Source organism: Rhinoraja longicauda, chromosome 38 (genome assembly GCF_053455715.1).
Source record: "Rhinoraja longicauda isolate Sanriku21f chromosome 38, sRhiLon1.1, whole genome shotgun sequence".
NCBI lineage: Eukaryota > Metazoa > Chordata > Chondrichthyes > Rajiformes > Arhynchobatidae > Rhinoraja > Rhinoraja longicauda.
The window spans coordinates 8,872,551-8,944,639 of record NC_135990.1 but is presented as its reverse complement, the minus strand read 5'-3'; the positions used below and the strand labels follow the sequence as shown (position 1 = coordinate 8,944,639).

The 72,089-nt window shown below is 44.5% G+C and overlaps 1 protein-coding gene, 1 long non-coding RNA gene and 1 other non-coding gene across 3 annotated transcripts in view; 1 reads left to right on the top strand and 2 right to left on the bottom strand.

Moving 5' to 3' along the window:
- synm (synemin, intermediate filament protein) overlaps window positions 1-2,117 on the bottom strand; it is a 19,444-nt gene extending 17,327 nt beyond the window's left edge. Inside the window, exon 1 of the mRNA XM_078429927.1 lies at window positions 1,172-2,117. Within this exon, the coding sequence (XP_078286053.1) occupies window positions 1,172-1,957 (786 nt within the window). The 5' untranslated portion in view covers window positions 1,958-2,117. The remainder of the gene's footprint in view (window positions 1-1,171) is intronic.
- Window positions 2,118-22,396: 20,279 nt separating this feature from the next.
- trnav-cac (transfer RNA valine (anticodon CAC)) lies at window positions 22,397-22,469 on the bottom strand. Its single transcript has one exon. It is a non-coding gene; the product is annotated as a tRNA-Val (tRNA).
- Window positions 22,470-22,860: 391 nt separating this feature from the next.
- Window positions 22,861-58,252, top strand: LOC144610946 (uncharacterized). The gene is made up of 3 exons (XR_013549460.1): window positions 22,861-22,939; window positions 53,625-53,692; window positions 57,887-58,252. It is a non-coding gene; the product is annotated as an uncharacterized LOC144610946 (long non-coding RNA).
- The last annotated feature ends 13,837 nt before the right edge of the window (window positions 58,253-72,089 follow it).

Genomic DNA, 72,089 nt, shown 5'->3' with positions numbered 1-72,089 from the left:
TGAATGGTGTCAAGTTAGGAAAAGGGGACGTACAACGAGATCTGGGTGTCCTAGTGCATCAGTCACTGAAAGGAAGCATGCAGGTACAGCAGGCAGTGAAGAAAGCCAATGGAATGTTGGCCTTCATAACAAGAGGAGTTGAGTATAGGAGCAAAGAGGTCCTTCTGCAGTTGTACAGGGCCCTAGTGAGACCGCACCTGGAGTACTGTGTGCAGTTTTGGTCTATTGAGGGCGTGCAGCATAGGTTTACCAGGTTAATTCCCAGAATGGCGGGACTGTCATATGTTGAAAGACTGGAGCGACTAGGCTTGTACACACTGGGATTTAGAAGGATGAGAGGAGATCTTATCGAAACGTATAAGATTATTAAGGGGTTGGACACGTTAGAGGCAGGAAACATGTTTCCAAAGTTGGGGGAGTCCAGAACAAGGGGCCACAGTTTAAGAATAAGGGGTAGGCCATTTAGAACTGAGATGAGGAAAGACTTTTTCAGTCAGAGAGTTGTGAATCTGTGGAATTCTCTGCCTCAGAAGGCAGTGGAGGCCGATTCTCCGAATGCATTCAAGAGAGAGCTGGATAGAGCTCTTAATGATAGTGGAGTCAGGGGGTATGGGGAGAAGGCAGGAACGGGGTACTGATTGAGAATGATCAGCCATGATCACATTGAATGGCGGTGCTGGCTCGAAGGGCCGAATGGCCTCCTCCTGCACCTATTGTCTATTGTCTATTGTCTGCCTCACAGCTCCAGCGAACAGTTCAATCTCTGACCTCCCGTGCTGTCTTTGTGGAGTTTGCACCCCCCAGGCCATGACCGTCTGGGTTTCTTCCGGTTGATGAGAATATGGGGAGAAGGGTCTCGACCCGAAACGTCACCCATTCCTTCTCTCCTGAGATGCTGCCTGACCTGCTGAGTTACTCCAGCATTTTGTGAATAAATCGATTTGTACCAGCATCTGCAGTTATTTTCTTATACTACTGGGGAGAATAAATATGGGATTGATGTAAATGGGTGGTTGAGGTCGGTGTGGACTGGATGGGCCGAAGGACCATTTCCATATAGAGCATATCTACAACAATAGTTGGTACCCCTACCCCCCCCCCCCCCCCCAGGGCAGAGCCAGCCTTTCTGACGGAGCGCAGTGTAGCAAGCAGTTCTCCCCATCACACTGACCTGATATTCCTCCACATCCTCACCGTGCCCCTGGTGAAACGTTAAGAAGTCCTCCTCCAGTTGGCTTTGGAGAATAAACTGATCTTCCAGTTCACTCTTCAGAGTCTCCATCTCCCCGAGCAGACGCCCGTTCTCCCTGTTTATCTCTTCCCTTCTCGCCTTGTCCTGCTGCCCGGCTGCCTCAAGCTCCTCGATTTTGAGCCGGCACACCTCGAGGTTCTCCTGCCAGATCTCGGAATAGGCGAGGGAATGGCTGTCGATGTGCGCGGGGCCGGTGGGGTACCTCTGTCTCACCAGGAGCTGGCTGCCTCTCCTCAGCTCTTCCTCCACTTCCCTCTGCTCTCGCCCGTGTTGAGCTTCCAGGGCGCGGTACTCCGCCTGCAGCTGGGAGATAACGCCCTCCAGGGAAGTGTTGGTGGCATCGGTCTGTTGGAGAGTCTCCCGATGTGCCTCCATCTCCTGCCTCATGTTCTTGTGGAGCGTCTGTTCCACCGCGCAGCGGTCTCTCAGCTCCTGGACCCCCTGCTGCAGGTTGCGCCTCTGAATCTCGGTCATTGCCCTCTCCAGCGTCAGCTCCTCCAGCTCCAGCCGCGCCTTGGCGATCTCCTCCGCCGAGGGGCCGCCCCACTCGGTCGCCCCCGCCTGCCTCAGGCGCCCGATCTCCACGCCGAGCAGTTGGTTTTCTCGCTCCAGTTCTCGGACCCTGGAGAGGTAGGACCCCAGCCGGCAGTTCAGCTCCTGGAGCTGGGACCTTTCGTGAAGGATCGTGGATTTGAAAGGAAACATTTTGCCTGCTGTTGCTGATCCTAGCCCTCAGTACGAATCAGTTACTCAAGCCAAAGGCTCTTGTGTGGGCTGTGCGAGCTCCTTGTTCTATCATGAAGAGAGGATATCCATCCGTGTGTGCGTGTGTGTGTGTGTGTGCGTGTGTGCGTGTGTGCGCGTATGTCCGTCTCTTATCCCTTCCAGTGCTAACAGGTGGTCCCATTTATAAAGGGGGCGGTGCAGGCAGTGAATCATTGGAACTCTTTAACCCACTGAGAACTTGGACGGACTGTGACTTTGCCACAGTTCTGACCCCTTGTGGACAAAAAAAATGGTGTCAACTCTACGGGCAGAATGGAAATCCATTAGTGGAGCTGCCCGAGTGCTGGAAGACTCGGCTTGTACTCACTGGAATTTAGAAGATTGAGGGGGGATCTTATAGAAACTTACAAAATTCTTAAGGGGTTGGACATGCTAGATGCGGGAAGGTTGTTCCCGATGGGAGTCCGCATCGCAGAGGATCTGACGTGGGCAACACACATTGCCGCACTGGTGGGTAAGGCTAAGCAGCGCCTTTACCACCTTAGACAACTGAGGAAATTCAGAGTGTCTCTGAGGATCCTTCATTGCTTCTACTCTGGGGCTGTAGAGAGCATCCTGTCCGGCAACATTACAGTCTGGTTTGGGAACAGCTCTGCCCAGGACAGGATGGCCCTGCAGAGAGTAGTGCGTTCGGCAGAACGCACCATGGGAACTACACTCGTCCCCCTGCAGGACCTATACATCAGGAGGTGCAGATCCAGAGCAAGCAAGATCATGAGGGACCCCTGCCACCCCAGCAATGGACTGTTCCAGATGCTACGATCAGGCAAACGCCTCCGCTGTCACGCTGCGAAAATGGAGAGGATGGGACGGAGTTTCTTCCCACAGGCCATCAGGACTGTTAACTTTTATAACCCCAGAGACTAAATTTTTGTCGACACTAATAGTAACTTATTAACTTTATTTATATGCTGTAACTGTAATTCTTTTTTTTGCACAATCCGCAGGCATTGCCACTTTCATTTCACTGCACATCATGTATGTGTATGTGACAAATAAATTTGACTTGACTTGATGTTGGGGAAGTCCAGAACAAGGGGTCACAGTTTAAGGATAAGGGGGAAGTCTTTTAGGACCGAGATGAGAACGTTTTTTTTCACACAGAGAATGGTGAATCTGTGGAATTCTCTGCCACAGAAGGTAGTTGAGGCCAGTTCATTGGCTATATTTAAGAGGGAGTTAGATGTGGCCCTTGTGGCTAAAGGGATCAGGGGGTATGGAGAGAAGGCAGGTACGGGATACTGAGCTGGATGATCAGCCATGATCATATTGAATGGCGGTGCGTACAGGCTCGAAGGGCCGAATGGCCTACTCCTGCACCTATTTTCTATGTTTCTATGTTTCTAAGATAAGAGACAAAGCGATGGAGTAACTCAGTGGGTCGGGCAGCATCTCAGGAGAAAGAGGGCGGACGATGTTTCGGGTTAGAATCCTTCTTCAGACTCTGGTGCTGGAAGTCTGCCTGGTTAATGTGCCCATGAGAATCTTGCATGGAATTCTATTCTATTTTTGTTTGCACACAGACCATGCGGCAGAGTGTAAGAACGGAGGCTTAAGACCGCAGGAGAACTGTGTCCCTTGTTCTGTAATCCCTGTCCTGAGAATCTTGGAGTCATACAGCACAGAAACAGGCCCTTCGGCCCAGCTTGCCAATGCAGACCAAAGTGCCCCATCGACACTAGTCCCACCGACGTGCATTTGGCCCACGTCCCTCTAAACCTTTCCTATGCACGTCTGAAGAAGGGTCTCGACCCGAAACGTCACCCATTCCTTCTCTCCTGAGATGCTGCCTGACCCGCTGAGTTACTCCAGCATTTTGTGAAATAAATACCTTTGATTTGTACCAGCATTTCCAGTTATTTTCTTACATTACATGTTTTTATAATTCCTGCCTCAACTACCTCCTCTGGCATCGCAAAACGCTGGAGCGACTCAGCGGGGAAGGCAGCATCTCTGGAGAGAAGGAATGGGTGACGTTTCAGGTCGAGACCCTTCTTCAGACTGGCGGCTCACTCTATATCCCCACCACCCTCAGTATGTAAAAGGCGAGTGCAATATTCTAAGATGGCCGCAATGTGAGGGTCTACTGCACATAGAAAGATGCTGCCTTTGTGATATTAAGACAATAGACAATAGGTGCAGGAGGAGGCCATTCGACCCTTCGAGCCAGCAACACCATTCAATGTGATCATGGCTGATCATTCTCAATCAGTATCCCGTTCCTGCCTTCTCCCCATACCCCCTGACTCCGCTATCCTTAAGAGCTCTATCTAGCTCTCACTTGAATGCATTCAGAGAACTGTGGCGCAGCGGTAGAGTTGCTGCCTTACAGCGAATGCAGCGCCGGAGACTCAGGTTCGATCCTGACTACGGGCGCCGTCTGTACGGAGTTTGTACGTTCTCCCCGTGACCTGCGTGGGTTTTCTCCGAGATCTTCGGTTTCCTCCCACACTCCAAAGATGTACAGGTATGTAGGTTAATTGACTGGGTAAATGTAAAAATTGTCCCTAGTGTGTGTAGGATAGTGTTAATGTGCGGGGATCGCTGGGCGGCGTGGACTTGGTGGGCTGAAGTGCCTGTTTCCGCGCTGTATCTCTAAATCTAAAAAAAATCTTTTAAAAATGACCTCCACTGCCTTCTGAGGCAGAGAATTCCACAGATTTACAACTCTCTGACCGAAAAGGTTTTTCCGCATCTCCGTTCTAAATGGTCTACCCCTTATTCTTAAACTGTGGTCCCTGGTTCTGGACTCCCCCAACATTGGGAACATGTTTCCTGCCTCTAACGTGTCCAACCCCTTAATAATCTTATATTAAATGGTCTGCCTTCCCTTAAATGGTGTGCCCTCCGATAAGTATTGTCCCATGGTGTATGGGGCAATATTTATCACCCCAACTACTTTCAATGAAGAGCAACAAAAGACCAGGACCAAACATTGTCCAAGGCATTTAAAAGATACCAGGCCAAGCCAAGCTTTGGACTTTGAAACTAGTCGCTAAAGTATTTTCTGCCTTTAATTTCTATATTTATTGTTTAATTAAACCATGTTTAATAGGTCTAAATGGTTTTTGGGGTCAAAAATCCTTTCATTAAAAAAACTTATTTTAGCTGTAGTCTGTAATCATTTCTTTTAATCTTTTTTTTAATATTCCTTTTGATGAAATGATAGGGCCCAATCAATACACGGGTCTGAAACAAAGTAATCTACTCTAAAGAAGAGTTGCTTCATCGTCCATTATTTACAAATTGCTTGCTTTATACACCTTTCTACTTAATGAACCCAGTGCTGTGTAATTAATTTTTTCACAAATGAATTAAACCAGCACCTCAACCCTCAAGGGAACCAGCCCCTCGGCCATAACTGGTCAATATGTGCCCTCTGGAAAGAACTAATCTCCCTGCTACTTGTGAGGGGGTGGGCTGGTTGTCTGCCATGTTCCTTGTTTAGTTTATTGTCACGTGTACCGAGCGAGGTACAGTGAAAAGCTTTTGTGGCGTGCTAACCAGTCAGCAGAAAGGCAATACATGAACACATTCGAGCCATTCGCAGGGCACAGTCAAGTCAAGTTTATTTGTCACATACACATACACGATGTGCAGTGAAATGAAAGTGGCAATTCCTGCGGATTGTGCAAAAAAAGTTACAATTGCAGCAAAAAAATTAAAATGAATCCATAAAAGAAAATTTAGTCCCTGGAGTTATAATAGTTAACAGTCCTGATGGCCTGTGGGAAGAAACTCCGTCCCATCCTCTCTGTTTTCACAGCGTGACAGCGGAGGCATTTGCCTGACCGTAGCAGCTGGAACAGTCCGTTACTGGGGTGGTAGGGGTCCCCCATAATGTTGCTGGCTCTGGATCTGCACCTCCTGATGTATAGGTCCTGCAGTGGGGGGGGAGTGTAGTTCCCATGGTGCGTTCAGCCAAACGCACTACTCTCTGCAGGGCCATCCTGTCCTGGGCAGAGCTGTTCCCAAACCAGACTGTGATGTTGCCGGATGCTCTCTACAGCCCCAGAGTAGAAACACTGAAGGATCCTCAGAGACACTCTGAATTTCCTGAGGTCGTAAAGGCGCTGCCTTGCCTTACCCACCAGTGCAGCAATGTGTGTTGTCCATGTTAGATCCTCTTTGATGTGGACTCCCAGGTATTTAAAACTGCTCACCTTATCCACAGTAGACCCATTTATCTCCAGTGGCGTGTACGTCCTTGGATGTTGAGCCCTTCTAAAGTCCACAATCAGCTCCTTCGTTTTTTTGGCGTTCAAGAGGAGGCTATTGTCCTGACACCAGAGTGCCAGATCAGCCACCTCCTCCCAGTAGGCCTTCTCATCGTTGTCTGAGATACACAGTAAAGGGAATAAAGTGAATAACGTTTAGTGCAAAACTAGACCAAGTGGACCGGTTGGGCCCAAACCTCTCCTGCATTGGTGCAGCACCCTCTCCTCCCCCCTCCACTCTCTCCCCCTCTCCCCTCCTCTCCCTCCACCACCCCCTCCCTCCTCCCTCCTCCCTCCCCCTCCTCCCCCCTCTCCCTCACTCCTTCCTCCCCCTCCATCCTCCCCTCCCCCTCCCTCCACCGCCCCTCCCCCTCTCCTTCCCCACCCCCTCCCCTTCCTCTCCCTCCTTCCCCTCCCCCTTCCCCTCCCCAACTCCATCCCCTCATCCTCCCCCCTCCCACCCTCCCTCCACCCCCCTCCCCCCTCTCCCTCACTCCCTCCTCCCCCCTCCTCTCCCTCCTTCCCCTCCCCTCTTCCCCTCCCCCAACTCCATCCCCTCAATCCCCCCCCTCCCTCCTCCCCCCCCTCCCTCCACCCCCTTCCTAGGAGATAGATTTAAACTTTAAAATGTGAATAACTTTAGAAATATAACACCGATTTCAATGATACTTCTTCCATTAGCACCAAAGGAACGACGGTGAGTAAGGTGGGCCTAAAATTGTCGCGCTATCGTGTACCGTTCTGGCTGTAGTTCAGGAACAAACAAACAAACAAACAAGAGTTTTAGTGTATAGATAAAGCCAGTAAAGTCCAATCTAAGGTAGTCCGAGGGTCTCCAATGATGTAGATGTCTCGTACCTCAAGTTGTGGTGGGGATGGTTCAGTTGCCTGATAACAGCTGAGAAGAATCTGGGTTAGTGTCGTGACTATATTTTGAGTGATTACCACAGTGGCCAGAACGTGCTTTAGAAGATGCAGACAGGCCTGCAAAAAGCACTGATGAAATGCAAGACTTAAAAAGAAAATGTCATTTGAGCACTTAAATGTGGAGGTATAAAGGATCCTTTTTCCAGACTTTCATACCAAGCAGATAAATCAGTCCTGAACTTGCCCACAAAATAGCTTCAGCATTTAACTTGAGACTCTCCCCACCCACTCCTCCACGTCTCAGCTTACATCGGACTGGAGAGCTGCCATGACACCAACAGCAAGGGATGGCAATGAAAGAAATAAATTACGTCAGTTGTATAGGGCCCTGGTGAGGCCACATCTGGAGTATTGTGTGCGGTTTTGGTCTCCTAGTTTGAGGAAGGACGTCCTTGCTATTGAGGCAGTGCGGCGTAGGTTCACGAGGTTAATCCCCGGGATGGCGGGACTGTCATATGAAGAACGATTGGAAAGACTGGGCTTGTATTCACTGGAATTTAGAAGGATGAGAGGGGATCTTATAGAAATGTATAAAATTATAAATGGACTGGACAGACTAGATGCAGAAAAAAATGTTCCCAATGTTGGGGGAGTCCAGAACCAGGGGACACAGTCTAAGAATAAAGGAGAGGCCATTTATAGACAATAGACAATAGACAATAGGTGCAGGAGGAGGCCATTAAAACTGAGATGAGAAAAAACGTTTTCTCCCAGAGAGTTGTGAATTTGTGGAGTTCTCTGCCACAGAGGGCAGTGGAGGTCAATTCACTGGATGAATTTAAAAGAGAGTTAGATAGAGCACTAGGGGCTAGCGGAATCAAGGGATATGGGGAGAAGGCAGGCACGGGTTACTGATTGTGAATGATCAGCCATGATCACAATGAATGGCGATGCTGGCTCGAAGGGCCGAATGGCCTCCTCCTGACTCAGACTCAAGACTCAAGAGTTTGAAGACATTTGTTCATCCAGTGGGTGGTGTATTCAAGAGGCCTGGGGGAACACATTTTTTGAAATCAATCAAGATCTATCGTCTGAAGAAGTGTCTTGACCCGAAACGTCGCCCATTCCTTCTCTCCCGAGATGCTGCCTGACCTGCTGAGTTACTCCAGCATTTTGTGAATAAATACCTTCGATTTGTTCGATCTGCAGTTATTTTCTTACAAGATCTATCGTGATAGATTTGTATTTATTTGAAGAAAATCAAGGATGTGGTTAGTGTGGCAAGGTAGCAGATTGGCGGCACGGTGGCGCAGAGGTAGAGTTGCTGCCTTACATCGCTTGCAGCACCAGGGACCCGGGTTCGATCCCGACTACGGATGCTGTCCATACGGAGTTTAAAACTCTATTTACTTGTGCAGAAGAATGAGAGATGATCTAATTGAAAATACTTCGAGATCCAGCCAGGGGAACCAACTGTACTCCGAATGGAGTTTGTACGTTCTCCCCATGACCACAAGAGGAGTTGAGTATAGGAGCAAAGAGGTCCTTCTACAGTTGTACCGGGCCCTGGTGAGACCACACCTGGAGTACTGTGTGCAGTTTTGGTCTCCAAATTTGAGGAAGGATATTCTTGCTATTGAGGGCGTGCAGCGTAGGTTCACTAGGTTGATTCCCGGAATGGCGGGACTGTCGTATGTTGAAAGGCTGGAGCAATTAGGCTTGTATAAATTGGAATTTAGAAGGATGAGGGGGGGGTCTTATTGAAACATATAAAATAATTAGGGGATTGGACACATTAGAGGCAGGAAACATGTTCCCAATGTTGGGGGAGTCCAGAACAAGGGGCCACAGTTTAAGAATAAGGGGTAGGCCATTTAGAACGGAGATGAGGAAGAACTTTTTCAGTCAGAGAGTGGTGAAGGTGTGGAATTCTCTGCCTCAGAAGGCAGTGGAGGCCAGTTCGTTGGATGCTTTCAAGAGAGAGCTGGATAGAGCTCTTAAGGATAGCGGAGTGAGGGGGTATGGGGAGAAGGCAGGAACGGGGTACTGATTGAGAGTGATCAGCCATGATCGCATTGAATGGCGGTGCTGGCTCGAAGGGCTGAATGGCCTACTCCTGCACCTATTGTCTATTGTCTATTGACCACGTGGGTTTTCTCTGAGATCTTCGGTTTCTTCCCACACTCCAAAGACGTACAGGTTTGTAAGTTAATTGGCTTGGTATTTGTCCCTCGGGTGTGTAGGATGGTGTAAACGTGTGTGGATCACTTTTTCAGTGCAGACTGTATTCTGCGCTGTATCTCCAAACTAAGCTAAATTGGCCTTAATCTTATAGACTGGGGAGCTGAATTCCTATTGCTGCTTTATTCATTTGGACCTGCAAGGCTGCAGAGGTAGTGACGAAAGGCTGAATTAAGCTTTGAGCAGGTGCAATGGAGTCCATCAGCTTTCCATACCTCAGTGACCTACAAAATTCTGTCACTGATAGTACACTAAGAATCTCTCTTTTCATCCTATCCATTCTACATTCCAGTTCTTCGAATTTAAAAAGACCTATTGTGAAAAGATGACTATGGTCCACTTGCTGCACTACCACACACACGGTCGTTTATCTCATTCCATTTTTGCACTAATGGCGTCTTTTTTTTTGCACCATCTTTTTTCTTTTGGACATTTCATGTGTCATCTATATATAATTTGTTTTTCCGTGAGTTGTGTCATGTTCCTGCGCTAGCAAGATTTTTCATCGTACTGGTACCTCACGGTATTTGTGCATATGGCAATAAACTCGTCTTGCAGTCTCGGGTAGAGACCGGTTTTCGGGAAGCTCCAAGAACGCAGAAGGTTCGACCGGCCCCGACCCAGGGTCAAATGGCCCAGCGCGGGGAGTTGAGATTCCCCCCGATGCAGGAGCTTGATCGTCCCGATACAGAGGGCCTGACCGCCGGCTACGGGAGTCAAGATCGTCCCGTCAACAGGCCCGAGGCCTGAGGCCCACAGGCCCAAGGCCCCCGACAACGAAGGGAAGAAGACTGAACTTTTTTCCGCCTTCCATCACAGTGAGGAATGTGGAGGAGTCACTGTGTTGGATGTTCATGTTAAAATGTATTTTGTGTGTCCAGTTGCTTTTTATTGGTGTGACTGTGTGGCAAATGAAATTCCTCGTTTGTTGCAAAACATACTTGGCTAATAAAGTACGATTATGATTATTCACAAAATGCTGGAGTAACTCAGCAGGTCAGGCAGCATCTCAGGAGAGAAGGAATGGGTGACGTTTCGGATCGAGTCCCTTCTTCAATTTGTAAATAATGAACGATGAAGCAACTCTTCTTTAGAGTAGATTACTTTGTTTCAGGCCCGCGTATTGATTGGGCCCTATCATTAAAAGGAATATTAAAAAAAGATTAAAAGAAATTATTACAGACAACAGCTAAAATAAGTTTTTTTAATGAAAGGATTTTTAACCCCAAAAACCATTTAGACCTATTAAACAGGGTTTAATTAAACAATAAATATAGAAATTAAAGGCAGAAAACACTTTTGCGACTATTTTCAAAGTCCAAAGCTTGGCTTGGCCTGGTACCTTTTAAATGCCTCGGTCAATGTTTAGTCCTGGTCTTTTGTTACTCTTCTTTGAAGGTAGTTGGGGTGATAAATATTGGCCCATACACCATGGGCAGACCATTTAATATAAGATTATTAAGGGGTTGGACACGTTAGAGGCAGGAAACATCTTCCCAATGTTGGGGGAGTCCAGAACAAGGGGCCACAGTTTAAGAATAAGGGGTAGGCCATTTAGAACAGAGATGAGGAAAAACTTTTTCAGTAAATCTGTGGAATTCTCTGCCTCAGAAGGCAGTGGAGGTCAATTCTCTGAATGCATTCAAGAGAGAGCTAGATAGAGCTCTTAAGGATAGCGGAGTCAGGGGGTATGGGGAGAAGGCAGAAACGGGGTACTGATTGAGAATGATCAGCCATGATCACATTGAATGGTGGTGCTGGCTCGAAGGGCCGAATGGCCTCCTCCTGCACCTATTGTTTATTGTCTATTGACCTTTGAAGGCAAGCATACCATATGCCTTCTTTACCATTATCTACTTGTGTTGCCACTTTCAGGAAGTTATGGACTTGGTGCCCAAGATCCCTCTGTGTGTCGATGCTGTTAAGGGTCATGCCATTAACTGTATATTTTGATGGTTGCAAATGTTATTACAGAGTAGTAAATTTGAGCTTTTCAATGACGATTAATATTTTATCATCTCAAAACCTATATGATTTCTTTACTACACCCACAAGATCAACAGGTAGCTGAAGATTAATTGATCATCAACAACTTGAAAAAGTCATCTCCAGTTCCCCAACCCCTAGCAGTCTTACACTGCCACCTGGTGCTCTACCGTTGAATTGTTAAACGTTCAAGAGCAGAACAGTGGGCAGGAGAGAAAGAAAGAACCTTTATATACACCGATCAGCCAAAACATTATGACCACCTGTCTAATATGCTGTTGGTCCTCCGTGTGCAGCCCCATACGCAGCAGGGTGCGATGCACTGTGTATTGTGACACATTCCTCCCGTGACCACCATTAACATTTTCTGTGACTTGTGCCACAGGTTCGGACCAGACGGGATAGCCTTCGTTGCCCTCGCGCATCGATGAGCCTCGGGCGCCTAACACCCTGTTGCCGGTTTGTGGTTTGTCCCTCCTCGGACCACTGTCGGTCGGTACTCACCACCGCTGACCGGGAGCACCCCACAAGCCTTGCCGTTTCAGAGATGATCTGACCCAGTCGTCTGGCCATAACAATTTGGTCCTTGTCAAAGTCGCTCAGGTCTTTACTCCTGCCCATTTCTCCTGCATCCAACACATCAACTTCAAGAACTGACAGTTCACTTGCTGCCGAATATATCTCACCCCTTGACAGGTGCCATTGTAACACGATAATCAATGTTATTCACTTCGCCTGTCACTGAAGAAACGTCACCCATTCCTTCTCTCCTGAGATGCTGCCTGACCTGCTGAGTTACTCCAGCATTTTGTGAATAAATACCTTTGATTTGTACCAGCATCTGCAGTTATTTTGAGACCCTTCTTCGGACTGATTCTTCAGACAAGGTCTCCAGTAGGATGGACTCTGTCATATCAGTGGCCTCTGGAGATAGGAAAAGGCCAGAACAAATCAGGGCTGGTAGTTTGTCAGGTAAAATGGCTACTTAGCAGATGGGAGCCTGCCCACGAATCCCCGTTGTGACATCTTGCAACCTGCTCAGTTCCAGAATGGGTCTCTAGATAAGCAGTGAGAATGGGGTTGCCAACTTCCTCACTCCCAAATAGGGGACAAGGTGACGTCACCGCCCCGCGCCCCACGTGACCTCACCCAGCCAGCGGCCACGTGCTCCCCATGGCTGGGTGAGGTCACGTGGAGCACGGGGTGGTGACGTCACCCTTTGTCCCTTCTTTGGGAGTGAGGAAGTTGGCAATCCTACTAATACGGGACAAGGGCGACAAACCAATTTAGGGGACAAACCAATTTAGCCCAAAATATGGGATGTCCCGACTAATACGGGACAGTTGGCGACCCGAGGTGAGAACCAGAACCTCGGACTGGTGTTTCTTTACACTGTTCTAGGGGGATCTCAACCAATAGTGTCACCCATTCCTTCTCTCCTGAGATGCCTTCGATTTGTGCCAGCATCTGCAGTTATTTTCCTACAGCTCGTGGAGCCTTGTGCTTTGAGGCACGGTAAGTTCCCATCCAAACTGGGGGAGAACAAGTTTGCATCTTGGCCAAGCTTCCTCTTCCACCACAGCCCCACATTTCCCCTGGTCGATCAGTACACTCCGGCAGCGCTTAATGCCCAGAGTCGTCATTGAGGAATGCTGCTTGGATATCAGAAGGACACAGGCAGCTGAAGAAACAAGCCCCTGTGTGAGTCACCACCGCCAAGAGATGAAGAGAATAAATTGGAAGGAAAAAGTGAAATCAAATAGTGCAGAATCCAATTTCACTCACGCACCGCCCGTAACTGAAAGTCAAACTTGCAGAAGCCTGACGCTTCCTGAGAATATATTAATCATTTATCCTGGTTATATTTGGATCTCTGTTTTTGCAGATGGTGTTTGACTCATGTGTTTGGTGTGTGACATTTCTAATAAACAGGTTTGTAGGTTCTAATAAACAAGCACAGCTGTCCTTATTTGGACCACATATAGTTTAGTGTAGAGATACAGCGTGGAAACAGGCCCTTTCAGCCCACCGGGTCCGCGCCGACCAGCGATCCCCGCACACTAACACCATCCAACACCCACTAGGGATCATTTTTACATTTTACCAAACCAATTAACCTACAAACATGTACGTCTTTGGAGTACATTGTGGAGTTCAAACATTGTAGTATGTTTAATATATATAGTATAAGAAAATAACTGCAGATGCTGGTACAAATCGATTTATTCACAAAATGCTGGAGTAACTCAGCAGGTCAGGCAGCATCTCAGGAGAGAAGGAATGGGTGACGTTTCGGGTCGAGACCCTTCTTCAGACTGAAGAAGGGTCTCGACCCGAAACGTCACCCATTCCTTCTCTCCCGAGATGCTGCCTGACCTGCTGAGTTACTCCAGCATTTTGTAGTATGTTTAACCCTTGTACCTAGAAACCTTCTGATTAAAAGCACCAGGCAGTGGGTACTGACAATACATGGCGGATCGGAGGTCCTTCGCAAAGAATGGGTGTGTCTCCATCTCAGGTCTCCATTGATGCTGGACCTGCTTTGTGAAATGACCCCTCAGTGAAGAGGCTGGAGGAGGCGTGTCAAGGATGGAGTACGTATAATGCGAGGATATTTTAACTCACTCCCTTCCGTAGGAAGAACAGAACAATAGGCTTGTATTGACTGGAGTTTAGAAGGATGCGAGGGGATCTTATAGAGACATATAAAATTATAAAAGGACTGGACAAGCTAGATGCAGGAAAAATGTTCCCAATGTTGGGCGAGTCCAGAACCAGGGGCCACACAGTCTTAGAATAAAGGGGAGGCCATTTAAAACTGGGGTGAGAGGAAACTTTTTCACCCAGAGAGTTGTGAATTTGTGGAATTCTCTGCCACAGAGGGCAGTGGAGGCCAAATCACTGGATGAATTTAAAAGAGAGTTAGATAGAGCTCTAGGGGCTAGTGGAATCAAGGGATATGGGGAGAAGGCAGGCACGGGTTATTGATTGTAGATGATCAGCCATGATCACAATGAATGGCGGTGCTGGCTCAAAGGACCGAATGGCCTCCTCCTCCACCTATTTTCTATGTTTCTATGTTTCTATGTAATTGAACGCTGGAGAGAGGCTGGAAACATCAGCTGTGCAAAAGGATCTGAAAGTCCTTGTGCAGGGAAATATGGAAAATTAAAACAAATTTCCCTATTCTTTATCGATTTTGGAGAAAGTTGAAATGATATCCCCCTGGAAGAAATTAAACCTGTCAGCACTATCCAGTGCTGACTATCCAGTGCTGACTATCCAGTGCTGACTATCCAGTGCTGACTATCCAGTGCTGACTATCCAGTGCTGACTATCCAGTGCTGACTATCCAGTGCTGACTATCCAGTGCTGACTGGTCTAATAGTCAATGTTAATGAGAATACACTGATATAGTACTTTTGAAGCCTTCATAATGTCCCAAAGTGTTTTACAACCAATTAAGTACTCTTTATAGTACTGCTCGAAGGTATTTATTCACAAAATGCTGGAGTAACTCAGCGGGTCAGGCAACATCTCAGGAGAGAAGGAATGGGTGACGTTTCGGGTCGAGACCCTTCTTCAGACTGATGTCAGGGGGAGGTGGCGGGACAAAGAAAGGATATAGGTGGAGACAGGAAGACAGTGGGAGAACTGGGACGGGGGAGGGGAAGAGAGGGACAGGGGAACTATCTAAAGTTGGAGAAGTCAATGTTCATACCACTGGGCTGTTGCCATGTTGGTAACAGAGCTGCACACAGAGCAGTGCGGTCACATTTTTATTGATTGAGGGATAAATTGTCATGACACCAGATGACCTATCTTATTCTTAAAAATAGTGCTGTGGCATCTTTTAGATCCACCCGAGTCAACATCTACTCTGAGGGGGACCGTCTTTGACAGTGCAGAATTCCCTCTGTACTCCCTCTGCATTCAAGAGAGAGCTAGATAGAGATTTTAAGGATAGCGGAGTCAGGGGGTATGGGGAGAAGGCAGGAACGGGGTACTGATTGAGAATGATCAGCCATGATCACATTGAATGGTGGTGCTGGCTCGAAGGGCCGAATGGCCTACTCCTGCACCTATTGTCTATTGTACTGAGCCAGAGCCCCAGCCTAAGTGTAATAAAGTAGGAAGGAGCCCCATAGCAGGCATCCACATTGCGGGGCTGGAAACTGGAAGTGTCCTGAGCTAATTCTGCTACCACCATCATCTATTGTACAAGTGATGGCTCCCACTGATTGTCTCCGGAAGCTTGCGCCCTCTTCAGGACGGACGATGACCGCGATGTAACATTTGAAACATGGACGATGGACACGAAAGAAGAAGTTGTCGGAAGGAACTGCAGGTGCTGGTTCGAACCGAAGATGGACACAAAAAGCTGGAGTAACTCAGCGGGACAGGCAGGCAGCATCTCCGGAGAAAAGGAATAGGTGACGTTTCTGGTCTAGAACCTTCTTCAGACTGAGATCGATGGGGATAGGGAAACGAGAGACGTAGTCGGCACACAGAACAAATGTTCATTTTGACTTTCCCTGACTCTCAGTCTGAAGAAGGGATCGCGAAATGCCACCTATTCCCTTTTCTCCAGAGATGCTGCCTGACACGCTGAGTTACACCAGCTTTTTGTGTCGATCTCTCCCCATATCCCTCCAAACCAGAAGGAAGTTCTGCACGGTTGTCTAGGGCAGGATTAAAAACAAGGTGCACGAAACACTCTGCAGGTCTGGCAGTGTTTGTAACCTGCAATATTAATTAGAGTCACAGAGTCATAGAGTGATACAGTGTGGAAACAAGCCCTTCGGCCCAACTCGCCCACACCGGCCAACAATGTCCCAGCTACACTAGTCCCACTGGCCTGCGCTTGGTCCATATCCCTCCAAACCTGTCCTATGCATGTACCTGTCCAATTGTTTCTTAAACGTTGGGATAGTCCCAGCCTCAACTACCTCCTCTGGCAACCTGTTCCATACACCCACCACCCTCTGTGTGAAAATGTTACCCCTCAGATTCCTATTGAATCTTTTCCCCTTCACCTTGAACCTATGTCCTCTGGTCCTCGATTCCCCTACTCTGGGTAAAAGACTCTGTGCATCTATCCGATCTATTCCTCTCATGATTTTCTACACCCCTATAAGATCTCCCCTCATCCTCCAGCGCTCCATGGAATAGAGACCTAGCCAACTCAACCTCTCCCTATAGCTCACACCCTCTAGTCCCGGCAACATCCTCGTAAATCTTTTCTGAACCCTTTCAAGCTAGATTGAATTCTGTGGCTATTTCCACAGATACCTGCAGTGGGAGTGTAAAGAAAAAGAAAAAGCCACAAAGGGCTACAGTGCAGATAGTTCCTGGAATGACTGAGTCATAAATAAATCACTCTGCCAGGTGAGTCAATTCCTCCATAACTGATGTGCTTGATATGTTTTAAGAAGCCGCTGTGTAGAAAAAAAATGCAGATGCTGGTTTAAATCGAAGGTAGACCACAAAATGCTGGAGTAACTCAGCGGGACGGGCAGCATCTCCGGAGAGAAGGAATGGGTGACGTTTTGGGTCGAGACCCTTCTTCAGACTGATGTCAGGGGAGAGGGCGGGACAAAGATAGGATGTAGTCGGCGACAGCGAGATTAGTGGGAGAACTGAGAAGGGGGGAGGGGATAGAGAGGGGAAGCAAGGGCTATCTGAAGTTAGAGAAGTCAATGTTCATACTGCTGGGGTGTAAGCTGCCCAAGCGAAATATGAGGTGCTGTTCCTCCAATTTGCTGTGTGCCTCACTCTGTGATATCATCCTGAGGCTTGGTTTATTGATCCAGAGAGACAAATCTAAATCCTGCCGATCAGCTATCATTGATAATGATGACTAGATTTAGATTTTTAGATTTAGAGATACAGAGTGGCCCTTGGTCCGTGCCGCCCAGCGATCCCCGCACATTAACACTATCCTACACCCACTAGGGACAATTTTTACATTTGCCCAGCCAATTAACCTACAAACCTGTACGTCTTTGGAGTGTGGGAGGAAACCAAAGATCTCGGAGAAAACCCACGCAGGTCACGAGGAAAACGTACAAACTCCGTACAGACGGCGCCCGTAGTCAGGATCGAATCCGAGTCTCCGGCGCTGCATTCGCTGTAAGGCAGCAACTCTACCGCTGCGCCACCGTGCCGACTTAATATTACTGGATTGTCATAAACATATAACTTTTTTTTAAATTACAACTTAGTAGGTACCATTAGGAAGGAGATCTGCCATCCTTTCCCTGTCAGATGTGGATATGAATACAAAACACACTGCCGGGGATGGTAGTGAAGGCAGACAAGATGGCGGCTTTTAAGAGGCCTTTACAAAGGCACATTGATATGCAGGAATGTGAATGAAATGGAATGCATGCAGGCAGAAGAGATTAGTTTAACTTAGCGTCATGTACGACATGGATGTTGTGGGCCGAAGGACTAGTGTCTGTGCTGTACTATTATTTTTTTGTTGTTGTTAATTTAGAGATACAGCGCGGAAACAGGCCCTTCGGCCCACCGAGCCCGCGCCGACCAGCGATCCCCTCACACTAACACTGTCCTACACACACACTCGGGACAATTTACAATGACACCAAGTTAGTCTACAAACCTGTATGTCTTTGGAGTGTGGGAGGAAACCAGTGCTCCCAGAGAAAACCCACGCAGGTCAAGAGGAGAACGTACAAACTCTATAAAGACAGCACCCGTAGTCGGGATCGAACCCAGGACTCTGGCGCTCTAAGGCAGTAACTCTATCGCTGCGCCACCGTGCTGCCTATTCTATGTTCTAAGCTCCAAAAACCTTAACTAGGCCTAATCTGGATTCCATCCTGGTATAATTGGGCCCTTGAAGAGTTTATGATTGCCAAAGTGGGTTTTGTTGATGGTGATGGTGTAAGTTTTTACATATTAATCAGAACCTTTCAATGGATGTGAAAGGTTTAGAGAAGACAATAGACAATAGGTGCAGGAGTAGGCCATTCGGCCCTTCGAGCCAGCATTGTGATCATGACTGATCATCCACAATCAGTAACCCGTGCCTGCCTTCTCCCCATACCCCCTGATTCCACTAGCCCCAAAGCCCTGGAGCTTACTACCTGAAAGAGCGAAGGAGGCAGAATTCTCCATCATAAAAGACACCTACATGACCGTTTCATTAAAAACCTTAATTGCCCTTGAGGTGGTGATCGCAAGCTGCCTTCTTAAACCATTGCAGTCTTGTTGCAGAAGGTGCTCCCATTGTGTTGTTGGGGAGGGAGTTGTAGGATTTAGACTCGCTGACAATGAAGGAATAGCAATACATTTTCAAATTACAGTGACATGCTGCCCTTGTCTTTTTGTTGGAAGTCACTGGTTTCAGATGTGCTCTTGGGAGTAGCCTGGGTGATTACCAGTCTGAAGAAGGGTCTCGACCCGAAACGTCACCCATTCCTTCTCTCCCGAGATGCTGCCTGACCTGCTGAGTTACTCCAGCATTTTGTGAATAAATCGATTTGTACCAGCATCTGCAGTTATTTTCTTATACCATTATTTTATAGATGGTTCACACCACATCCATAATGAATCAGTGCTATAAGGGAAGGTTTAAAATGGTGGATAGTATGCCGATGAAGTGGGGCTGCTTTATCCTGAATGAAAGGGTGATTCTTAATAGTTGTTAGTACTACGCACATACAATGAATTATGTTCCTTGCCAAAACTGTTAAGCCTTCAAGACTTAATTGGGTAAATGAGGAGAGTTAAACATCTAGCATCAAACTGTCTAACCACACAAATATCCAAGGGCTTTTCCTTTGAGGAATGAGTGCTTGCTTTCAAATGCGCTGGCAAAAAAATATCATTTCTAAAATGTGTAAGCAACTAATCCCAAATCTTGTTATACTTCATATAATGTCATCAGTTACTTTCTTAAAGGTTCAACCATGCTACAGATCACAGTTCTGTGGGTTCAAGTCCCAGTACAGCAACCTTGGAATGGAACTTCACAGCAGTGCTGAAGGGAATATTGCTTCATCGAACGTGCTAATTTTTTAATGTAATGTTAAACAAAGGTCTTCGCCACCCTATAATGGAAATTAAATGCTGGTGTAACTCAGCAAGTCTGACCATATTCAAAATCTGAAGAAGGGTCCCGACCCAAAATGTCACCTGTCCATTCTCTGCAGAGAAGCTACCCAACCCACTGAGTTATTCCAGCATTTTGTGCCTATCTTTGGTATAACCAGCAAATGCAGTTCCTTTTTATTACGTCTTATCCATCCTGTCGGTGGAATGCAAAAGGTTCCACCGAAAGGTAAAACAAAATCTGGGTGTTTCTGAACACTATTAAACCTTTAGTCAAAGGTATTTATTTCACAAAATGTTGGAGTAACTCAGCAGGTCAGGCAGCATCTCAGGAGAGAAGGAATGGTTCCAAACCTTTAGTCAATATTGCTAAAACAGATAGAAACATAGAAAATAGGGGCTGGAGGAGGCCATTCGGCCCTTTGAGCCAGCACCGCCATTCATTGTGATCATGGCTGATCATCCACAATCAGTAACACGTACCTGCCTTCTCCCCATATGCCTTGATTCTGCTAGCCCCTAGAGCTCTATCTAACTTGATGTTTCCAGGAGGAAAATCTCGATATAAGTACATTTTATCGTGATTTCAAAATCATTTGAAATTATGAAATGATTTTGCGATCATTTCACAAAATGATCGTGAAATCATTTGTGAAAATCCAAAATAAAACCAGAAATGCTGAAAATACACAGCATCTTTTGGCAGAATGGGGTTTCAGGTCAATTATCATTTTATCAGAACTTTCATCAGTAAGCTATTACAAATCTGATATTATTTAATGAGTGAATTTATTGATGACCTTGCTGGAAAGAATCCCAAGGAGAGAATTTCAAATTCAGTTTGAGGTTGGGAAACTTGGGTGCAACACTATTTGTGACTCTGAAGAAGTTAAGGATATCAAATTGAATGATAAGGCATACAATGCTGTGGCAGTCTGCAGAATTGGGACTTTTCTTAGGAAATAGCAAAGGATTAAAAAGGGAGATGATAGAAAATGTGAATAAATTACAAATAAAATGAAAACAAACACCAAGAGCTTCTACAGATAAATAAAACGATGAGATTAACTAAATTAAGCATTGGTCCTTTAGAGGATGAAACGGGGGCATTCAAAACATGAAGTAGAGAAATGTCAGAGACTTGACTAATTATTTTGGATCGGTCTTCATTCCGATAATAACAGATGATCAATGGGCTGTAGGAGGAAGAAACGTAAAACAGTCTCCATCATTAGAAAACTGTTGTAGGCAGACTTATGGCAGGCAAGTGCTCTACACCTAATGATCCGATGCTAGTCTTAAAGCAAATGAATGCTTTGGTGATAATACCACAAAAATTGTGGGCTCTGCAGAGTTCCCAGAGGATTAGAAAACCCAAGATACAACACCACCATTGAACATTTAGAGTGTTTTTGTTTATTAAATGCACATTCTAAATGTACAAATTGAAAATAGTGCAACAATATTAGTATTAACAATAAAATGCATTAAACGTTGAATAAGTAGTAGTTTTGCATGTACAGATTGAAAATACTTAGTGTAATAATATTTGCTTTACCAATAAAATCCATTGTACAAATCGAAAATACTTAATGCAAAAATAATATTTGTTTTACCAATAAAATGCATTGTACAAATCGAAAATACTTAATGCAATAATAATTTTTAAAAGATATTATTGCATTAAGTATTTTCGATTTGTACATTGCATTTTATTGGTAAAACAAATATTATTAGACCAAGTATTTTCAATTTGTACATGTAAAACTACTACTCATTCAACGTTTAATGCCAGTTTTTGAATGCAATAATATTTGTTTTACCAATAAAATGCATTGTACAAATCGAAAATACTTAATGCAATAATAATGTTTTACCAATAAAATGCATTGTACAAATTGAAAATACTTGATGCAAAAATATTTGTTTTACCAATAAAATACATTGTACAAATGGAAAATGCTTATTGCAATAATAATGTGTTTTACCAATAAAATGCATTGTACAAATGGAAAATACTTAATGCAATAACGTGTTTTATCAATAAAATGCATTGTACAAATGGAAAATACGTAATGCAATAATAATGTGTTTTACCAATAAAATGCATTGTACAAATGGAAAATACTTAATGCAATAATAATGTGTTTTACCAATAAAATGCATTGTACAAATTGAAAATACTTGATGCAAAAATAATATTTGTTTTACCAATAAAATGCATTGTACAAATGGAAAATACTTAATGCAATAATAATGTGTTTTACCAGTAAAATGCATTGTACAAATTGAAAATACTTGATGCAAAAATAATATTTGTTTAACCAATAAAATGCATTGTACAAATGGAAAATACTTAATGCAATAATGTGTTTTACCAATAAAATGCATTGTACAAATTGAAAATACTTGATGCAAAAATAATATTTGTTTTACCAATAATATGCATTGTACAATGGAAAATACTTAATGCAATAATAATGTGTTTTACCAATAAAATGCATTGTACAAATGGAAAATACTTAATGAAATAACATTTGTTTTACTAATAAAATGCATTGTACAAAAATGGAAAATACTTAATGCAATAATATTTTAAATGCATTGTACAATGGAAAATACTTAATGCAATAATAATGTGTTTTACCAATAAAATGCATTGTACAAATGGAAAATACTTAATGCAATAATATTTTAAATGCATTGTACAAATGGAAAATACTTAATGCAATAATAATGTGTTTTACCAATAAAATGCACTGTACAAATGGAAAATACTTAATGCAATAATATTTGTTTTACCAATAAAATGGATTGTACAAATCGAAAATACTTAATGCAAAAATATTTGTTTTACCAATAAAATGGATTGTACAAATCGAAAATACTTAATGCAATAATGATATGTGTTTTGCAAAAATAATCCATAAGTAATGGTAGTTTTACAAATGAAATCTGAACAAAATAGTGTTTCCGCCCGGGGTCGAACCGGGGACCTTTCGCGTGTGAGGCGAACGTGATAACCACTACACTACGGAAACCCACATAGGAGCTAGAGGCGGAGTGAGAGGCTTTCAAGCCGAGCGCGGGTCATCATCAGTCTGGTCCGAAGGTATTAAAGGAGCAAGATAGACCACTCGACCCCAAAACCCGCGACGCCATTTTAGGAGGCAGAACCTTGCAGAAACATTTAACAAACAAAAATAACAACCATCTGTGAATTGATAGATGAGATATATTCTGCATTTTAATGGTATCATCACACATACTGTTCCCCCAAAACATTGATTACACTGCGAGAGGCAGAGCGGACGGTGGGTTTTGCTTACTAAAATGGCGCTCCTTTGCGTACGTCACTTCAGTGCAGGCGATTTCGACGGAGTGGTCCATCTTGCTCCTCTAGTATCTTCGGTCTGGCCCCACTTGGCGCCAAGCGGGAGGAGCGTCTGCGAGCGGCCGCCCGTCTCGGAGTCGGACTCGGGCCTCGGGCCTCGGCCTCCAAACCACGCCAGTAAGATGACACACACACACACACACACACACACACACACACACACACTCTCTCAGAAAATTTATTTTCTTTTAAAAATCATAATTTAAAGATTATTCCGTTTTATTTTGGTTATCACTTGGTTATTTTTTTTCCTTTTGGCGGCCGGGTTTACCCGTGGCTGACGAACTTCAGTTAGGCAGCAGCATTTATTTTCATGCATGAATTAAATACAAATGAAAATATATCAAAGAGAAAGAGCTAACTCAAAGCTTTCATTTGAGCCATAGATCATGGTATAATACCATTTCCTTCCAAAGATATGATCAATCAAAGTCTTCAGTTAATCGTGAGGCGAAATCTCCAGCAATACCGATCAATATTTATCAATAATATCGATAAATAGAATTTGACTCCCATGTGAGGTAGATTCTCCCCTCCAGCCATCAGGCTATCAAACACCACAACCTCAAATAAACCCTGAACTACAATAGACTTATTATTATTATTAGACAATAGGTGCAGGAGGAGGCCATTCGGCCCTTCGATCCACTACCACCATTCAATGTGATCATGGCTGATCATTCTCAATCAGTACCCCGTTCCTGCCTTCTCCCCATACCCCCTGACTCCGCTATCCTTAAGAGCTCTATCTAGCTCTCTCTTGAATGCATTCAGAGAATTGGCCTCCACTGCCTTCTGAGGCAGAGAATTCCACAGATTCACAACTCTCTGACTGAAAATGTTTTTCCTCATCTCAGTTCTAAATGGCCTACCCTTTATTCTTAAACTGTGGCCCCTTGTTCTGGACTTCCCCAACATTGGGAACATGTTTCCTGCCTCTAACGTGTCCAACCCCTTAATAATCGTATACGTTTCGATAAGATCCCCTCTCATCCTTCTAAATTCCAGTTAATACAAGCCTAGTCGCTCCAGTCTTTCAATATATGACAGTCCCGCCATTCCGGGAATTAACCTAGTAAACCTACGCTGCACATCCTCAATAGCAAGAATATCCTTCCTCAAATTTGGAGACCAAAACTGCACACAGTACTCCAGGTGCGGTCTCACTGGGGCCCTGTACAACTGCAGAAGGACCTCTTTGCTCCTATACTCAACTCCTCTTGTTATGAAGGCCAACATTCCATTGGCTTTCTTCACTGCCTGCTGTACCTGCATGCTTCCTTTCAGTGACCGATGCACTAGGACACCCAGATCTCGTTGTACGTCCCCTTTTCCTAACTTGACACCAGTCTTATCCATCCTGTCAGGGGAATGCAAAAGGTTCCACCGAAAGGTGAAAGAAAATCTGGGTGTTTCTGAACACTATTAAACCTTTAGTCAAAGGTATTTATTTCACAAAATGCTGGAGTAACTCGTCAGGTCAGGCAGCATCTCAGGAGAGAAGGAATGGTTCCAAACCTTTAGTCAATACTGCTAAAACAGATAGAAACATAGAAAATAGGTGCAGGAGGAGGCCATTTTGGCCCTTCGATCCAGCACCGCCATTCATTGTGTTCATGGCTGACCATCCACAATCAGTAACCCGTGCCTGCCTTCTCCCCATATCCCTTGATTCTGCGGGGAGAAGGGCTGGAGGGCCAGCAGGAATGGCGAGGGGACGAAGAACCGCAGGAAGCGAGGCACGGAGCAGGGGCACCGAGCCCGGAGGAGCGCGGGAATGGGGAGAGGTGTCGGGACACTCGGAACACCGGGAGGGAGCCGGAGACGCGCTGATGGGAGAAGCCGGCTGAAGCCAAGCTGCAGCAAAGTGCGGCCGCAACATTCAACTGCAGTGCACGGCGTGCCCTCCAGTAGGCATTGCGTGGCAACAGTACGGGTCAGGCGCCGTGACCTCGTCTGCCGTGCAATCACTCTATATATATATATATATATATATATATATATATATGTACTGGGGAAACACCAAGAGCTTCTACAGATAAATAAAAAAGATGAGATTAACTAAATCAAGCATTAGTCTCAGGGGATGAAACTGGAGAAATCATTACATGAGGTAGAGAAATGTCAGAGGCATTGAAACATAGAAACATAGAAAATAGGTGCAGGAGGAGGCCATTTGGCCCTTCGAGCCAGCACCGCCATTCATTGTGATCATAGCTGATCATCCACAATCAGTAATCAATAATCAGTAACCCGTGCCTGCCTACTCCCCATATCCCTTGATTCCGTTAGCCCCTGGAGTCTAACTCTTTTAAATTTATCCCGCGAATTGGCCTCCACTGCCTTCTGTGGCAGAGAATTCCACAAATTAACAACTCTCTGGGTGAAAAAAATCCTTACCCCAGTTTTAAATGGCCTCCCCTTTATTCTTAGACTGTGTGGCCCCTGGTTCTGGACTCCCCCAACATTGGGAACATTTTTCCTGCATCTAGCTTGTCCAGTCCTTTTATAATTTTATATGTCTTATCCTTCTACTTGACTAATTATTTTGGATTGGTCTTCATTCTGATAAAAAAGGATGATCAATGGGCTGTAGGAGGAAGAAACTTAAAACAGTCTCCATACTTGTGTGTATGTGTATATGTATATATATATACACACACATACTCAAAAAAATCAAACAATAGTAGTGCAATAATAAAAATAATAATAATGTTTTTATATGTATATATGTGTGTACTTGTGAGTATGTGTATATATACACACTGAACTTTTTTTTCTCCTTTATCATATTGTTTACAATGTACTATGTTTACATATTCTGTTGTGCTGCTACAAGTAAGAATGTCATTGTTCTGTCTGGGACACATGGCAATAAAACCCTCTTGACTCGACACAAGATGCTGGAGTAATGCAGCGGGTCAGGCGGCATCACTGGAGAAAGGGGTCAAGACTCTTCCTCAGACCCTTCTGCCAGGCAGGCCATTTAGAGCTGAGATGAGGAAAAGCTTTTTCACCCAGAGTTGTGAATCTGTGGAATTCTCTGCCTCAGAAGGCAGTGAAGGCTGATTCTCTGGATGCTTTCAAGAGAGAGTTAGATAGAGCTCTTAGGGATGGCGGAGTCAAGGGATATGGGGAGAAGGCAGGAACGGGGTACTGATTGTGGATGATCAGCCATGATCACAATCAATGGCGGTGCTGGCTCGAAGGCCGAATGGCCTACTCCTGCACCAATTGCCTTTGCCTGGTTTGACTTCCATTCCCATGCTCTGGTCAAGTGGCACAGCTCCCGGACGAAGGACCTGATTATTGTACTGTACCTGTGCATGTGATAATGAACTTGATTTAGCTTGACATGAGTTTGCTTCAAAGAGAACAATCCCAGTTTCCCTAGCCTAACATTGTAACTGTAATCTGGAATACCGGTAAATTATTTTGCATTGACTTAAAAGTAAAATATTATAATTGTTCACGCTATATGAGACTTGCTTCACATTACCTCTGAGTTTTTGCTTACTGAAAAATGCTTGCTCAAGAACCCATGCAAGCCAATTCAATACTAACCATTCGAAAGGTACTGCATATGCAATTGAGAAATTTGTGGAGCCAGAGGCGCATCTTAGATTACATCCATCCAGGATGACAAACAAGGTCTTCAATCAATATGTCACTTGAAATACGGCACACCCAACAGTACCGCACCTCCTCAGCGATGCACAGTAAGGTTGAGCTGAATTATGAGTGGTTTGACTCACAATCTTCTGATTCAGAGGTTAGCTTCTGAGCCAAAGCTAACACTGTAGGTCAATGGTGAAGAAACAGTGTTTTGTGGCTCTATGGAGTCCTACAGTAGACAAGGATAGAAAATGAGAAGGGGCATTTATTTGAAAAGTAAACAAAAGACAAAAAAAGCCTCCAGTTCTCCTTTCCAGGCCTTGTAACGCCTGATAGGATGTGTTCAATGGTGGACATTAAGTGAAGGAGAGATCTAATTTGGCTGTTTATTCACAAAATGCTGGAGTAACTCAGCAGGTCAGTAGTAATGCACCACCATTAATTTGGCTGTGATAGCCCCTCAGTCAGTTATCAATTGACACTCAGTGTTTCGGGCCACACATGAAGAAATCATCTTGGGTGATGTATGGGACAGCAGCCAGGATCTGCGGTACAGACCCTAATAGCAACCATTATCTGTGGGAGGTTACTTGATGGTCAAATTAGGTAAAAGTAACAAAGATTTCCTGTGGGATTTTAAGATAGCTAGTTTTTATTCAATTAAAAAATATCTACACAGTTATACCTGAAAGCTTATTTGTGATGTGTTCTTGCCTGAGGGCTGTTTCGGGTACAGAGGAATCTAACTTTGTACAGGAAACATGTGAATGTATCCAAATCGTAGTAATGCACCACCATTAATTTAAGATGCCCCTGTCATTTTCACAGAAACCTTTTCCCATCATTTTCTCACTGATTTTTCTCCTTTCCTGTCCTGAGGGCATTTTATTTGGTTGTTGTTACTGCACGTTGGCAGCTAATCCCTATCCTCAAGTAAAAAGTAAAGATTCTTTATCTTTACAGGGACTGCCTGTAGGAACAGTCATCGTAGACAGTCCCAATCCAAAACTAACCTGCTTTGCAGTAAGGTCACTGGATAGTAATCAGGAACAGGAAACCTGCCTGATTTACCCGTTCCAACCCCGGATACACAGATGCCAATTAGGATCAGTCACCTCAACATAGATGAGCATCAAACACGGAACCCTCCAGGCATGGCTCGTCACTTGGTAACTCAATGAAGCATTAGAGCAGTCATCTATGATGAAGACTAATCCTTTGTTTAAGGTTTATTTTTGTTAAGTAGTTGCAGTGGAAATCCCTCGAGGTAAAACCCGGTTGAACAACAAGTTGATCAGACAATCCCTTAGCCAGGCAGACAATTCTCATAGTTGTTGGTTGCTGTTCAAACCATTTTTCTCAAGTGGACACTTAGACTGTATGCTTCCTTAAAATTAAATGAATGCTGAGAGAATTTGATGGGGTTTGTTGATGCAGAGTTTTAAAAGGGCATATAATAATTTTTGTTTAGTCATTGCTTTCCACATGCGTATTTTTTTCCTTAGACAATTTTTCCTTAGATTTTTACGTAAATATTAATTCCAGTCACATAGGTTGAGAATTTTCCTGGTGCCTCACTTGGTTAGGTGGGGTGCTGAGCAATAAAGGCCAGATTTGTTTCCCAAACGTTACAGAACGAGTGAATCTCAGCCAAGGCCATCCTACTTAGCCTTGAGTTATGTTGGAGGCAATCGGCCAGATTCCCACTCTTCATAGCTGTCCAATGATCTGCTGAAAAATCTGTGCATGTCTGCAAGTCTATCGTCAGACTACTTGTCTGTCATTCAATACCATTTGAGATGAGATTTCTTCTGGCTAAATATTGGGGAGGCTGAAGCCATTGTCTTTGGTTCAACAACTAAAGAGCAGCCCTGAACTACTATCTACCTCATTGGTGACCCTTGGACTATCTTTGATCAGACTTTACCAGCTTTATTCTGCACTAAACGTTATTCCCTTACCATGTATCTGTACACAGCGAATAGCTCGATTGTAATTATGTATTGTCTTTCCGCTGACTGGTTAGCATGCAACAAAAGCTTTTCACTATACTTCAGTACACGTGACAATAAACTAAACTGGCCCCTGTTACCCATTCTGTTATCTGGACTCTGGCAATATCCTTTTGCTTAAAGTTGACTGTATTTGATATAACCTTGATGTCATGTCCATCCCAAGATGACCTGGTCATGGTGTTATAGCTCTGTCCCACCTCCCTCCTCTCTTTTCCAGCTTTCACCCCCATACCACAATCAGTCTGAAGAAGTGTCTCAACCCAAAATGTTGCCTGTCCATTCCCTGCACACACGTTGCCTAACCTGTTGAGTTCTTCCAGCATTTGGTGCTTTGCTTATAGTGACAATAGGTAGTTTTGGTGACAGGATGAGGATCAAGAAAGTCACAAATATTTAATTATCATATGCACCGGATAAAACTGTTATTGTTCTGTTCCCAGTGCATATAACAATTAAACTCACTTGACTCTCTTCACCTTCACCTGATCACCACAACCACATATTGTCACTATCACCTACAACCAACCACCTATTGTCACTGCCTTACCTTCACCTTAACCTTCTTGCATTGAAGTTGATTTTTACAATGCCTTCTTTGCTACCTCCTCTAAATATCACCTCATCGAAAACTGTGCTGACGTTGCCCAAACTTCTCACATTTGCCTGTCCCTCCTGTGCTCCTTGATCTATTTGGGTCCCAATGAAGCAGTGTTTTAACTTTAATTTTAAGTTGATCCTATTTCAGTCATTTCCAATATAAGGAGATCAGATCTGGCCTTTTGATTATTCACAAACTTAACCTCCCGCAGGTAGCCAAGGGATTTAGCTCTCAATTCCTCAATAAGTCTCTGTTTATCCATCTATCTTACCTCTTTTAAGACCATTCCAACCAAGCTTTTTCCTTTTATGGCTCAATGTCATATTTGGTATAATTGTACGACCCTGAGATAACTGTGTTCAGTACGCCACATGGAGACAAGTTGTTTTTGTGCATGTGTATGCGTGTGTGTGCTCCTCTTTGCAGATATTTTATAATCAGGCAATGCACAATGATGAAGCCTTTTCACTACTTCGTTTATCTACCCATATATTGTTAATCAGTGGATATTTACCCCTGCACAAACATCATTCCCATACAAAGGTGGGAAAAATGCGAAGACAGTATTCTACTTCAACAATAAGCCAACTTGAAAATCAGAATAATTCTCAAGCATGAATTTTCAAAAGTCGCTCTGCAAGTTGACTTAGTGATCCTCCCGTGTCAGGTGTCCGCTGTGCCTCACCTGGTAAGAGTTGAGTCAGAAGGTTGTAGGTTCAAATTACACTCCAGCAATTTCAGCACAAAATTCCAGGCCGATACTTTACCGGGGCGTGGAAGGTGTGACCCTAGAAAAGTGTTAATTAAAATGTAAAAGGAGCCATGGTATCATTTGAAGAGTAGTAGAGCTATCCCTGTTGTCATGCCTATAATTATCTCTCAGTCAAAATCTCTAATACAGATTATCTGATCATTATCTGACTGTTAATTATGGGAGCTTGCTGTGTACAAAATCATAATCATACTTTATTAGCCAAGTATGTTTTGTAACACACGAGGAATTTGAATGCAGTATTATCAAAATAACACCTTTGACTGCACTTCAGAAGTATCTAATTGGTTCTAAAGTACTTTGAAATGCTGAAAAGTATGTAAAAGATCTGTTGCTTTCAAGAAATTATCTAGACTTGTGTAGCCCAGTCCATTTCACAGATCAGTGTCCCCACCATCGACTCCATCTGTATGTCACACTGCCTTGGGAAAGCAAGCAGCATAATCAAGAACATTTCTCACACCAGTTATTCCTTCTTCTTCCCTCAACCCCTCAGGGAGAAGATGCAAAAGACTGAGAGCATATACCACCAGATTCAGGAACAGCTACTCTCCCCTGTTATCAGACCACTGAACAGTGCTCCCAGAAAATAGGATGTAGTCCCGATCTTCCAACCTACCTCATTGCAAACTTTTCCTTTTTAGGTGTAATGCTCTAACGCTGCACTCTGGTATTTTTCTCTTTACACTACTTGCTGTACTTGTGTATGACTAGATTGTACTCATGTGTAGTATTGTAGGAGCCATTTACGCTTAAATTAGTTACTGCCATTACAAGTATGATTTGATTTGATAGAATATGAACAAACAAAAAGCTTTTCACTGCATCTCGATACAGGTGGCAATAATAGTCCAATAACAACACCAATGTTCCCTCCTCCGAATCAAGGATCATTGAAAATTGTATTAAACACTTTCATTTCCACACAGCAGATGGTGCTACATATTGCCACATATTACCTTACATAAACAAAGGGATGCATTCTGTTTCAGATTTTTGTTGTCCAAAACTTTAAATTTGCAAGCCAAAGATTCCTGACTTAACCAAAACACCTACTCAGGTTATTACTAACAGCAGCAAAACATGAATGCCTTTCAGTTATAATACTTGCAGAGCTTTTAAACGGTTACTCATGGAATTTTAAGCAGAAATTTCTCAAAAATAGTAACCGAGAATTTCACCTTGTGCACAAAACAGTTCAAGGTGGCTTTGGCTTAGTGTGACAGTGGGGAGATTGACTCAACAGTCGGGAGATGGAAAGGCAAATCCAGAGAATGTCCTGGATGGGCCTCCGGAGGAATATGTCTGTAAGATTATTGTAAATTAATCTTTGAAACACAGAGGTACCAGCTAATGATCATTTCAACCAAGAAGGAGTGTAACTATCTACCTCTGATAATCATTAGTAATTTTTACCAAGTATCCTACCATCAACATATTGGGCATCATCTTGGACTAGAAATCCAACTAGGCCAGCCAAATAGATACCATGGCTACACGAGCAGATGAAAAACAAGTGACTCACCTGCAACTCGAGCCTATCCATAATTTTCTTCTCCTGAGCTAGTTCCTCAGGATTGTGAATGACTTGCTTCCACTGTGGTTTGTGGGTTCTGTGGTAGCTCATGAGGCCCATGTGAGAAAACTGCAGCAGACTCTTCTACAGTTACTTACCTGGGCTAATCCCACAGCATCTTCCAAAGTTGCAACCCTTAACACCAAAAATAAGGCAGCAGGCATACAGGAACACCACCACTTGTACATTCCCTCCCTGTTATCCGACACTGTGACTTGGAAATACAAAGCCATTCCTTCATATGTTAAGATAAGAAAATAACTGCAGATGCTGGTACAAATCGAAGGTATTTATTCACAAAATGCTGGAGTAACTCAGCAGGTCAGGCAGCATTTCCAGAGTATGTTAATACTCCTTTATCTGAATCCTTAACACTTTTCCCTACAGCACTCTGGGATTTCCTTCACCAGAGGGTAATGCTTTAGTTCAAGAAGGTGACTTCAAAGCATTCTTTTAAAATGGGATAAACTCATTCTGGTGTAGTTGGTGTGTCCGTGAATGGAGAGAATTAAAGCATGTCAGAGAAAATAGTTTATCAATTTGAATGCCAAAAATAAATTACATGCCTTTCCAAACACGTTTATATGGATGAGGTATGCTGTCTTGAATTAGTTCTGGCCCCTGAGCATTGAACTTAATTTGTATGTAAACGCATAACTATCCTCAGACAACTGAACTGGATGACACTCACTTAAATTCTTTTGCAACAATAAATTTTGGAAATTGTCCAAGGTGCACCAACTGTAAAGAGACATGCTATTGATACAGAAAATTGAAAATTTATCAGTACAATATTTACTAAAAGCTTTGTTGATTTTGGTACAACTGGCCATTGGATGTTGGGTCAATTTTTTTGCATCATTTTTCCCCTTCTCCAAAAGATGTAGATCGGTCGTCGGTACAGTTCCTCAAACAGTAGAAAAGACACCATGAACATTGAATTTTCCCATTTCAAATATATACCCCAACCCCCCCCCCCCCCCCCATTTCATTTCATCTCCCGGTCCATACACCTTTCTCCTGCCAACCCACCACCATGTTCCTTTCTCCTCCTTCCGTTCCTCTCCCACCCTTCCCTGCCACGAGTCCCTTATCCCCTTCCACCCATGTCCTTCCCTTCGGCTTTAGATTTTTTAGAGATACAGCACGGAAACAGGCCCTTCGGCCCACCGAGTCCGCGCCGCCCAGCGATCCCCGCACATTAACACTATCCTGCACCCACTAGGGACAATTTTTACATTGGCCCAGCCAATGAACCTACATACCTGTACGTCTTTGGAGTGTGGGAGGAAACCGAAGATCTCGGAGAAAACCCACGCAGGTCACGGGGAGAACGTACAAACTCCGTACAGACGGCGCCCGTAGTCAGGATCGAACCTGAGTCTCCGGCGCTGCATTCGCTGTAAGGCAGCAACTCTACCGCTGCGCCACCGTGCTGCCTTTTCACTCCGCCTCTTGTGTAGGAAAGAACTGCAGATGCTGGTTTAAATCAAAGGTAGGCACGAAATGCTGGAGTAACTCAGCGGGACAGGCAGCATCTCTGGAGAGAAGGAATGGGTGATGTCTCAACCCGAAACGTCACCCATTCCTTCTCTCCAGAGATGCTGCCTGTCCCGCTGAGTTACTCCAGCATTTTGTGTCTATCTTCACTCCTCTTCCTTAACTGACATCCTTTTTGTCTTTTCACCTCTAGACTTCGACACTATCTCCACCCATCTGCTGATCACCTGTATCCTATTACAGCCACGGTTTACCTTTCTGTTCCAGCTTTCTCCCCCCACTCCCATCAGTCTGAAGAAGTATCCTGTCCTGAGATGTCTTTTGTCCATTTCTCGCCCCAGAAGTTGCCTGACACACTGAGTTCCCCCAGCAATTTGTGCTTTGCTCTAGATTCCACCATTTGCAGTGTCTTGTGTCCCCCAACAGGACAGTCACTTCAGCACTCTTGCCTGTGGGCTGTGCTTTAAAACTGAGCAAAGACAGTGTTTCCACCAGCAGTTTATTTGTTAACTAAAAGTGGATCTCACACACATGCACACACACACGAATGACAGTATGTAGAAACATGGAACTGCAGACGCTGGTTAATACACAACAGGGCACAAAGTGCTGGATTAACTCAACAAGTCAAGCAGCATCTCTGGAGAACAAGGATAGGTGACATTTCGGGTCGAGACCCTTCAACAGACTGGAGAAGGGTCTTGACCTGAAACGTCACCTATCCATGTTCTCCATTGATGCTGTCTGATCTCTTGAGTTACTTCAACACCTTGTGCCTTTCAGAGTACACAACAGTATGTTTTCTTTCTAATGTCTACCTCAGGAACACTACCATACCGAGACAACGACTGGGATTTGATTCAATGCAATCCCAGACTGTCCACGTCATTATAGCTCACTACAAGATATCAAATGTTGCATTGAGCCGGAAGACGAGCAGGCTTCGTGGTCACTTTGTTACTTCTGGATGGAATTATCGTGATTTTCCACTACCTTTCTCAGTGATAAAGAGTTATCCCAGTGAAAAACAGCATTGATGACCGAATACTTCTGGACCACCTGCAGCAGATTTTTTAGATTTAGAGATACAGCGCGGAAACAGGCCCTTCGGCCCATCGGGTCCATGCCACCCAGCGATCCCCGCACATTAACACTATCCTACACACCCTAGGGACAATTTTTACATTTGCCCAGCCAAGTAACCTACATACCTGTACGTCTTTGGAGTGTGGGAGGAAACCGAAGATCTGGGAGAAAAGCCACACAGGTCATGGGGAGAACGTACAAACTCCGTACAGACGGCGCCCGTAGTCAGGATCGAACCTGAGTCTCCAGCGCTGCATTCGCTGTAAGGCAGCAACTCTACCGCTGCGCCACCTATCACAAGGCAAAAGAACACCAACACCAATATATTCCATTTGCCTGAATGAATGCAACTCCAGCAAAGCTCAAAGCCCAACACTATTCAGGGCATTGAATCTGCTTGATTAGCATCTAAGGGTGCCAACTATCTCACTCCCAAATAAGGGACAAGGTGATATCACTGCCCCATGTCACCTCACCCAGCCAGCGGCCACGTGCTCCTGCTCCAGCAATGGCGGCCGCCCAGGCCGGGAGGCGGGTTGCTGAGCAACCTCCGTCAGGCGCCGTCCGGGCCTCTGGACCTAGACTGTCCGGAGCTAAAATGTCGGGAACCTAGTGTCGGAACCTAAACTGTTGGGACCTACAGCATCGGGGCCTACAGCGTCCGGGCCTAGAGTGCCCCCCCCGGGCCTAATACGGGACAAGGGCGGTCCCGCATGGGATAAACCAATTTAGCTCAAAATATGGGATGTCCCAGCTAATACAGGACAGTTGGCAACACTATTGACATCGCATCACAACCTTATACACTCGTTCTTCCCACCACTGTCATATTGTGATCACAATATCTGCTCTCTGTACAAAGCATTACCATTACTCGCCTGGGTTACACCTACAGCAGCGGTAAGGCCACAATCTATGAACCCATATCGCTTTTTTGTAAAGTCCTAATACAGTCAGTTGTAAATTATTAACTATACACCTATAGATCATGCCGACATGTGAACTTTTATAAATCAAAAGAGCAAACTTTATGTCACAACTGACCTTCTTAAATTTTATTCTTCTAAGTAGAATAGCATTTATTTCTTGTTGCTGCAGTTCGTAAAAGTTTATTCAATAATTTTAAAAACAAATTGCAATCTTGCTCTATTTTCCTTCCTGTACAAAAAAAAATTATGATCCTCAAAAGATTTGGCTGCAGGGCAACAAAATAGCTTGATGTGATAAACAGAGTCTTTCATTACGTCGTGTCACAGGTGCTGCTGCAAAACTGGGAGGATCAAAGGAACCGAAATCAGTTTTTATGCATGAGCAAATTTTCAAGACTCAAACCCTGTAATTTACTGGCAATAACAAACCAAAATGCATGCAGTTATCTAGGTCTAAACATGTCTTTGTTCCCTTGTGGAACTAGAATTTGACTCCTGCTGTGTACTTGGTTAGCTGGGGCAGGAGTTGGGTGCCACAATGCGATTCTGACCCTCTTACTCTGGGGAAGAATCAGCCTGGATTTCTGCACCTGTTCTGTGTCCAGTTGTCACGGATGCACAAGTGCCTGTATACAGCATCCAAAGGATATAAAAGACCTTGGCTTTGAAGCTTCCTGTTCTATTTTGCCCAGGATCACATCTGAAAAACCAGTTTTGCATACGATACGTGCAAATAGCTTTGAAAGAGGCAGCAAGTGAGGGGGAGAAAAGCTGATTCTGCTGCAACTTAGAATGTGCATTCCTGAGCCTGGGAGGAATGTTTTCATTCTGGTGTTTACAATGTGTGATTTATTAACGCAAACTGAGAAGGAAATGCATACCCTTTTTTTTCTCCAAGTTTCTTAGAAAGGCAGTGTTATCACAATAGAATGGCCTAAATCAACCTCGTGTTTGCAGTATTTTGTACACACAACACTGGGATGTTGTAATTATACCCAACGGAAAACCTTAATTAAAAAAAGTCTCCAAAAAAACCCCACTAATTATTCCTCATTGCTTAATTACTCGTCTCACTTATTTTACCTGAGTTCCTTTCACAAAATAACACACCCATTCATATTGACCGAACCCCTGTTATAAAGCCACTGGACTTTGTATCCTGAGTTAATCATGTTATCCTTTATAATGTGTAAGTTATTAATATCACAATTGTGGCTCACGAAGGTTGAAGACAGTAAAAACTATTATTAGTTTTTAAAAAAAATACTGTCCTCAATGGATACCAAAAATGCACTGCCTATTGTGGGAGATTTATGCCTCTTGATCATCCAAGATTATCATTGCCCCACCACTGGCAGTCATGGCTTCAGTTGTCAAATCCCTAAATTCTACAATCCCATCTCTAACCTCTTTTTGGAGTCATAGAGTCATACACCACAGAAACAGGCCCTTCTGCTCAACTCATCCATGCCAACCAATATGCCCCATCTAATCTAGTCTTATTTGGCCCATATCCCTCTAAACCTTTCCTGTCGATGTGCCAGTCCAAATCCCTGCAAGTTATAGCACCTGCCTCAACTACTTCCTGTGGCAGCTCATTGCATATACCCATCACATTCTGTGTGGAAAAAGTTGTCCTTCAGGTTTCTATTAAATCTTTCCCCCCTCACCCTAAACCTATGCCCTCTAGTATCTTGATTCTTCTACCCTGGGAACAAGATTCTCTGCATTCACTCTATGTATTATCCTTCATTACTTTATACACCTCTGTAACATCACCTCTCACCTTCCTGTGCTCCAAGGAATTACCTCAGATTCTCTCATATATATTAAATTGTTCCTTGAAAACAACTTACTGGACCTGTTCTACGTTTTCTTTATTGATGGCTCTGTATCAAATGTTGTGAAGACATTTTGTGAAGCACCTTTGAATCATTAGTATTACATTGCAAACGTTATTTGAGACCAAGATAAAGAATGAATGGGGCTGTGGTACGAGTGCTGCAGATGGTCCCATTGCTGAATTCATAAAATGAGGTATGCTTCCTCGCGTATTAGTAGCTTCTTCTCCGTGGATTGTCACCTTGTTGTGGAGAAGCTTTTGTGGTCCTGAGATCTTGAGAGCGATGCCGTCTGGAGCTACGCTCCTGCTGGGGTCACCCGTGGCGGTAAGGTCGAGGGGGAGGTCCCTGACAAAGAGCAATCCAACCAAGACCTCAACGGTGGAACAGGCGGAGGATGATGGCTGACTTTAGTGGAGCGTCACAACGGCTGGGAAGGCGGGTGAAGGCTGCAGCAGAAGAGGGTCCCCGGTCGTCTTGGACTCTGTGCCACTGGATCCTGACCCAGATCTGTCAAGGACCGTGTAGTGGCTGTCTGTGCACCAGTCTCCCCACGTTAAACAAAGTCACGCACAAGCGTCCTAATAAGAGGACAGTCATACTCGCTTCGAGTGACCACTGATGATGATGATGATTAGGAGCTTTCAGGACAATACTTCCTTATGGCCCATTCTTCCTCTCTCACTCCAGTGAACATTGCCAATTTGTCATACTATAGGGAATATTATAGTTAAACTTATCGGAATTTGTACTTAAGGCCTGGACAGATTTGCTCTCCAGCAAGAGTTATTAGATGATATTCAGGGGTAGTACCATCCTTTGACCTCCTTGCCTTGGCGTTCAGAAACCAACAGTATCACATTATTGCAGCCCCAACTAAAATCAGCAGGCTCAGCACAAATAGAAGTAGGCCAGAGAGCCCCTTGAAACTGCTTTGTCCATCGATATCAGGTCTGATCCTGTACTTCATCCTCTTTCACACCATTCCCCACAGTACCAAAATCTATCGATCCCATCCTTGAATATCCTCAATCACTGAACATCCACAGATCGCTGCAGGAATGAATTTCATAGGTCTATGACCTTCTGAATAAAGATATCTCTCCTTGCCTCAGACCCTTTATCTTAAGGCTATGTTCCATGGTATTAGACGCCCCATCTAGGTGACAACTGCCCTTCAAATCTTATTCCTATAAATTACAATTTTACTAAGTCCAATTTGGTATTACACTGAGAACTAAATGAGGCCACAAGAAAAGTCCAATTTTATTCATGCTTTATTGCTCCATGACTCTATTTCCTTGATTCTAGGCTTAACCACTGATCTTTGCTGAGTTTTATTGAACAGCACCTCATATATCTCTTGGGCAGCTCATAACCCAGCGATATGAATATTGATTGCTCTAACTTCAAGTAGCCCTTGCGTTCCCTCTCTCTCTCTCTCCCTCCCCACCCTAGTTCTCCTACTAGTTTCACTGTCCTACTGATTAATTTTCCTGTTTATATGCCTCCTTGTCACCTTCCCCTCATCCAACAATGAACTATTGTACATTTCCTTGATCATCGTCTGCTTGTATCTGTTCTTTTCACACCTTACATGTCCTTTGTACCCTTCCATATCTCGTTTCCCTCTCTCCTGACTCTCAGTCTGAAGAAGGGTCTCGACCCGAAAAGTCACCCATCCCTTCTCTCCAGAGATGCTGCCTGTCCCGCCAAGTTACTCCAGCATTTTGTGTCTATCAAATTATTGAGCTAAGCCCCTATCAAAATATCACTGGTACAAGGAGGCTTAGTTTTGTAGGATAGAGCTGGAGTTTCTACACCAATTACAGTTTAATGACCTGCAAGTAAGTGCAAGTGTGTAAGAATCAGGTGAAGATGTGTTGTCCATGGGAACAATTAACATTCGCTCTCATCCAGGCCTGCTTGAGTAATAGGGTTATCTCACTCCCAAATACGGGACAAGGTGACGTCACTGCCCCGCACCCCACGTGACCTCACCCAGCCAGCGGCCACGTGCTTCCGCTCCACCGATGGCGGCTGCCCTGGCCGGGAGGCGGGTTGTTACGCAACCTCCGTCAGGCGGTGCCCGGGCCCCCGGACCTAGACTGTCCGGAGCTAAAATGTCGGAAACCTAGAGTGTCAGGGCCTAAACTGTCTGGGCCTAAGCTGCCGGGACCTACAGTGTCGGGGCCTACAGCGTCCGGGCCTACGGCGCCCCCCAGGCCTAATACGGGACAAGGGCGGTCCCGTAAGGACAAGCCAATTTAGCCCAAAATACGGGATGTCCCAGCTGATACGGGACAGTTGGCAACCCCATTGAGTAATGTTCTGTAAAATACCCTGGGCCTAGATAACAATACTCTCAGAAGACAAAACCTTCCAGAAAGAAAAGGAGAAAATTGCGATGAAAAACTATACAAGGAGTTAATAGCTGCTGGTATTACAACCCATCTGGAATATTCAGTCCAGAAAGCTTTTGAGTTTGCTGAGAGAAGCAAAAAGCAGCCTATAATGGGCAACAATAGTGTTACTGTCTCTCGCTCTAATAAGTCATCTACAATGATTTCATGTCTTTATTTAGCGGCAGAAAGAACAGAGATAATCATCAGGCCAGTGAATAAGCAGACAAATCAATTTTGGCAAACATGATAAAACCCAAACAAGAACTCATTAATAGTGTGCTTTCACTGATGGTAAACAAATTTATTTACAGCTGAGTGCTACGAAAGAAAAGCTCACAGATTCACCACAGACTAGGTGGTCTGAGCCTATGCATCACTGTGAGTGTCAACAAACTGAGATCATTTAGATCTGTATGCCAATATATATCCATATTGTTCTGCAAAATGCTTACAGACCTAACCCAATTGGTTGGTGTGAAGATGACCTGATTCTGTTTCCCAATCTTTGCTGAGTTGGTTGCTCTCAACCAGAGCAACAGTTGATGTGGGAGAGAGCGTTAGGAATGAGGGGGCTGCTGACAAAAAAAAATTCCCACTGCTTTAGAGTGAAAAATAATGAGACGAGATTCCGACTCCTGAATACTGTTGGTGACCTTCTGGAAAGTGCAGCTGTATGCTTGTTGAGTGAACGTACCACACGGTCGAATATAATGCCATCAAGCACTGTCAAAAGTGCTTTCTGACACTTATCAAGTGGCCACCCACTAGGGTTGCCAACTTCCTCATACTTCCAACTTCCAAATACAGGGCAAAGGGTGACGTCACTGCCCCGCGTGACCTCACCCAACCAGCGGCCACGTGCTCCCGCTCCACCAATGGCGGCCGCCATTGGTGGTGCGGGAGCACGTGGCCGCTGGCTGGGTGAGGTCACGTGGGGCGCGGGGCGGTGACGTCACCCTCTGTCCCTTATTTGGCAGTGAGGAAGTTGGCAACCCTGCTAATACGGGACAAGGGCGGTCCCGTATTAATTTAACCCCAAAATACGGGATGCCCCGGCTAATACGGGATCGTTGGCAACCCTACCACCCACATAGAGATTGGCCAAATGGGCAACATGGTGATCTGACTCAATTTTACATGGTGGAGTGCGTCCTATCTTACAGCAATACCCACACAGTTTTCTGCAGTCGCTGCATAGTGATCAGAAGGCTTTCCCTGGCCCAGGCCAATAAGGTCAAACAATGAACCTCCTTTGCTGCGGATAAACTAACTCATCAGGTGATAAGGCCAGCAGCAGAACTCCCAAAACTGAGTTTATATCGTCTAGACATAATCTCATTCTTCACAGAAACAGGCCATTCGGCCCATCAAACACCTATCGATATTAAACTCATTTACCAGCAATTGTAGCCTTCAATGCCTTCTTAGTGATTCCAGTGCATGTCTACTGCCGCTTAAATGTTGTGTGAGTCTCTGCATCCATTATCCCCTCAAGCAATGCATTCCAGATTCCAACCACCAAAAATTCTTCCTCCGATTCTTGTCACATTCCACTTCCCATTGGCTTAAGACCAAGTCCTCCACTTTACATTATTCTTCAATCACAAAATGCTGGAGTAACTCAGCAGGTCAGGCAGCATCTCGGGAGAGAGGGAATGGGTGACGTTTCGGGTCGAGACCCTTCTTCAGACTGAAGAAGGGTCTCGACCCGAAACGTCACCCATTCCCTCTCTCCCGAGATGCTGCCTGACCTGCTGAGTTACTCCAGCATTTTGTGAATAAATACCTTCGATTTGTACCAGCATCTGCAGTTATTTTCTTATTCTTCAATCAAATCCCCTCCTCCCCCAAAGCCTCCCACAGCAATTGTAAAACCTTTTGTGATTAATTGAATATCTATATTGCTTTTTATTGTAAGAAAATTATTTTAATTCTTACTTCCAGAAATGATTGTTTCTGTTTTACCTATATACTAAAACTCTCGTTTGTTATCTTGTTTGTGACTGAACTTCAGCCAAAACGGTACACGATAATGCAACAATTTTAGGCCCACCTTACTCACCATTGTCACTTTAGTGATAATGCAAGTAGTTTTATTGAAATTGGTGTTATATTTTTTAAGTTATTCGCATTTTAAAGTTTAAAAGGAGGGGTAGGGGAGGGGGGAAGGGGGGAGTGGGAGAGAAGGGAGAGGGGAGGGGGGGTTGAGGAGAGGGGGGAGGAGAGGGTGCTGCACCAATGCAGGAGAGGTTTGGGCCCAACGGGTCCACTTGGTCTAGTGCATAATAATTTTCCTTGCCCTCTAGGTAGAACCTGTTAATAAATAGGTCTCCATCAGATAAAAATTATTTGGTCAGACACCTCAGACATTTGAGCACATTTAGCAAAAGCACAAGGTAACTAGAGCCATTAATTGTAATTATCCTGTCATTAGAATAGTCTTTTTAGCCAGACACTCAGTTTAGCATAAAACTAACAGCTGAGGACCTCATCGGGTTATGCAGCATCGGATGACATTTTGGGTTGGGGCCCTTCTTCAGTCTGAGTTGTGCAACATCTGTACTATCTCGCATCTCCATCGACTTAGCTTTAGTGTGAAAACGGATCAGTGTGCTGAGACCAATATTGAATTAGGTTCCTTGAAATCTTCATCAGAACATAATTGATTGATATATTTCCTAATGTTTTTACAGTGGATCAACTTTAGTCACTGTTTCACTTTCAAAAATGGCTTGAATCAAATGCGTGCACGTGGTGTTTTTTTAGTTAATTTCCATTCTTTCAGTAAAATAACATGTTGGAACCGGTGGAACATACCTTGAAATTCAGATTTCATATATGATCTTTACATTGAAAGATTGATTGAAAGATACAGCACGGAAACTTCGGTCCTTCGAGTCCACACTGACCATCAATCAACTGTTCACACTAGTTCCATGTTATCTCACTTTCACATCCACTCACCCACACTTTAGGGGCAATTTACAGAGACCAATTAACCTACAAACCCGCACGTCTTTGGGATGTGGGAGCACCCAGAGTTAACCCGAGTATTCACAAGGACAATGTACAAACTCCACGCAGACAGCACCTGAGGTCAGGATCGAACCCGGGTCTTTGGCGCTGTGAGGCAGCAGCTCCACCTGCTCTACCAATGGTAGATTGCATTGCTGGAAAGAAAAATAACAGACTGATGTGAATTTTGACACTTTCATTGGTCTGGGAACATGTTTAAAGTTCACCATGATTTTTCCTACTTCACCTCAATATACAATACATGTGATGTATATTTTGTACCCTGTATACAAAGTACATTCATGGCAGAGACAACGAGAACGCAGTTCATTTAGTGCAATTGTCAATTAATTTATTGATAGTGTATGGAGTTAGTTGTTTACTCTTTACACGTTGCATTTTGCATTTCAGTTCACTGAAAAACATTTGCTTGTAACATCTGTAACGAGTCAAAAAAATGTGCTGGATCCAGTCCTTGTCCGGAGGCAATCTCTATGGTATTTTCATCTCATCAGTACAACTTTAGATGCAAACCATTAAATTTTTTTATAGATATTTATGATTTTATAAATGTTGATTCATGTTCTTCACCCACCCCATTACACTTAATCTTCTGTTCTCTCCCCCCCCCCCCAATCTACTTTCTCTGCAACTCAGCAGGTCAGGCAGCATGTGTAGAGGGAATGGACAGACAGCATTTCAGGTCGGGACTCCCATCAGTTTCAACATTCTCTCCCCATTCGCTCCACAAATGGCGACACGGTGGCGCAGCGGTAGAGTTGCTGCCTTACAGCGAATGCAGCGCCGGAGACTCAGGTTCGATCCTGACCACGGGCGCCGTCTGTACGGAGTTTGTACGTTCTCCCCGTGACCTGCGTGGGTTTTCTCCGAGATCTTCGGTTTCCTCCCACACTCCAAAGACGTACAGGTATGTAGGTTAATTGGCTGGGTAAATGTAAAAATTGTCCCTAGTGGGTGTAGGATGGTGTTAATGTACGGGGATCGCTGGGCGGCGCGGACTTGGAGGGCCGAAAAGGCCTGTTTCCGCGCTGTATCTCTAAATCTAAATCTAAAATCAAATACTGCCTGACCTGCTGAGTTCCTCCACAAGCTTAGTGTCATTTTTAAATATTTTGTGGTGAAGCTCAACTTGCGGAATATTTTCAACGTTTTCTGGTTTACTTTCAGAGTTCCTGCATCTGCAGCTTTTGCTTTGGAATTAAGGTTGTGAATGTACTGTACACTGCAATGGATCCAAGGCTCCTTATGGCTCATTTCACACCTAACTCTATATTGTCAGTAAACTTTTCATCTTAGCTGTTAATGTAAATTATGACTCGCTGACACCTCAGTAGTCAATGAACTGCATATGCTGGAATTTTGAGCAAAAAACAAACTGCTGGAAGAACTCAGCAGGTCGGGCAGCATGTGTGGAGGTAATGGACACACAGTATTTCGGGTCGGGACTCCTATCAGACTGAACATCGTCCGTCCATTCCCTCCACAGATTCTGCCCATCCACTGAGTTCCTCCAGCACTATGATTTTTGCCCCAATAGTCATTCCTGCGGCACCCTAATACAACCATATTCCAACAAGAAGATGATCCATTTATTTCTCTGTTTAATGTTCTTTCATTAACTTATCTATGCCAAAGATAGACACAAAGTTCAGGAGTAACTCAGTGGGTCAGGCTGCATCTCTGGATAAAAAAAGATAGATGACGTTTCGGCCCGGGACCAATCTTCAGTCTGAAGAAGGATCCTGACCTGAAATGTCACCTATTATTTTCCTCCAGAGATGCTGCATGACCCGCTGAGTTACTCCAGCACTTTGTGTTTATCTTCGGTATAAACCAGCTTCTGCAGTTATTTGTTTCTATCTGTGCCAATAGGTTATCCCTAACACTGATTTATTATACAATGCAACAAGATTTTATGTGGTCACATATTAACTTATGTTTGGAAATCATTACATCCACATATTTTCTCCTCATCTACCCAGCTACTTATGTTCTCCAAAAACGTTACAGACTGATCAGACCCAATCCCTTCCTCCCACAAATACCACGCGTCTCTGTCTACCTCTTTGGCGTGCAGCCTAGGTTCACTACGTTAATTCCCGGAATGGCGGGACTGTCGTATGTTGAAAGGCTGGAGCAATTAGGCTTGTATACACTGGAATTTAGAAGGATGAGGGGGGATCTTATTGAAACATATAAGATAATTAGGGGATTGGACACATTAGAGGCAGGAAACATGTTCCCAATGTTGGGGGAGTCCAGAACCAGGGGCCACAGTTTAAGAATAAGGGGTAGGCCATTTAGAACGGAGATGAGGAAGAACTTTTTCAGTCAGAGAGTGGTGAAGGTGTGGAATTCTCTGCCTCAGAAGGCAGTGGAGGCCAGTTCGTTGGATGCTTTCAAGAGAGAGCTGGATAGAGCTCTTAAGGATAGCGGAGTGAGGGGGTATGGGGAGAAGGCAGGAACGGGGTACTGATTGAGAGTGATCAGCCATGATCGCATTGAATGGCGGTGCTGGCTCGAAGGGCTGAATGGCCTACTCCTGCACCTATTGTCTATTGACTCTCGGACTAGCCTTGATCGGACTTTGCTGGCTTTACATTACACTAAACTTTTTTCCCTTTTCATGTTTCTATACACTGTAAATTTGATTGATTGTAATCATGTATTGACTTTTCGCTGACTGGTTAACATGCAACAAAAGCATTTCACTGTACCTCGGTACACGTGATAATAAACTAAACTAAACATTCTAAACATCCTATCATCACGTTCGTTGCAGTGGATCCCAGCACTTTGCCAGCCACACACATCAGGCTAACTGGTCTGTCACTCTCTATTTTTTCACTACTTCCTTATTTAAATAGATGTGTTACACTTGTCATCTTCCAGTCTGCTCAAGCCGTCCAAGAATCTGGGATGTTCATTACTAATGCATTCACTATCTCTGGGCAGCCCTGGCATGCAGATATCAAGCCTAGGAAACCTCTCTGGCATTAATACTCCATTAATATCTTCTGTACATTCTCCTTACTGGTATTAGGTTTCCCGCTATCATTAGACCACTGGTTCCTCTTAACTACTACCATATTTATTATGTCTTCCGAACTAAAAAGCAGATATAAAATAATTATTTATTGCCTTATCTATTTTAATTTTCTCCATTATAATTTCATTCTCCCCTTCCCCCGAGTATCTTTTATTTTGTTTTAGTTTAGAGATACAGTGCAGAAACAGGCCCTTTCGGCCCACCGGGTCCGCGCCGACCAGCGATCCCCGCACATTAACACTATCCGACACATGAGGAAAAACTTTTTCAGTCAGAGAGTTGTGAATCTGTGGAATTCTCTGCCTCAGAAGGCAGTGGAGGCCAATTCTCTGAATGCATTCAAGAGAGAGCTAGATAGAGCTCTTAAGGATAGCGGAGTCAGGGGGTATGGGGAGAAGGCAGGAACGGGGTACTGATTGAGAATGATCAGCCATGATCACATTGAATGGCGGTGCTGGCTCGAAGGGCTGAATGGCCTCCTCCTGCACCTATTGTCTATTGACACGCACTAGACAATTTTTACATTTACCAAGCCAATTAAACTACATACCTGTACATATAAGAAAATAACTGCAGATGCTGGTACAAATCGATTTATTCACAAAATGCTGGAGTAACTCAGCGGGTCAGGCAGCATCTCGGGAGAGAAGGAATGGGTGACGTTTCGGGACGAGACCCTTCTTCAGACTGATGGTATGTACATACCTGTACATCTTTGGAGTGTGGGAGGAAACCGAAGATCTTGGAGAAAACCCACGCAGGTCACGGGGAGAACGGACAAACTCCGTACAGACAGCACCCGTAGTCGGGATCGAACCCGGGTCTCCGGCGCTGCAGTCGCTGTAAGGCAGCAACTCTACCGCTGCGCCACTGTGACCACCCTATCTATGGAATGCACATGTATTTTGTCACTCTTTCTTTTTGTACCTTGTTGTGGAAAATATTATATTTTCTATTTCTTGCTAGTTCTCATCATGTACTTTCTCTCCAGTATTTTTTTGGTTCACTTAGTGCTGATTCCTCAAATCATCCCAGTCCTCAGACTTACTGCTATTCTTGGCAACATTATAAGTTTCTTCTTTTAATCTAATCATATCATATCATATACATACAGCCGGAAACAGGCCTTTTCGGCCCTCCAAGTCCGTGCCGCCCAGTAATCCCCGTACATTAACACTATCCTACACCCACTAGGGACAATTTTTACATTTACCCAGCCAATTAACCTACATACCTGTACGTCTTTGGAGTGTGGATCCTTAATCCACTTAGCCAAAGAACGGATCACTTTTCTTGTGGAGTTTTATTTCATAAAGGAATGTACCTTTGTGGAGAATTTTTAAAGATATCTTTAAATGCTTGTCATTGTTTATATACTGGTAAATTGTTTAATCTAATTTCCCAACCTGTCTCAGCTAAAGTACTTCTCATCTGTATAATTGTCTTTATTCAAGATTCCAATTTCTGACTGATTTATGTCTCTTTCAAACAGCATATAAAATCCTGTCATTTTGTTACCAGTAGATCTTTTTACTGTGGGATTACTAATTGACTTTATCTCATTACACAAGTTAAGGTCTGTCACGGCTGGTTTCTCAGTCAGTTCCAAGATATATTCCAAATGCCTTTTATAAACTCATACTCTAAACTACTTTTTGGCAACGTGGTTTGCATAATCTACATGATTGAACTCCCCATAATTATTGCATTACCTTTACGGTAAGTCTTTCTTATTTCTTAGTTAATTCCATCTCAAGTTAAGATATTTGGAGACTGATAAACTGTTCCAAACAGTTTTTATTTGTTTTGTTATGTCTTGTTTCCACCCATATTGATTCCACGTACTTTCTTTATTGGGTCAAGATTATTATTTTAAAATATATATTTTTTAGAGATACAGCGCGGAAACAGGCCCTTTCGGCTCACCGCTGCATTCGCTGTAAGGCCGCAACTCTACCGCTGCGCCACCGTGCACTTACACTATGTCCTCCTTTAGTAGTAAAAATGCCTGTTATCTACTTCTCCACATTGTCTCTCCTCTCCAAACATTGACCACCCTGTAATGTATAATTTCTAACTTTGGTTGCCTTGCACGGTAGCGCAGCGGTAGAGTTGCTGCTTTACAGCGAATGCAGCGCCGGAGACTCAGGTTCGATCCTGACTACGGGTGCTGCACTGTTTCCGGCTGTATATATATGATATGATATGATATCTATTTAATGCCTGTAACTTCAAGCTTTGTCTCTATTTTGTGCTATTAATTTGCTTATTCTCTTACGAATGCTTGATGCATTCAGAAGCACCACTTTCAATTTTTTAACATTAAACCTTTATTCCTTGATTAATTTTGAATGAATGAATGAATAAGTTTAATGGCCAAGTATGTGCATACACAAGGAATGTGCCTTGGTGCTCCGCTCACAAAGTTTATCAAAGTACTAGTTTATTTTATCAAAGTACTAGTTGATTTTAGATAGACACAAAATCCTGGAGTAACTCAGCGGGTCAGGCAGCATCTCTGGAGGAAAGGAATACTGTAGGTGACATTTTGGGTCGAGACAATCCTTCACACTCGGTCTGAAGAGGGGTCTCGACCCAAAACGTCACCTATTCCTTTTCTCCAGAGATGCTGCCTGAGTTACTCCAGCATTTTGTGTCTATCTTAGGTGTAAACCAGCATCTGCAGTTCCTTCCTACTAGTTTAGTTAAGTTTAGAGATACAACATGGAAAGAGGTCCCTCGATTCACCGAGTCCACGCCGACCATCATTCACCCACTCACATTAGTTCTGTGGTATGCCACTTTCACATCCATTCCCTACACACTAGGGGCGATTTATAGAGGCCAATTAACCTACAAACCTGCGCATCTTTGGGATGTGGGAAGAAACTGGAGCACCAGGGGGAAGCCCATGCGGTCACAGCGTGAACGTGCAAACTTCACACAGACAGCACCAGAGGTCAGGATCGAACCTGGGTCTCTGGCGTTGTTAGGCAGTGGCTCTGCCAGCTGTGCCACCGTGCCGCCCACTATTACCGTTAACATCACCACCTTTGTTCCATTCTGCTTATCAATGCTTAGATTTTTTAGATTTAGAGATACAGCGCAGAAACAGGCCCTTCGGCCCACCGGGTCCGCGCCGCCCAGCGAACCCCGCACATTAACACTATCCTACACCCACTAGGGACAATGTTTACATTTGCCCAGCCAATTAACCTACAAACCTGCACGTCTTTGGAGTGTGGGAGGAAACCGAAGATCTCGGAGAAAACCCACGCAGGTCCCGGGGAGAACGTACAAACTCCGTACAGTACAGCGCCCGTAGTGGGGATCGAACCTGAGTCTCCGGCGCTGCATTCGCTGTAAGGCAGCAACTCTACCGCTGCGCCACCGTGCCGCCCTAATTCTACTTTGCTCCACACCCCTCATTATACCATTCACCAGCACATTTGACCCCAATCTGATTTAAGTGGCAGCAAACTAACCAGAGCAGTTCACTCTTCCTCCAATACTATTCTCATCTCCTGTTAATCCTTTTTAATCATACCACTCAGTCATCAATATTCTATGGGTTACTATTGACCAATGACTCAACTAGATCAGCCACATAATACTAGTTGCGAGAGTAGGTCAGAGACTGCATATCCTATGGCCTCCTCCTCTTTCCATTCCATGTGGCGGCCTTTGCTCTGCATCCCGTCATCGCCTCATAGAAATGGTACACTTCTCTCTCATTGTCTAAATGTTATGATTTAGACAAAACAAAACCTAAATCAGTTGGAAAAAAACTGCAGATGCTGGTTAAAATCGAAGGTAGGTAGGAGCGGCACGGTGGCGCAGCGGTACAGTTGCTGCCTTACAGCGAATGCAGCGCCAGAGACTCAGGTTCGATCCTGACTACGGGCGCCGTCTGTACGGAGTTTGTACGTTCTCCCCGTGACCTGTGTAGGTTTTCTCCGAGATCTTCGGTTTCCTCCCACACTCCAAAGACGTACAGGTTTGTAGGTTAATTGACTGGGTAAATGTAAAAATTGTCCCTAGTGTGTGTAGGATAGTGTTAATGTGTGGGGATCGCTGGGTGACGCGGACTCGGTGGGCCGAAAGGCTTGTTTCCGCGCTGCATCGCTAAATCTAAAAAAAAATCTAAAAATGCTGGAGTAACTCAGCGGGTCAGGCAGCATCTCGAGACCCTTCTTCAGACCGAGTGTGAAGAATGGTCTCGACCCGAAACGTCACCCACAGTATTCCTTTCCTCCAGAGATGCTGCCTGACCCGAAACGTCACCCATTCCTTCTCTCCCGTGATGCTGCCTGACCCGCTGAGTTACTCCAGCAATTTGTGTCTACCATAACCTAAATCAGTCCAGAGTCCTGAAACTTCATCTATTCATCCCCTCCACAAATGCTACCTCCAGCTCCTAAAGTTCCTCCAGCATTTAATGATTTGCTCAAGATTCCAGTATCTGCAGTTTCTTGTGTCTCCTAAACATAATCTGTTGACTTAACTCTTGAAAATTCTATTTTACTCACTTTTCACAGCATTTTGAGACATTTTTGATTTTACATTGCATAGGATGTTCTGTTCCTCGTTTCAGTCCTACATTTGCCCGGGTTTAATGAGATAGATAACGAGGGTTCGAGTTACAGGGAGACACTGTGTTAAGAACCATCAGTGTATTGGTGAAAGCCTGCCTTATATATCTGTTTGAGTTACCAAGAGGCAGCATGCAGATCCTTGGCATGCAGGGTGGTCTCCAAAGGATCTAACCTCATCCCCCTGTTCATCCAGATGAGAACCTTAAAGCTCCTCCATAGCTAACTGAACAACTAACAATGGATCAAATTTGAGCCGTTGCTATTCAGATGCCTTTTCTCAGCTCAACAGCAGTCCATTTGTGTTGAACACGGTGGTTTGATTCAGCTGGTAGTAAAGCACTTTATTTATTTTTATTTAAGTGTATTTATGTCCTTGGAGGTGTTTGTGCCTTTCCATTAGATTTCTGACAGCACATAAATAATTCCACTGTCTGCAGCACATAATTCTTCCAATGTTCTTCTTAGCTGCCTCCAGAAACAGGTTTCCTTAGTAAATGTTATTCCAGTTTGCATCAGTCTCCTATCTCCTCTGAGCACTCGCCAGTACAATATTGAGTGTCCAGATCAGCTCAATACCGATATCTGTCAGTGATCACCTCCTTGTGCTCACTGTCTTCACACATAAGTGATGAATGGTCAAGGGTTGGGTTTTTTTAGAAATACTGTGGAAGACTGTAGAGAATCAAGACATTTGTGCAAAAACATAATTTGAAAGAAAAACGAGTTCTATGTGTCGAGGTTGGTTGAGGGTTGTGCAGGTTGGTTCAAGAACCCAAGGGTTGTGGGCAAGTAGCTGTTCTTGCATCTGGTGGTGTGGGACTTCAGACTTCTGCCTGGTGGTAACAGTGAGACGAAGGCATGGCCTGGATCCTTGATGATAGACGCTGCCTTCTAGAGGCTTTTGGGGAGGGGAGGGCTGTGCCTGTGTTGGAATGGGCTGAGTCCACCACTTTCTACAGTTTAGATAGACACAAAGTGCTGGGGTAACTCAGCGGGTTAGGCAGCATCTCTGGAGAAAAAGGATGCGTGACTTTTTGGGTCAAGACCCTACTTCAGGCTGCGAAGTGCCTGAAGAAGAGTGCAACCCAAACCGTCACCCACCCTTTTTCTCCAGAGTTGCTACCTGACCAGCTGAGTTACTCCAGCACTTTGTGTCTATCATTGGAATATACTAGCACCTGCAGTTCCTTTCTACACACTCTCTGCAGCTTCTTGCGTTCCAGTACATTACAATTGCCAATCCAGGCCAATCCAGGCAACTAGTTGATAGTGAGGTAGATTTTCAAAGTCTACAGAGAGACTTGGGCCTTTTGGAAGGGTGGGCTGAAAGATGGCAGATGGAGTTTAATGCTGATAAGTGTGAGGTGCTGCATTTTGGTAGGACAAATCAAAATAGGACGTACAGGGTAAATGGTAGGGAATTGAGGAATGCAGTGGAACAGAGGGATCTGGGAATAACTGTGCATTGTTCCCTGAAGGTGGAATCTCATGTGGATAGGATGGTGAAGAAGGCGTTTGGTATGCTTGCCTTTATAAATCAGAGCATCGAGTATAGAAGTTGGGATGTAATGTTGAAATTGTACAGGGCATTGGTGAGGCCAAATCTGGAGTATGGTGTGCAGTTCTGGTCGCCAAATTATAGGAAGGATGTCGACAAAATGGAGAGGGTACAGAGGAGATTTACTAGAATGTTGCCTGGGTTTCAGCACTTAGGCTACAGAGAGAGGTTGAACAGGTTGGGTCTTTATTCTTTGGAGCGTAGAAGGTTGAGGGGGGACTTGATAGAGGTTTTTAAAATTTTGAGAGGGACGGACAGAGTTGACGTGGGTAGGCTTTTCCCTTTGAGAGTGGGGAAGATTCCAACAAGGGGACATAGCTTCAGAATTGAGGGACAAAGGTTTAGGGGTAGCATGAGGGGGAACTTCTTTACTCAGAGGGTTGTGGCTGTATGGAATGGGCTTCCGGTGGAAGTGGTGGAGGCTGGCTCGATTTTATTATTTAAGAGTAAATTGGATAGGTATATGGATAGGAGGGGATTGGAGGGTTATGGTCTGAGTGCAGGTAGATGAGACTAGGTCAGGGAGAATGGTCGGCGTGGACTGGTAGGGCCGGACAGGCCTGTTTCCATGCTGTAGTTGTTATATGTTATATATGTTATATGTTAGTCAGTTTACTTTCCGCCATCTATATATATATATATATAATTACGAAAACTCTCATCTTGTATATATGCTCATATATTTGACTATAGCAGTTTGTTGTTCCCGAAATACAGCCAAAACTGCACAATAGCGCAACAATTTTAGGCCCACCCTACTCACCATTCCCTTGTGGTCTCAATTGATCAAGTTTTGTTACATTTTAAAAACAATTAACTTACTAAACTTTAATAAATGCGCTCCCCCCCCCCCCCGCACCGGGAGGACCGGCACCCGTCCCAGCGTGCCCCGTGCTTGACCTTCCTCCCATGGTGCAGCGCGGCGACAGAGGGTCAAACAAGATGGCCGCTGCCGTCCAGCTGCCGCTGCAGGAGAGGTTTCCACCCAACGGGTCCACGGCTCGCGATGGCCGACGCGATGGCCGGCCGGGGCCGGGGTGAGTGGTTCCCTCTCCCCCCCACGTCCCAGGGGGAGAGTCCCCGGCTGGCAACGGGTCCACGGGTCATCAGTTGGGGGAGGGTTGCCGGGCCCGCAGGAGAGGTTTGCACCCAATGGGTGCACTCCCTTCTAGTATATCTGTAAAAGTTTATTAGTGGATTGGGAGACACACCAAATCTTTTTTGAACTTTGAAGAAAGTAGAGGTAGTGTCAAGCCTTCTTTGTGATTTTATTTTTTAGAGATACAGCGTAGAAATAGGCCCTACGGCCCACCGTGTCCGTGCCGCCCAGCGATCCCCGCGCACTAACACTATCCTACACCCACTCGGGACAATTTTTACATTTGCCCAGCCAATTAACCTACAAACCTGCACGTCTTTGGAGTGTGGGAGGAAACCGAAGATCTTGGAGAAAACCCACGCAGGTCACGGGGAGAACGTACAAACTCCGTACAGACAGCACCCGTAGTCAGGATCGAACCTGAGTCTCCGGCGCTGCATTCGCTGTAAGGCAGCAACTCTACCGCTGCGCCACTGTGCCGCCTGTAATTGCATCTGTGCTGAGCAAATAAAAAAAGTGGCTGGCGAGGTTGTTGTTGCGTTGATTTTCAAAATTTCCTAGATTCAGGCAAGGTTGCATTTGACTGGAAAATAGCAAATGTAGCTGCTTTATTCAAAAAGGGAGACAGAGCAAGAAGTTGAGGCCAGTTCACTCAACATCTGTCACAGATAAAATGTTAGAAGCTGTTATCAAGGATGTGATAGCATGAAACTTAGAAAACCTAAGACATCTAGGAATAGTCAATGTTGTTTTGTAAAAGGTAAGACTACTTTAATAATTTTATTGGGGTTTCTTGAAGAAGTAGAATGGGGAACCAGTAGGTGCATAATACTTAGATTTCCAGAAAGTATTTGCTATGAGTATTGTGGAAAAACCAAGCTCATGGTGTTGAAATTAGGATATTGGTGTGGATATGACCAGGAAATTCAGCATACATGAAGACTTGAACACAGGACCATTCTTTTACATGTGGGCTAGTGCTACACAATGACTTCACACATTAGGCCATTGGTTGCTTCCAGAGACCTTTATGATTTACTGTCCAGATGTGCACGTGATGGAACTTTGAGTTGCCGTGAAAGATAAAGTTTTTCTTGACTATTGATATATATATTTTTTTTTTATCAGGAACATCTGTCCTGCAAGAAGAGTGGATGGTGGACAGGAACAGAGAGAAGACATAACTGGTCTTTTTGGTTGGTAGAGTTGCTTGCTGCCTTACAGTGCGAGAGACCCGGGTTCCATCCCGAGTACGGATGTTGTCTGTATGGAGCTTGTACATTCTCCCTGTGACTGCGTAGGATTCTCTGGGTGCTCCGGTTTCCTCCTACTCTCCAAAGACCTATAGGTTTGTAGGTTAATTGGCTTCGGTAAAAATTGTAAATTGTCCCTAGTTTGTAGGACAGTGTTAGTGTATAGAGTGATGATTGGACGGAGCGGAATCGGTGAGCCAAAGGGTATGCTTCCGCGCTGTATCTCTTAAGTCTAAAATATAGTCCAAAGCTCTGAAGTGCAGTGGATTAGACAATGCCGACCATGTTGTCTAACCACGTTAGTCCCACTTGCCCACATCTGGCTAGTCCCACTTGCCCACATAGACAGATATCGAAACCTTTGTTATCTGTGTACCTGTTTAAATGTCTTTTAAATGTTGTAGTTGTAGGCACCTCTGCCATTTACTCTGACAGGTCGTTCCATATATGTACCACCCTTGTGTGAAGAATGGTAAAAGAAACTTTAAGGCAGAAATGAAGATGCTTGGTAAGCAAGGAGATGGAAGGATGCCAGGGATGGACAAAGATGAGGCTTATTTAATAGGCTTGGTGCTGTGTGATATGCTGTGTGTTTAAATACATGTTCATATCGATCTCCACCTTGAATACGTTGAGTGGATGAGCCTCTGTGACATCCTTGGGTCCAGGATTCCAGAAATTCACTACCACATTTCTTCCCATCCCTGTCATAAGCGGCCAAGCTCCTCATTTTGAAGCTATGACTCCTGGTTCTAGCCATTCCAACTAGGGGAAGCTACATGCCCCTCTGAGTCCTGCAAAATCAACAAGATTACATCTCAGGTAGGCACAAAATACTGGAGTAACAGCGGGTCAGGCAGCATCTCGGGAGAGAAGGAATGGGCGACGTTTCGGGTCGACACCCTTCTTCAGACTCACTTCTGAAAGAAGGGTCTCGACCCGAAACAAGTCTGAAGAAGGGTCTTGACGTAAATTGTAACGTCACCCATTCCTTCTCTCCCGAGATGCTGCCTGACCCGCTGAGTTACTCCAGCATTTTGTGTCTACCTTCGATTTAAACCAGCATCTGCAGTTTTTTTCCTACACAAGATTACATCTCATGCGATCAAATTCAAGAGAGTGCAGAGCCAGTCTGCTTAATTTCTCATGGAACAAAACCCACTGCCCCCCTCTCCTCCCATCCCCATCTCCAATCTCAGGAAGGAAGCTGTGGAACATGAAGACCCATGACTGTGTTCAAAGAATGTTATTTAGTTTTGGTGGTGACATGGCCATCATTCCATCACTGACCAACATAAGGAATATCCCACCAGCTAGTCATTCACTGCTTTATTACTTGTGGCACCTAACTGAATGGAAAATTACTGTTATATGTGCTAAAATAACAGTATTTCCAAGTAAAAATTATGAATCTGGCATTTTTCTGAGAAACTGCTCAAAATGGCGCACGGTGTTTCTTTCATTCCTTATTCTGCCATTTGTGACTCAGTCGTGCGATGATTCTGAATGTGAAGGTTATGGGCCAGCAGCACAGTGGTGCAGCGGGTGGAGCCACAGCCTTGCAGCTCCTGCGACTCGGGTTCAATCCTGACCTCCAGCACCGTCTATGTGGAGTTCGCACCTTCTCTCTGTGGCTGTTTCAACTCCCGATTCCTCCAGTTTCTCAAAAGACGCGCAACTGGCTAATGTGGACTCGTGTACATCGGCGAGACCAAACGTAGACTGGGTGATCATTTCGCTGAACACCTTCGCTCAGTCTGCCTGAACCTACCTGATCTCACGGTTGCTAAACACTTTAATTCTCCTTCCCATTCCCACACTGACCTTTCTGTCCTAGGTCTTCTCCATTGTCAGAGTGAGGCTAAACGCAAATAGTAGAAACAGCAACTCATAGACAATAGACAATAGGTGCAGGAGGAGGTCATTCGGCCCTTCGAGCCAGCACCGCCATTCAATGTGATCATGGCTGATCATTCTCAATCAGTACCCCGTTCCTGCCTTCTCCCCATACACCCTGACTCCGCTATCCTTAAGAGCTCTATCCAGCTCTCTCTTGAATGCATTCAGAGAATTGGCCTCCACTGCCTTCTGAGGCAGAGAATTCCACAGATTCACAACTCTCTGACTAAAAATGTTTTTCCTCATCTCAGTTCTAAATGGCCTACCCCTTATTCTTAAACTGTGGCCCCTTGTTCTGGACTCCCCCAACATTGGGCACATGTTTCCTGCCTCTAACGTGTCCAACCCCTTAATAATCTTATACGTTTCGATAAGATCTCCTCTCATCCTTCTAAATTCCATTGTATACAAGCCTAGTCGCTCCAGTCTTTCAACATATGATAGTCCCGCCATTCCGGGAATTAACCTAGTAAACCTACGCTGCACGCCCTCAATAGCAAGAATATCCTTCCTCAAATTTGGAGACCAAAACTGCACACAGTACTCCAGGTGCGGTCTCACTAGGGCCCTGTACAACTGCAGAAGGACCTCTTTGCTCCTATACTCAGCTCCTCTTGTTATGAAGGCCAACATTTCATTGGCTTGGGCTTTATTTTGCTTGGGCAGCTTATAGCCCAGTGGTATATTGATTTCTCTAACTTCGAGGAACCCCGACATTCCCTCTCTCTCTTTCCCTCCCCTGCCCAGGTCGCATCAGCTTCCTATTTCACACAACTAACAGCTAACAACAGCCCGTTTCCTTTATCATCATTCCTTTTTTGCATATCTTTCATTCATTGTTCTTTATCTCTCTACATCATCTTCTATATCTCTCATTTCCCTTTCCCACGACTTTCAGTCTGAAGAAGGGCCTCGATCCGAAATGCAACCCATTCCTTCTCTCCAGAGATGCTGCCTGTCTTTCTGAGTTTCTCCAGCTTTTTGTCTGTCTTTGGCATAAACCAGCATCTGTAGTTCCTTCCTACACACTGTAAATTAGCTGCTGTAAATTGTCCCTCGTGTGTAGGTGGGTGGGGTAATCAAGGGGAAGTATGAAGAGAATAAAATGAAATTAGTATTGAATTAATGTAAATGGGAACTTGGCGGTCGGCATGGACGCAGTGGGTTGAATGGCCTGTTTCTATACTCTGACTCTCTATCATAGAATCTCACACAGTACGTGAGATTCTATGATTTAGAAGCCGAGCACAAAAGTCTAGACTGCTAACCTAGAGCAGTTCCAGGAGAGTATAACTTCAGAGGAGCTGTTAGACCGAGCTGCAGTTTGCTCTGTCAGGGGTAAGAGTTTCTATGGCACGATTTCAAAGAGGAACAGCAGTACCCCTGGTGAATTGGCAACTAATTATCCCTTGATTAAATAAATTGTTTAGTTTTAACACATTTGTGTTGGTGGGAGCTTGCTGTGTGCAAACTGGCTGTGATGTCTTCGTTTTTAATTGGCTGCAATTTGCTTTGGGACATGTTCTGCAAATAAAAGTTTCTCTCTTCCTTTTAATTGAAACAACCTTTATATGTTATCATCATTTAAGTTTCCCCTACCTGAAGACAAAAGCACAGAGAAATTAAGAGTAATTGGCAGAAAGTATAATAACGTGTGTAGAGTGAACTTTTGTTTGATCTTGATATATTATAATTCAACATGGTTAAGTACTGCATATAAACAAGAAGATTATTTTTAAAGTGCTGGGGCGAACAGCAGACTGTACTTTGGCAAAGGCTGAAGAGGACTAGCCCCCAAAACAAGCATAAGCTAAAGATGGTTGCAATACAGGCCTGGCAGAGCATCACCAGAGAAGACACCCAGTAACTGGTGATGTCCATGAATCGCAGACTTCAAGCAGTCTTGCAGGCAAAGGATATGTAACAAAATACTAAACATGACTACTTTCAATTACATGACATTGCTGTGTCCCAAACATTATGGTGCCCTGAAATGGGAGTACTATGTATAAATACTGCTGCAATTTCTACTTGGTGAAACCAAAATGTATAAAAATGGCCTTTATTAAAATTCGCACAATGTGCACTTTAAGCACGTGATTTTTTTATATTACAAATCTCAAATAGTGGAGTACAGAGGCAAATAAATAAATGATGGGTCTTTGTCCCAAACATTATGGAGGGCACTGTATAAGGAGTTTGCCATGTAGAAAGCTATATCTATTTTTGCATTTGTAGATCCTGTGTGACCCTAAGAGGAAATACTGTTCCTGACATTTGTTGCTGAGGTGGGAGCGGTGTTGTCAAGAACCCATCGATTGCCCATCTGCGGTGGCCTGAGAAGGTGCTGGTGAGTCTTCTGCTTCAACCACTGCAATCTTTGTGGTAATGGTGCTCCCCTCAATGAATTCTGACTCCGTGGCAACAAAACTATGAATCATCATGGCACGCTCGCGAGAGGTGTTGCTCATACCTTTGTTAATAGACATTAGACCTTAGGTGCAGGAGGAGGCCATTCGGCACTTCGAGCCAGCACCGCCATTCAATGTGATCATGGCTGATCATTCTCAATCAGTACCCCGTTCCTGCCTTCTCCCCATACCCCCTGACTCCGCTATCCTTAAGAGCTCTATCTAGCTCTCTCTTGAATGCATTCAGAGAATTGGCCTCCACTGCCTTCTGAGGCAGAGAATTCCACAGATTCACAACTCTCTGACTGAAAAAGTTTTTCCTCATCTCAGTTCTAAATGGCCTACCCCTTATTCTTAAACTGTGGCCCCTTGTTCTGGACTCCCCCAACATTGGGAACATGTTTCCTGCCTCTAACGTGTCCAACCCCTTAATAATCTTATACGTTTCGATAAGATCTCCTCTCATCCTTCTAAATTCCAGTGTATACAAGCCTAGTCGCTCCAGTCTTTCAACATATGATAGTCCCGCCATTCCTGGATTAAATGAAGTAAAACACAGGCCCATTAAAAAAAAAGTTATTGGCGAGCCACAATGATGGTGCAGCGGTTACTTCATGTTTAAATAGGTATTTTTATAGTTGCATGTAGAGGTTACAGGGCTGAGATGTGTTTTGAAAGAAAACTTGTGTAAGTTGCTGTAGGACGTTCTGTGGGTAATGCATGCTATAGCCACAATGTGGCAGTGGTGGAGAGAGCGAATGTTCAGATTGGTGCCAGAATTGCTGCTCAGAGAACCACTTTGTTTTGGGTGGTCTCCCACTCTTTGATTTGTCCTCAACAAATTAACGATTCGTACCAAAAAGAAAAGTAGGCGTAACGCTGCGTCTAATTAATAGTCATTTTATGCACGATATAATTTTAATTGTTTATTTAAATATTTTATTCGTTTGGAAAGCACTAGCAACCAGGTAAAATGTAATTCTCCTGAAAACTTTGCAGTTGCCAATTAATATGGCAATTAACGTCAGGTTTAAAACAAAACAAAACCAGTTTGGATGTTGTTATAGATTTATAGCGACTGTATTCTCGATTCACATTCAAGTATTAAAAAAGGCTCTTCAGAAGCATAAATAAAATCTATCACTGACATCAGATTGTTGCATTTATGTGTGCATGCCCACGTCTGTACTAACTAATGGGCCAAAGTGTTTCATACTATTGTTAGGACCGAAGAACAAGGAATAGATAGACCAGACCATCATATTTAATTAAAAACTTTATTATATTTAATTCATGCAAAATGTGCAAACATTTGTTCTGAATGCTGGAGTACCTCAGCAGGTCAGGCAGCATCTCAGGAGAGAACGAATGGGTGACGTTTCGGGTCGAGACCCTTCTTCAGACTCGACCCGAAACGTCACCCATTCCTTCTCTCCTGAGATGCTGCCTGACCTGCTGAGTTACTCCAGCATTTTGTGAATAAATACCTTCGATTTGTACCAGCATCTGCAGTTATTTTCTTAAACATTTGTTTTGGATCAGAGGTAAAATAATTTAACAGATCTTCAAAATGTATTTTGTTGACTTCATAAGTGATCAGATTGATTCTATTGACCTGGAGATCTTGAGAACTCTGTACAGCTTCTGCACTTGGTGGCTAACCAGTTCAATATTGCAGGGACTCCACGCTTTGACCTCTGCAATGGACATCCTGCTTTTGCAGTGCTCTATAAGTAGTTAAGACCAGGGCAATTGTCGATGACTGCAAAGTCGTTTTGTGTACCATAATTTTTAAATAAAACCATGTTTTAAGCAATCCTACCAATTTTTATGCTGGAACAAAAAGAGATTCCACAAACAATTGCAACCAAAATTTTGATTGAACGAATTATGTAAGAATTTCAAGTCAGCAAAATTTAATCTTAATTTAAGTGAAATGATTATATGGTACACGGAGTATCAGAAATGAGTCACCATTTTCCCCTTCTGTTTTGTTTAGTTTCTGCTCATGTTTGAGGTGACCTCAGTGTTTGCATCAGATCGCTTCAGCAAAACTATTCAATCTGAACAGTGTTTCCACTTCTCCCAACCGCCAAAACCCCAAACAGAAAAAAAAAGAGGCATTCACCACAATTGCCGTTGCAACCTTTTGTGGATGTAGTCATATCCACATATATGCAAATATAAAGGAAGGAAATGTTTACTCAACCTTAACATTTTCCTGACATGCTCCACTTGAATAGCCAGTCCTGTTGTATGTAAATCAAGTTACACTCAATAAACAAACATTATATTTTCCTCAGATAATATAATGCAGTGGAACTTAAAAAAAAAAAATTGTACTGTACTTTGAGCCTCAAAGTAAAATTGCCCTTTATTGTTTTCAACAGTTTGCCAATGTTCTCCACTCTGTAAACAGCATTATCTTTCCTGCTTTCACTATGGATTTTCCATTCAGATTTTACAAAAGCTTGTTTTCCCTGTGATTTACTGATAGCAGGCAGAGAAAATTGTGTTTTCTCTCTCCTCTCCTTTATGTCTCCCTGCACTGTAATTATTAAAATAATGCTAAACCAATAAATTGTTAACGAAATCACAGGTTCTGACAACACTCAATGGTGGGTTGAAGGGGCACTGTTGAAGGAACACTCTCACATAACAAACTCACGTGGTCAGGGGGGACATTTTAAAAGGTGTGTCAAGCAGAAATGGGTGAATCCAAACGGGGAGAGTGGATTAATAAATTTTAAATGTTTTTTTTTGTTCAGAACACAACTAGGTCAGTGGAGAGTGTGTAGCTTTATGCTTTCCTTCTCCCTTTTAAGTCTTATTTTTGTCAACATGTTTATTCTTGGAAAGAATCTGCATACAAGGGTGTTTAACAAATTGACAAAACAAAAGTTTTAAGGTGTGTGCATAATACTCGTGTGTTTGTTTGGACAAATATTTCCTCATTATTCTAAGATTAAAAACAGCAGAATGAACAGCATTGTGTGGTGTACAATGTCCTCCAAGGTGCTTTCCTGCGACAACACAATGTGTAAGAAAAATAACTGCAGATGCTGGTACAAATCGAAGGTATTTATTCACAGAATGCTGGAGTAACTCAGCGGGTCCGGCAGCATCTCAGGAGAGAAGGAATGGGGGGAGACCCTTCTTCGGAATTGTGTTGTCGACAACACAATTTGTTCGACAAAAGTCAATCTCAACTGTTAATAACACACATCGATGTTTGTCCTGCAAAGTGTTTCAGAAACGAAGCCCTTTAATTTTTTGCAGCTACTGTTTTATTGTCCAACAAAAACCCTTACGGCCAGGATGCAGAATTTGCACAAAAACATGCATTTTGGGAGAGTGATTGGAAGAAAATGCGTGAAATAGACCAATGGAGAGGATGCACGTTTCCCTCGGGGGGTGTGCAATCTGATAGGAGATTTCACTGGGAATTTAAGATCCGTTCGTAAACATGGTGCAAAACGTTATTTTGCACTTATTTAATCGGCATTTTTTCGATGCCCCCTGGTAGCTGGGGATTGCAACTTGCAATCGCCATGCATTCCAACTGCAAATCGCAAACGGATTAATTTGTACGAATTTTTTTACGTTCGGACCACATGGAGCCTTGATCAAGCCCTGTGTGTGTTTGTGTGCGTGTGTGCGCTCGCACTCCGGGTCCGCACCGCTTTGCTGATCCGTCACGGGCTTTCCAGATCGTCCATTGCCACCATTCGTCATAAGCAAAATATGCGCAGATCGAAAACGTGGCGTGGAGTTAAGGCGGCATCGGATCCGGGGTCAGTGCCAAAAAAGATTTTCAGTAAAAGTGTAATGGAAAATGTTTTTTAAAGACATTTACAATGTACGACTATGATGGCTGTGGATGATATATCAAACCCAACAGCCGACCCACAAGGCTGAGACAAGTAACACAACGTGCTATTAATAGAAACATAGAAAATAGGTGCAGCAGGAGGCCATTTGGCCCTTCGAGCCAGCACCGCCATTCATTGTGATCATGGCTGATCATCCACAATCAGTAACCCATGCCTGCCTTCTCCCTATATCCCTTGATTCCACTTCACAACTCTCTGGGTGAAAAAGTGCCTTCTCAGCTCAGTTTCAAATGGCCTCCCCTTTATTCTAAGACACAGAAACATAGAAAATAGGTGCAGGAGCAGGCCATTCGGCCCTTCGAGCCTGCACCGCCATTCAATATGATCATGGCTGATCATCCAGCTCAGTAACCTGTACCTGCCTTCTCTCCATACCCCCTGATCCCTTTAGCCACAAGGGCCACATCTAACTCCCTCTTAAATATAGCCAATGAACTGGCCTCAACTACCTTCTGTGGCAGAGAATTCCACAGACTCACCACTCTCTGTGTGAAGAAATGTTTTCTCATCTCGGTCCTAAAAGACTTCCCCCTTATCCTTAAGCTGTGACCCCTGGTTCTGGACTTCCCTAACATCGGGAACAATCTTCCCGCATCTAGCCTCTCCAACCCCTTAAGAATTTTATATGTTTCAATAAGATCCCCCCTCAGTCTTCTAAATTCCAGCGAGTACAAGCCTAGTCTATCCAGTCTCTTCATATGAAAGTCCTGCCATGCCATTTACAATGTACGACTATGATGGCTGTGGATGATATACCAACACAACAGCCGACCCACAAGGCTGAGACAAGTAACACAATGTGGTATTCATAGAAAATAGGTGCAGGAGGAGGCCATTTGGCCCTTCGAGCCAGCACCGCCATTCATTGTAATCATGGCCGATCATCCACAATCAGTAACCCGTGCTTGCCTTCTCCCCATATTCCTTGATTCCACTTCACAACTCTCTGGGTGAAAAAGTTCCTTCTCACCTCAGTTTTAAATGGTATTTATTCACAAAATGCTGGAGTAACTCAGCAGGTCAGGCAGCATCTCAGGAGAGAAGGAATGGGTGACGTTTCGGGTTGAGACCTTTCTTCAGACTGATGTCAGGGGGGCCTCCCCTTTATTCTAAGACTGTGTGGCCCCCGGTTCTGGACTCCCCCAACATTGGGAACATTTTTCCTGCATCTAGCTTGTCCAGTCCTTTTATAATTTTATATGTTTCTATAAGATCCCCTCTCATCCTTCTAAACTCCTGTAGAGAAGTAACTGTTCTTGTAATTTTCCAACTCAATTAGTTAAATGTACATTTTTTTTTCCTTGTTATTCTCCAACTACACCAGCAATACCGAAGAAGTGAGATCCATCCTTTTTACTTCAGTTATTCTACAAACACAGTATCGATGGTCAAAGGCAATTCAACTGTGGAAGGCATCTCTGCTCAAAATAACCTTTAGTCACATTCCATGTCCCTGTGGATATACCTTTCCTGCAGGGGTAACAAGACAGTGGTTAGGAGTTGGGTTCAAGATCCAGAGCACATTTGCCACAACCAGACTCCACCCGTCCAATTCCCAAAGTCAGATAGACCTTGGGACATGTAGGAAGGAACTGCAGATGCTGGTTTAAACTAAAGATAGACACAAAAAGCTGAAGTAACTCAGTGGGTCAGACAGCATCTCTGGAGAAAAGGAATAGGTGATGTTTTGGGTCGAGTCTGAAGAAGGGTCTTGGCCCGAAACGTCACCTATTCCATTTCTCCCGAGATGCTGCCGATCCTACTGAGTTACTCCAGCTTTTTGTGTCTAGACCTTGGAACTATCAGTGAGAAAAATGCAAAGTGCTGGAGGAACTCGGCGAGTCAGACAACATCCGTGGAGGGAATGGACAGATGACATTTTGGGTCAGGACCCTTCTTCAGTCTGATCTACAGTTCTTCGTGTCTCCTTGGAATCATCAATGTTCCCATTACCAAATGTGGCATCCAGATGAAGAAGGGTCTCGACCCGAAACGTCATCTACTTCTTCGCTCCAGAGATGCTGCATGACCCGCAGAGTCACTCCAGCTTTTGGTGTCTATCTTCTATTAGCATTATTCTCGTTGCATCAGAGATGAGCTTCCACTGATATTAAAAGGTTTGCTGTCAACTGAAGTATTTGTGGGTAAAGAGACGTCCCGGAGAGTTGGCGTTAAGATCATGGGTCCATTCACCAGTCAGTGCTGAACCCCCAGAGTTCAGGCAGTGGCAGATGTGTTACAATTGGCTTTGCTCTACAGGAACAAGAGTTGAGGAAATAGCACCAATCCCGATCACCAGATTGCCCCTTGATTATGGAATGGAAACAAAATTGGTCCAAAATTATACAAGGCTGTGTGAGAGCTGATTTGAAGACTGTGCAGTTTTAGTCTCCTTACCTGAGAAAAGATATATTAGCCGTGCAGGAAATGTGGCATCAACACCTTTTACTTCCTTAGAAGATGGAGAAGATTCATTGAGGTATTTATTCACAAAATGCTGGAGTAACTCAGCAGGTCAGGCAGCATCGCAGGAGAGAAGGAATGGGTGACGTTTCGGCTCGAGACCCTTCTTCAGACTGATGTCAGGGGGGCGGGACAAAGGAAGGATATAGGTGGAGACAGGAAGATAGAGGGAGAACTAGGAAGGGGAGGGGAAGAGAGGGACAGAGGAACTATCTAAAGTTGGAGAAGTCAATGTTCATACCGCTGGGCTGCAAACTGCCCAAGCGAAATATGAGATGCTGTTCCTCCAATTTCCGGTGGGCCTCACAATGGCACTGGAGGAGGCCCACGACAGAAAGGTCAGAGTGGGAGGGGGAGTTGAAGTGCTCAGCCACCGGGAGATCAGGTTGGTTAAGGCGGACTGAGCGAAGGTGTTGAGCGAAACGATCACCGAGCCTGCGTTTGGTTTCGCCGAGGTAAAGAAGTTATTTCGCTGAATACCATGTTCAGTTGAGTGCTTGGTGTCAACTGCAATGGAGAAGCTAACTTCCATAAGCCCGTTACAGGAAGAATACGCGTGGAAATCGCGTGGAAATCCTCCAGGTACGTAGTTACTGTGCTGTGGCAGATGTGCCTTCTCCTAAACCTGCCCCACTCCTTAACCGTAGAGAATTCGGAACTTGGGGAAATCCTGTTGTAGGACAAATCCATTAGGAAATATTTGCATGAAATTTGCATGAAATAGGCTTGGAATGCGTTGTTTCTTTGGTTAGGTGAAAATTTAAAAAAGACGAACGTCTTGGACCCGAAATCTATATACTCTCGTTTGTTTGTTCCTGAACTAAACGGTACACGATAGCGCGACAATTTTAGGCCCACCTTACTCACCGTCGTTCCCTTTGGTGCTAATGGAAGAAGTTTCATTGAAATCGGTGTTATATTTTTTAAGTTATTCACATTTTAAAGTTTAAATCTATCTCCTAGGGAGGGAGGGAGGGGGTGGAAGGAGGGGGGTGGAGGGAGGGAGGGAGGGAGGGGGAAGAGGGAGGATAAAGGGGGTTGAGGGGGATGGAGTGGGGGGAGGGGAAGGGGAGGATGAGGGGGAGAGGGGGAAGAGAGGGGAGGGGGAGGAGGAGGGGTGGAGGGAGGGGGAGAGGGAGAGGGGAGGGGGGGAAGAGAGGGGAGGTGGAGGGGGGGAGGAGAGGTTTGGGCCCAACGGGTCCACTTGGTCTAGTATTAAATGTTGTTCTTTTTCCACACATGTATGCTGGTCCACTTAGTATTTCCAGCCACTTTCTATTTTGTATTTTCGGCTTGAGATTTCCTGAACCACTAAATCATGAGGTGTTGAAATGATTTCATGTATTGTACTCTGGCACGTCAAACTTTCTCTTGCTCCTTTATATACAGTAATTTATTTCCTCGATTTTGTTTTTGATTATTGCTCCTCTAAACTTGACTTGTGCTCTGAAGTTTCTTTTGAGCTGTAAACCAGCATTCTCAGTATCTAATTGCTTTGGGACACCTGCATTGTAAGGATACGGTTGATAATAAACGCAAAAGGTCTGGCCTGGTGTTGGCAGCATGTGGAAATAAATATCTGGCTCTGGCGCGGCTAATGTTCGCATTCGCGTGAACTATTGGCAAATTATCTTGTTCAGTTTTTCAAAGGATTGCCGAATGGGATGTAATTGGGAAAGACTCCAGGAGGCTGGCTAAACACCACATGTCCAAAACTGGAAGAGGAGTGAGGAAAAGGAGTGTAACTTCAACAAAAGGAGTGTAACTTCAACCCTCCTGAGACATTCATCTGGAATTTGTGGCTCCTTGATCTCCTTTTGTGTCTAACAATTATATGAAACTTTACAATGCATTTAAAGACAATAGACAATAGGTGCAGGAGGAGGCCATTCGGCCCTTCGAGTCAGCACCGCCATTCATTGTGACCATGGCTGATCATCCACAATCAGTAACCCGTGCCTGCCTTCTCCCCATATCCCTTGATTCCACTAGCCCCATGAGCTCTATCTAACTCTCTTTTAAATTCATCCAGTGATTTGGCCTCCACTGCCCTCAGTGGCAGAGAATTCCACAAATTCACAAATCTCTGGGTGAAAATGTTTTTTTCTCATCTCATTTTTAAATGGCCTCCCCTTTATTCTTAGACTGTGTGGCCCCTGGTTCTGGACTCCCCCAACATTGGGAACATTTTTCCTGCATCTAGCTTGTCAAGTCCTTTAATAATTTTATACGTTTCTATAAGATCCCCTCTCATCCTTCTAAACTCCAGTGAAACCACGGCTGCTTAATTCATTTTGTCATGTCCACTGCTCTCACAGATCTGCACAGCATCCTCACTCACTCAGCGAAGCACAATTTACTATGCACTCCGGGACAGTTTAATCTTACCTATTACTAAGCACTTCCCAGATTAATTCTCCTGCATCTCTGGAGAAAAGGAATAGTCGACGTTTCGGGTCGAGACCCTTCTTAAGACTGAAAGTCACGAGAAAGGGAATCGAGAGATATAGACATTGATGTCTAAGAACACTGAAGAAGTCTGGTCTACCCCAACAGCTGCTGACGACATTCTACCGCTGCACCATAGAGAGCATCCTAACACATGGCATCCCTGTGTGGTACCTCAGCTGCACGGAGGCAGAGAGGAAAGCTCTTCAGCGGGTAGTCCATAGAGCTCAGAGGACCATCGGAACACAGCTACCAGCCTTGGAGGGCATCTACAACACACGATGCCTCAGAAAAGCCACCAGCATCCACAAAGACTCTTCACACCCCTGCAACAGTCTGTTCGAACTTCTACCATCGGTACCATGATGATACAAGGCCTTCTACGCCCGCACCTCCTGACTCAGGAACAGCTTCATCCCCAGGCCCATAGCTGCCATGAACCGGTCCTGCTGAGCCGGATGGTCACATCGCACAGTGACCCGGCACAGATCTACTTGCACTTTATTCTGTTTTAAAACTTACAATTTGTTTCATTGGGTTTAAATTAATACTGACTAGCTAATTAAATTATTGCATCGTATGGGAGGCGCATTCCCAATCTCGTTGTACCCCTGTACAATGACAATAAAGATATATTGTATTGTATTGTATTGTATGTAGAGGGATATAGCACAGCATGGGAGGAGAGAGAGGATGTTGCAGAACTCGTCAGAGAGAGGTGGAGAACTTCTTCAAAGTAGGCATACTTTGAGGAGATTTCGCAGTGGAGCAGACAAACTGTAGGAAGGAACTGCAGATATCACCGTCTATATCTCTCCTTGGTTGGAGTGTAAGAGTGTGTCCAGTGGAGGTGGGGTGCAGGGGCTTTATAGCCAGTTCCACTGCAAGGCTCCTGAGGGAAATTGGAGTCAGAGGGCAGGCCCAAAGGAGGGCAATCAAAGAACTTGCAAATGCCGCCGAACGGAGCAGTCACTGGCTGTGGCTGAAAAGAAAAGATACTGTCTGGGCTGCCACGTGACCATCTAGAGGCTAACCATAAGACACACACCCAGGGCTGATCACCCTGTGGTGGGCCTGCCTCGACTGAGGGTGTCTTGTGATAAAAGGCCGAAACACCCAGTGACGTTGAGGTACACAACTGAAGATGTGTCTGAATGGTAGCAACATCACCTAGTGGTCACCCACAAGAACAACACCAGTCAATTGTAGTGCAAACCTTAGGGATTGTAACATCTAGTCCTACTAATCAATCTTTCCCTTTCCCCTGACTCTCAGTCTGAAGAAGGGTCACCTATTCTATTTCTCCAGAGAAGCTGTCTGACCCGCTGAGTTGCTCCAGTTTTTTTGTGTCTGTCTTTAATTCTCCTGCTGATTGCCTTCCTGGAAGTCCCTGTGGATAAAGGGTCTGCACAGAGTGGCGTTAAGATCATGGGTTCATTCACTAGTCAGTGCTGCATCCGCAGATTTCAGACTGTGAGGGAATGTGTTACAATTGGCTTTGCGATACATGAGCCAAGAGTGGGGGAGATAGCACCAGTCCTGATCGCCAGATTGCCCATGTTCTCAGAGCAAAATTATGCCCTTCGCCCATCAAGTCTACTCATTCAATCATGACTGATCTCTCTCTCTCTCTCTCTCTCTCTCAACCCCATTCTCCTGCCTTCTCCCTCAAACCCCTGACACCGTTACTAATCAAGAATCTGTCAATTTCCCCTGGATGTGGAATGGAAACATAATTGGTCCTTAAATAACAAGACTATGTGAGGGTTGATTTGAAGACTGCAGTTTCAGTCCCATAAGAAAGGATATATTAGCCATACAGGAAGTGCAACATTGTCTATTGTCCATCAACACCTTTACTTCCTTAGTTTAGAAGGATGAGAGGGGATCTTATTGAAACATATAAGATTATTAAGGGGTTGGACACTTTAGAGACAGGAAACATGTTCCCAATTTCATTGTTCTATTCCCAGTACATAAGACAATTAAACACTCTTACTCTCTCTTTTGACAAAGGTTCACAAGGCTGATTCCTGGGATGTCAGGACTGCTGCACGACATTGGGTTGCCTAGGCTTGTATTCATTATTGTTTGGAAGAAATAGGGGTGATCTAACTAAAAACGTCCAAAAGTCTCTTAGAGTCATACAGCGTGGTAACAGGCCCTTCGGCCCAACTTGCCCACACGACCAACATGTCCCATCTACACTAGTCCCACCTGCCTGCGACTGGCCCATATCCCTCTAAACCTATTCTATCCATGTACCTGTCTAAATGTTTCTTGAACGTTGCAATAGTACCTGCCTCCTCGGGCAGCCCATTCCAGACACCCATTACCCTTTGGTTAAAAAAAAAATGTTTCCCCTCAGGTTCCTATTAAATCTCTCCCCCCCCTTACTTTAAACCTACGTCTTCTGGTTCTCGATTCTCCTACTCTGGGCAAGAGACTCTGTGCGTTTACTCGATCTATTCCTCTCATAATTTTACACATGATTCTAATGGGTTTAGACGGACTGGATGTGGAGAAGTTGTTTGCTTGCCTGGGGAGGGTCTCACAGTCTCCAGATTGGAGGGGGGGTGATTTAGGAAAGAGGTGGGAGAAATTTATTCACTCAAAGAGTGGTGAACGTTGTGGAATTTGCTGCCACTGAAGCTTGTGGAAGTGAAGTCGGGGATGTATTTAGGAAGCACTAGAACAAGTGGACCCGTTGGGCCCAAACCTCTCCTGCATTGGTGCAGCACCCTCTCCTGCCCCCCTCCCCTCTCCCCGCCACACCCTCCCTCCACCGTCCCCCCTTCCCGTCCCCCCCACTCCATCCCCCTCAACCCCCCCCCCTATCCCCCTCCCTCTCTAGGAGATAGATTTAAACTTTAAAATGTGAATAACTTTTAAAACATAACACCAATTTCAATGAAACTTCTTCCATTAGCACCAAAGGGACGACGGTGAGTAAGGTGGGTCTAAAATTGTCGCGCTATCGTGTACCGTTTTGGCTGTAGTTCAGGAACAAACAAACAAATAAACGGGAGTTTTAGTGTATAGATAGTGAGTCTTATGGACACAAAGGAATTCAGGAAGAGAATGGGAATATGGCACTGAGTTAGAAGGTAGACAGAAAATGCTGGAGTAACTCAGCGGGTCAGGCAGCATCTCTGGAGAGAAGGAATGGGTGACATTTCGGGTCGAGACCCTTCTGCAGTCTCGACCCGAAATGTCACCCATCCTTCCCTCCAGAGATGGTGCCTGACCCGCTGAGTTACTCCAGCATTTTGTGTCCACCTTCAATTTAAACCAGCATCTGCAATATTCTTCCCTGCACTGAGATAGAAGATAAGTCATTCATTATTTTGAATGACAGAACCGACACGAAGGGCCGAATGGCCTACTGCAATTTTTCTGTGTTTCTATGCAACAATTCTGCCACGTAAAAGGTCATTGGACCCGTTATGAATTTACACACTGTTTGTAAAACCTTTTTAAGTGGTCCTACCTCCCCTGTTCTTCCCTGCTGGTCAAATAGCCCACCCCGTTGGTAAGCACCGACTTAGTGAGTGAGCAAGTAGATTTTTTTTAGATTTAGAGATACAGTGCGGAAACAGGCCCTTCGGCCCACCGGGTCCGCGCCGCCCAGCGATCCCGGGACAAACTCCGTACAGACGGCGCCCGTACAGACGGCGCCCGTAGTCAGGATCGATCATGAGTCTCCGGCGCTGCATTCACTGTAAGGCAGTAACTCTACCGCTGCGCCACCGAAGTACATCTCCTTCTCACTAATTTTAAAGGGAGGAGGATGTACTCTGCAAAACAAAATGCCATTTTGCAATATAACCCCAATGAGCATACAATACAATACAATACGATTTATTCACAAAATGCTGGAGTAACTCAGCAGGTCAGGCAGCATTTCGGGAGAGAAGGAATGGGTGACAAATCGATTTGTACCAGCATCTGCAGTTATTTTCTTATACTTACAATACAATACAATACAATATATCTTTATTGTCATTGTACAGGGGTACAACGAGATTGGGAATGCGCCTCCCATACGATGCAATAATTTAATTAATTTAAACAGCAACAACCCAACGAAACAAATTGTAACAGTTTTGAGATAGAATAAAATGCAAGTAGATCTGTGCCGGATCACTGTGCGATGTGACCATCCGGCTCAGCAGGACTGGTTCATAGCAGCTATGGCCCTGGGGATGAAGCTGTTCCTGAGTCTGGAGGTGCGGGCGTAGAAGGCCTTGTATCGTCTGCCCGATGGTAGAAGTTCGAACAGACTGTTGCAGGGGTGTGAGGAGTCTTTGTGGATGCTGGTGGCTTTTCTGAGGCATCGTGTGTTGTAGATGCCCTCCATGGCTGGTAGCTGTGTTCCGATGGTCCTCTGAGCTCTATGGACTACCCGCTGAAGAGCTTTCCTCTCTGCCTCCGTGCAGCTGAGATACCACACTGGGATGCCCGGGCATGAGTCAGCACCTCGGCTAGTCTGAGGAAGTTGGACATTTCTCAGTCGGAACTGAAGCCCTGATGCAGTGTGGCAATGCAACTGTTGACTCCTCTGCTCGTTACAGAAATGCCAGCAGGGCCAAGTCATATTGCTGGTACTTGGAGTACGCTGCATGCCGTTTGAGCCGTGACCTTCTTATTTTCTGTTGAATAATCTAATTTATCCCCACTGTGTCTGTTGTGCAGAAAAGCCGCCTGGATCAATACCAGACAATAACCTGCAAGAACCATCCCTGGCGCAGTCCTGGGTATTTGTGTACATGGATTTTTAAATTTTTTTATTAAACTTTGAGCATAAGGTTTAGGAAATCACGATGCAGCTCCAGAGGACCTTTGGTGCATCACGATCAGTTCTGGTCGCCCCTTTATAGAAAGGATGTGGAGGTTTTGGAAAGAGTGCAGAAGGGGTTTGTCATAATGCCAAGTGGATTAGAGTGTCTCAGCTATAAGGAGAGGTCGCACAAACCTGGGACAAATGTGGGAAAACAGGAGGTTAAGGGGCGACCTTTAGATGTATTGTATGTAAAATTATAAGGGGAATAGATAGAATAGTCAGAACCTTTTTTTTCCCCCAGGGTGGAAACGTCAAAGACGAGAAGGCATATCTTTAAGATGAAAAAGGCAAAGTTTAAAGGAGTTGTGCGAAGCAAGTTTTTTTGACACAGAAGGTGGTGGGTGACTGGAGCGTGCTGCCGGGGGTGGCGGTGGAGTCAATAG